Genomic DNA, 72,089 nt, shown 5'->3' with positions numbered 1-72,089 from the left:
GGCAGGCGAATTTTAAAACCCACAGGGACTCTTTCTGGCCACAATAGTGATGGAAAAGTTGTTTCAAGGGGACTAAATCCTGGACTGTGGCGTGCCGGAGGGGGATCCATGGCAAAACTCCCATGGAAAATTACATAGTTGATGCAGAGTCTGGTTTTAATCCATAAAGGGCATAAATCACCTAACATTCCTAAATTATTTGGAATAACGTGCTTTAAAACATCAGGTATGATGTTGTATTGATCAGGTAGTGTAAGGGTTACGCCCGCTTCACAGTGACAGACCAAACTCCCCGTTTAACGCACCTCAAACAACCGCAAACAGTCCATTTGCACAACTGGAAACTCCCCATTTGCACAAGGTTGGATACCAAGCTAGCCATGTCCCGTTCCTTGTCCTCACTTATGTCATTGAAGGTCTCTTCCTCCACCCAGCCACGTACAACACCAAGGGTCCCCGAAAGGTGACAACAAGCCCCCTGTATTTTTTTTTTTAAATGTACACTACTGTTACACCAGTGACTGGCCCACGTCATGCCTACGCCCCCAAAATGTTCGTGTGTGGGGGTGCTGGAATGACGTGGGCCAATGGGAGCCTGAATCAACTTTTGGCTCCCACTGCCCCTTTAAGAGCGAGCTCGTCATTCGAGCCGTGCTCCTAGTGCCAGGCGGGCCACGTGACCGATCAATGCGGTCAGTGCACGCGGCTAAGTCAGAAGAGGAGATCAAGCCGCATGCGGCTTGTGTGGAGGCAGGAGTGATCCAGCCACGCGCTGCTCAAGCTTAGGAGCCAGGTCGGTCCCAGGATAAGGTAAATACAGCCACAACCACTTATCCCAATCACACACCTTTCCTAACATCCTATCCCATTAAAAGCATATTACAGCATATTTAATAAAACAGATTAAATACTTCATCCAGGTTAACGATCGATGGTTCGATATTCTGAGCCCTCTCTGATTTACTGTACATGACTATTCGATATTCCCACAAATTTTATATAGCATTTTATGTTTGTTTGAGACCACCTTAAAAATATTGGATATCGCTAAAAATCATGATCACTATATACTTTCTCTACAAATCTCTAAAACGAACCAAACTACTCATCCATCCGCTATACCACTTTATCCCACCTGGAACTAATGTCCAGTTAAAATACTTGACTCTTACTTACCCACACTCAGTCATGCCACACACATTTCACCACTACTCTCACTGAATCCCTCTGACTACGGCTAAATTCATCTTCTACATCAGAACATTACTCCTAAGATTGGGTAGTATCCATGTCTCAGGTCTTTCATTTAGAATAGGGGCAGCTTCGGTCTCCTTCAACACTGACACTCCAGTGCATATTATTAAAAGACTGGGCAGATGGAAATCCTCAGTCTACAACCGATATATTCCTCATCCCGAGAAAGAAATGAGGAAAGCTTTTAAAAGTTTGGCTTTGTAAATTTGATGCAATAAGTGTGTTTTTCTTTAATACCTTTTCACCCTCTTTGCATGAACCCGATTTACATATATTACTAATATGTTTCTGAACATATATATTATATTATTCACTCACTCACTCACTCTCTGGGCCGGCCTAAGACATCATGCTGCCTAGGTCCAACGATAAATTACTATGGGGGATAATGTATAATAAACACAGGTTACTGGCTATGGGGGGGATAGTGTATAATAAACACAGGTTACTGGCTATGGGAGGATAATGTATAATAAACACAGGTTACTGGCTATGGGGGATAATGTATAATAAACACAGGTTACTGGCTATGGGGGTTTAATGTATAATAAACACAGGTTACTGGCTATGGGTGGATAATGTCTAATAAACACTGGTTACTGGCTATGGGGGATAATGTATAATAAACACAGGTTACTGGCTATGGAGGATAATGTATAATAAACAACAACAACAAAAAATAATACAAAAAAAGAATGCAGCTTCAGAATTAATCTAAATTGTATGCTGTCTGGGAGGTGGGAGGGTCTGGGAGGGAGAGTCTGTTGCTGATTGGCTGAAATGTGTCTGCTGACTGTGAGGTACAGGGTCAAAGTTTACTCAATGATGACGAATAGGGGGCGGACCGAACATCGCATATGTTCGCCGTCCGCGGCAAACGCGAACAAGCTATGTTCGCCAGGAACTATTCGCCAGCGAACCGTTCGGGACATCACTATATCTGAGGGAACAGAAATTGGGGAAACCAAGGTGTTAGATGAAAAGGATTATTACCATCCTATAATGCCCACTCCTAAATGAATAGTGTCCCCAAAAGGATCCTGGGATACGTAAACCCACGGTAAATATTGTTACTCCACTAAAAGTCTCACAATATAGAGGGACCGATTAGACTAAAGCAGGATTAGGAGGTAAGAAAGGGTGGGGACTAATGGGGAGGGTTTAAAATGGCTATGTAATATTCAAGGACCCAATAAATGCCAGAACAAATAGAGCAAAACAATCAACTCCACAACGTATAGGAATCACACTATCACAAAGTAACCAGAGGACCGGGAAAGAAAAGAGGTCCCTGAAGTAAAGACAAAAATCACTTATTCTATAATAGTTGATTTTGTGGCTGCTGTTATAAACAGAGCTATTTGTGACATATGACACGGATTACATTTTACAATTTCCATGCCTACTAGTATCTAATAGGGGCATCTGGAAGAAATAGATTTAAATATTGGATTCAGTGCCTATAATAGAGAAGCACTGGATTGATGGATCATGGAGTTTGACCGGCATGTGCTTTGTGTCCTCAATGCTTTTTAATGAGAACAATCTGATTTTTTTTTGATTTTTTTTTAAAAAGGCTACTACTGTAATGATTTCACAGTAGTAGAATCGGGCTACAGTGAGGAAGCTGCACTTGCTCTGGAATAAATGTAAGTTTAATGGCTTTTGTAAAACCTTTTTTGTTTTATGAAAAAGGGGGTCTTGGTAATCAAATGTTTTCCTTTAATGCATGTATTACCTTAAATGGCTGTATTACATCTGTCAATGATTAGATCTGTATCAATTTGCTTAAATTCACTTATTGGGTCCAAAATCTAATTTATAGATACATGTACACAAGTACAGAAACATAATTTTGTTTTACATCCCCCAACAAAACCTTGTAAAAGTGAATGGCCAATGACAGAAATCGTTATTTTAGACACAACAAAGGGGGAGGAAGTAGAATCTTTGGATACTTTTTAGATTACTTCTTTACCTACTGGTAGTCATTTATATAAGTGTTACGAAATTAATATATTTAGTTACACAAACTAATTAAGATATTGTGTTCTAAAACTATGCTATCTGGGGTTTTATTGTTTTATTGTGAAGTCTCTTATTTACTCATACACGTCAACATTCTTAGTGAGGACAGGAATGAAGGACATTGCAGTAGGGATCCAAAAGAGTTTGTGTGCATTCCCATAAAAGAGCACTTGGAAGTTTCGCATTAAATGACACAGATAAATAGCTATCATAACAAATAAAAGGAGCAGCCAGCCAGAAACTAGAGGCCAGATTCATGCCATTAAATATAATAGGATGCTGAATATAATAAGCACAAAACATAAAGGTAAATGGAAAAATATCATAAAAAAATCTCAGCTCTGCTGAGTTAGTCCGAAAACCATCATAACATAAAGACAATTTAAAATATATCTAGGTGCACTGCAATCTATTTTACTTTTTTCCTCTAGTATGTCTTAATCTTTTAAATGTAAAGATTAAACAAATGTTATTAAAGGTACACTATAGTCACCAGAACAACTACAGCTTAATGTAATTGTTCTGGTGAGTATAACAGATCCCTTCGTGCATTTTCATGTAAACACTACCTTTTCAGAGAAAAGGCTATGTTTACATTGCCCCTAGAGACACCTCTATGTGACCACTCCTTAGATGGCCTCTGGAGGTGCTTCATGGCTCATGGCTGCACAGTAAGCAGCCCTGCCGTTTAGAATCCCCACGCTCTGCATGGAGACGCTGAATTTTCCCTCATAGAGATGCATTTATTCAAAGCATCTCTATGAGGAGGTTGTGATTGTCGGTAAGAAAGGAATGAGTTCGATTCCCAGCAAGGGGAAAAGACCTCATGTGTGTCCGGGGGCGGCCAGAATAGGGGGTAACCCTTACACAATTGTATGAAAAATTAGAGAAGCAGACCTGGTGGGTCAGAAAAAATTGGGCGCCCCCTTGTGGGGATCTATGCATATGTACAGAGGGTAAAGCGTAACCTTTAATGAATTCTGTATAAAAAGGTATAGTAACCTATGATAAAATCGCAAATGAGCGATAAACAAAAAGAAAAAAACAAAACAAATATCTGGGAGGTTATACTAGAGAAAAATAGCACACACACGTTAGATGGGGTGGAGTGTACCCAAATTGAGTTCCCTGGAGGACACTTCAATGATCCCCCCAACGTGAAAAAATAGTTCTCAAGTGCACTAGTAATTCAGATTCAGTAATATTATGTAGCACCCTCCAGTCAGTACCCAAAAATCGAACCCACCTGACCGGGGTCAATGTGGGTATATGGAGTAGCAAATGGCCTGCGTACTCAGGAGAGGGCTGTAGCAATGGGAGTAGCAAAACGAGATATGTATACTAAGTGATAACACACTGTCCAAAGTAGATGCAGTGTAGCTGAGACAGTGATCTGGTTGTTGGAGCCTAACCTCCAGTGGCCAGGGGAACGGGACTGTGGGAGAGAGAGAATCAAACTGTGCTGAACAGAATTCCCCACCTCAACCCCCTGCGTCCCTTCAACCTTGCTGCCTTGGGGGTGACTGTCTCACAATCCAGACTGCTAGTATCTCTCGTGAAGACAAACCTTCATTGCTAACTAAAACTTTGCCTCAAGCAAAGCAATAGAGAATAACAGAATTGGGTGTTTAAATAATGTGATAACTCACTGTCCAGGATATATACAATGTTGCTGTGACAGTGATCTGGTAATCAGAGCCTATCCTCCAGTGGCTTAGGGAACAGAACTGTGGGAGAGAGAGAATCAACTGTGCTGTGCAGAGTTCCCCACCCCAACCCCATACGTCCTTTCCCTCTTGCTGCCTCTGAGGTGACTATCTCATAATCCAGCTTTCCAGTATCGCTCGTGAAAAGCACCCTTGATTTCTAACTGAATCTTTGCCGAGAGAAACGGCACCGGATAACCTCCCTGCCTGCCTGACACGTGTTTCGGCGCCTCTATCTGCGCCTTCTTCGGAGGCTTAACCAAAGTGGTATGCGAGCTCGGGGGGCTCCTTAAATAGCCCATAACCTGTGGGCGTGTACTATAGTGTCCGCGCCAAAATGGCCGGGCTCAGACAAGCCTCTCCCCCTCATGACGTGCTGTGATGTGATTGGGTTATGCTAAAAAGGCCTGATTAACCCCTCAAGTGCCCACCCCATGTCGTGGAGAAAATGGGATCGGGATGGGGGAAACCGTAGGACCAATAGTAGTAATTCCTATGTTGGGATAAACCCAAGGTTCAGCACGGCAGTGGGTTAAGTGGCTGCTGTGACTGCTATAAGTCACAGTATTGCATCGTGAAGGGAGGGAAAGGTGGACATAACATTACCGTCTGGCCCAGTCACTTATTGGCTAGCGCGAGCCGTTAATAAGTATTATATTAGCGTTGGGACCAGGGCAGTGGCAACCACACGGCGCATCCATTGGGGTAGACAGCCGGGTGGGATTACTGATGACTGTCTACTGGGTCCGTGGATGTCCCTCTCCCTAAAATTACAAATATAGAGTGAATTCACGCATGTAGGGGGGTGCTTGCCTGTATGCGCAAAGGATTAAGATGGGCCCCTGATGCTACAGAAAAGGATAAGCATACCAAATGGAAATAATAATAATAATGATAACTAAAGTATATACAGTCATAATAAAGAAAATTTGTAGATATATGTACATATGTGGTTTAATCATAAAATGATAATCTTGGTGTGGTTTATTTTTCAATAAAGGGAGTAAATGTGAATCCCTCATTTAATCCATTGGGGGCCAAAGTTTTGAATCTGTAGATCCAGAAGCACTCTCTTTTGAGCAACATCTGATCCAAGTCCCCTCCTCTACGGCCTACAGTCACCTTTTCAATACCTGCGAACCTCACTCCCTTGGAATCACCAGAGTGTTGGCTTCTTATGTGTCTTGCCACAGGTGTATCCCTCAGATTTCTCACGGAATGTATATGCTCCATAATGCGTCTCTTGAAGGGGCGGATTGTTTTGCCCACATACCTGAGACCGCACGTGCATATCAGGAGATATACTATACCTTTGGTGCAGCAATTAAAAAATTGCTTAACACTGCAGGCTACTTGATCACGCGAGTCCTTGAGCTGTTTGGAATCTCTACAAATGTAGCTGCATGCCACGCACTTGCCACATTTGTACGTGCCCTGTAAAGATAGCCAGTTGCCCCCGGCTTTTCCAGAGGATAAATGGCTTGGTACCAGTGTCTCCTTAAGGTTTTTCCCTCGCCTTGCTGTAAGGGATACATAGGGGGTGACTGCTCCTTTGAAGTGGGGATCTTGTGCTATGAGTGGCCAAAACCTCCCTAGTATCTTTTTCGCCTGATCCCAGCCTGAGTCGAAATTCGCAATACAGCGGATCGGCGCTTGCTCATTGAGAGTCACTTTGTCTTGGAGTAGGTCCGATCTATCACTATGTAGGGCCCTCTGGTATGCCTGCTTCAGACAGCGATTAGGATAACCCCTTTCCTTAAACCTAAGTCTAAGGACTTTGGCCTGAGTAATGAACTCCTCCAGGTTTGAACAGTTCCGCCTGAGCCGGAGATACTGTCCTACAGGAATACCTCTCTTTAATGTAGTCGGGTGATGACTTTCCCATCTCAGCATAGTGTTGGTGGATGTAGGTTTCCTGTATAGGGTTGTTTCAATTGTGTGCTCAGGGGTAGTACTGAATGTGCAGTCAAGGAAGTTCAGGGAAGAGCCTCCTATCTCCATTGTGAACCTCAGATTGAGGTCATTGGAGTTTAGGCTCTCCACAAACAGTGTGAAGAGATCCCTTGTGCCCGTCCAGACCACCAGGACGTCATCTATGTATCTCTTCCACATACCGATGAATTGGGTGTAACCGCTGTTGGAGTCCCTAAAGACCACATTCTCCTCCCACCACCCCAGGTGCAGGTTGGCATATGATGGAGCACAAGACGTGCCCATAGCTGTTCCCTGCACCTGGTGGTAGTACTGGCCATCAAACAGGAAGAAGTTATGGGTCAGGACAAATTGTAGCAAGTCCAGTACGAAGGATGTGTGACGTTGATGTCTGGAGCCACGAGTCTCCAAATAATGCTTAGTGTGTCTTATTCCAAGAGAGTGTGGAATCGAAGAGTACAGCGCCTCCACATCCAAGCTGCACAGGATGGCATCTTTGGCATTCTTTCTCATAGAGAAAGAGAAACGAGCTAAGGATCTTGGTTTTAGTATGAGAGAATACCAGTGCCTGAATGACCTGGTGTCCCTACTCGATGAGAATGATGGCCCCGAGATGCTTCCCTACACCGATTTACGAACCAAAAGTAGGTTTACTCCTAATATCAAAGAGTACAGGAACATTGACATGTTCGTAGACTCCACCTGTACGATGATACAAGATCTCAGGATTGACTCTCTTGAACCTCGACCACACAGTAACCTTTCAAGGCTTGAATGGCAGGCCCTCAGTGAGCTACAGGGTGATGAAGACATTATCATTAAGCCAGCAGACAAGGGGGGGAATATCGTGGTACAAAATAAAATACAGTATATACAAATGACTCAAAACATACTGAAAGACACTACCACCTATAAAAAACTATCAACGGACCCCTCAGTTAAATTCCAATCACTTCTGAAAAGTCTGTTGGATAAGGCCTTTGATGAGGGGGTTTTGGGGAAGGATGAATACTCATTTATCTATGTAAAATGCCCTACTGTGTCAACTTTCTACTGTTTACCGAAGGTTCACAAACAGTATGAGAACCTGACAGGTAGACCCATTGTGTCCGGCTCCAATAACCTAACGTGTAAAGCAAGCATCTATATTGATAAGATCCTTCGTCCCTACGTAGAGAAACTACCATCGTATCTTAAGGATACCAAAGATACCCTCAAATACCTAGCATCCATTACCCTTCCCAAAGATGCCATCCTGTGCAGCTTGGATGTGGAGGCGCTGTACTCTTCGATTCCACACTCTCTTGGAATAAGACACACTAAGCATTATTTGGAGACTCGTGGCTCCAGACATCAACGTCACACATCCTTCGTACTGGACTTGCTACAATTTGTCCTGACCCATAACTTCTTCCTGTTTGATGGCCAGTACTACCACCAGGTGCAGGGAACAGCTATGGGCACGTCTTGTGCTCCATCATATGCCAACCTGCACCTGGGGTGGTGGGAGGAGAATGTGGTCTTTAGGGACTCCAACAGCGGTTACACCCAATTCATCGGTATGTGGAAGAGATACATAGATGACGTCCTGGTGGTCTGGACGGGCACAAGGGATCTCTTCACACTGTTTGTGGAGAGCCTAAACTCCAATGACCTCAATCTGAGGTTCACAATGGAGATAGGAGGCTCTTCCCTGAACTTCCTTGACTGCACATTCAGTACTACCCCTGAGCACACAATTGAAACAACCCTATACAGGAAACCTACATCCACCAACACTATGCTGAGATGGGAAAGTCATCACCCGACTACATTAAAGAGAGGTATTCCTGTAGGACAGTATCTCCGGCTCAGGCGGAACTGTTCAAACCTGGAGGAGTTCATTACTCAGGCCAAAGTCCTTAGACTTAGGTTTAAGGAAAGGGGTTATCCTAATCGCTGTCTGAAGCAGGCATACCAGAGGGCCCTACATAGTGATAGATCGGACCTACTCCAAGACAAAGTGACTCTCAATGAGCAAGCGCCGATCCGCTGTATTGCGAATTTCGACTCAGGCTGGGATCAGGCGAAAAAGATACTAGGGAGGTTTTGGCCACTCATAGCACAAGATCCCCACTTCAAAGGAGCAGTCACCCCCTATGTATCCCTTACAGCAAGGCGAGGGAAAAACCTTAAGGAGACACTGGTACCAAGCCATTTATCCTCTGGAAAAGCCGGGGGCAACTGGCTATCTTTACAGGGCACGTACAAATGTGGCAAGTGCGTGGCATGCAGCTACATTTGTAGAGATTCCAAACAGCTCAAGGACTCGCGTGATCAAGTAGCCTGCAGTGTTAAGCAATTTTTTAATTGCTGCACCAAAGGTATAGTATATCTCCTGATATGCACGTGCGGTCTCAGGTATGTGGGCAAAACAATCCGCCCCTTCAAGAGACGCATTATGGAGCATATACATTCCGTGAGAAATCTGAGGGATACACCTGTGGCAAGACACATAAGAAGCCAACACTCTGGTGATTCCAAGGGAGTGAGGTTCGCAGGTATTGAAAAGGTGACTGTAGGCCGTAGAGGAGGGGACTTGGATCAGATGTTGCTCAAAAGAGAGTGCTTCTGGATCTACAGATTCAAAACTTTGGCCCCCAATGGATTAAATGAGGGATTCACATTTACTCCCTTTATTGAAAAATAAACCACACCAAGATTATCATTTTATGATTAAACCACATATGTACATATATCTACAAATTTTCTTTATTATGACTGTATATACTTTAGTTATCATTATTATTATTATTTCCATTTGGTATGCTTATCCTTTTCTGTAGCATCAGGGGCCCATCTTAATCCTTTGCGCATACAGGCAAGCACCCCCCTACATGCGTGAATTCACTCTATATTTGTAATTTTAGGGAGAGGGACATCCACGGACCCAGTAGACAGTCATCAGTAATCCCACCCGGCTGTCTACCCCAATGGATGCGCCGTGTGGTTACCACTGCCCTGGTCCCAACGCTAATATAATACTTATTAACGGCTCGCGCTAGCCAATAAGTGACTGGGCCAGACGGTAATGTTATGTCCACCTTTCCCTCCCTTCACGATGCAATACTGTGACTTATAGCAGTCACAGCAGCCACTTAACCCACTGCCGTGCTGAACCTTGGGTTTATCCCAACATAGGAATTACTACTATTGGTCCTACGGTTTCCCCCATCCCGATCCCATTTTCTCCACGACATGGGGTGGGCACTTGAGGGGTTAATCAGGCCTTTTTAGCATAACCCAATCACATCACAGCACGTCATGAGGGGGAGAGGCTTGTCTGAGCCCGGCCATTTTGGCGCGGACACTATAGTACACGCCCACAGGTTATGGGCTATTTAAGGAGCCCCCCGAGCTCGCATACCACTTTGGTTAAGCCTCCGAAGAAGGCGCAGATAGAGGCGCCGAAACACGTGTCAGGCAGGCAGGGAGGTTATCCGGTGCCGTTTCTCTCGGCAAAGATTCAGTTAGAAATCAAGGGTGCTTTTCACGAGCGATACTGGAAAGCTGGATTATGAGATAGTCACCTCAGAGGCAGCAAGAGGGAAAGGACGTATGGGGTTGGGGTGGGGAACTCTGCACAGCACAGTTGATTCTCTCTCTCCCACAGTTCTGTTCCCTAAGCCACTGGAGGATAGGCTCTGATTACCAGATCACTGTCACAGCAACATTGTATATATCCTGGACAGTGAGTTATCACATTATTTAAACACCCAATTCTGTTATTCTCTATTGCTTTGCTTGAGGCAAAGTTTTAGTTAGCAATGAAGGTTTGTCTTCACGAGAGATACTAGCAGTCTGGATTGTGAGACAGTCACCCCCAAGGCAGCAAGGTTGAAGGGACGCAGGGGGTTGAGGTGGGGAATTCTGTTCAGCACAGTTTGATTCTCTCTCTCCCACAGTCCCGTTCCCCTGGCCACTGGAGGTTAGGCTCCAACAACCAGATCACTGTCTCAGCTACACTGCATCTACTTTGGACAGTGTGTTATCACTTAGTATACATATCTCGTTTTGCTACTCCCATTGCTACAGCCCTCTCCTGAGTACGCAGGCCATTTGCTACTCCATATACCCACATTGACCCCGGTCAGGTGGGTTCGATTTTTGGGTACTGACTGGAGGGTGCTACATAATATTACTGAATCTGAATTACTAGTGCACTTGAGAACTATTTTTTCACGTTGGGGGGATCATTGAAGTGTCCTCCAGGGAACTCAATTTGGGTACACTCCACCCCATCTAACGTGTGTGTGCTATTTTTCTCTAGTATAACCTCCCAGATATTTGTTTTGTTTTTTTCTTTTTGTTTATCGCTCATTTGCGATTTTATCATAGGTTACTATACCTTTTTATACAGAATTCATTAAAGGTTACGCTTTACCCTCTGTACATATGCATAGATCCCCACAAGGGGGCGCCCAATTTTTTCTGACCCACCAGGTCTGCTTCTCTAATTTTTCATACAATTGTGTAAGGGTTACCCCCTATTCTGGCCGCCCCCGGACACACATGAGGTCTTTTCCCCTTGCTGGGAATCGAACTCATTCCTTTCTTACCGACTTTTTCAAATAAGGTTTTAGTACCTACTTGTGTCCATTAAATACATATCGTTGTGTGTGGTTTTTCACAATTATGGCCAACTTTCTGAATCAACTTAAAGATCCAAATCAATGGTGTTTAGATGCCGAAAATGTGTTCACTGACAAAGAGAGTGTTTTCATTTCCCATGATACCAGCATTGAGACAAAATTTAGACTGGTATCTAACGCCTGCAAACAGCAAATTAGGTTAGGATGGGAAATTTCGTCCATCCAGAATTACCTTAATAAATCTATGATCCCCAGGGGACTCAGAATACAGGTTATGCCTAGCATGCAGATGGAGGACACTACACTTCTAAAGGAATGGGAAGAAGCGGCTAACTTATGCTCCCGTACCTTTATGAACATCATCTGTAAATTTGAGAGTCAAAGACTAGAACAGATTAATACCAATGTTAAAGAAGCAGTTGAGGCTGTACAAAATCATAAGGATGACCCATCCTTTGACTCACAAGAACTGAAACTCCAGCATAACCTAAACAAATATAAGGATACCATTAAAAATCGTAAACATAAAAAATTCATCAGGGACAACTTGGACTATAAAAACGGGAGGGTGTACAGGAAGTTCAACAGAAAAGTTGTACGCACAGACTCTGACCAATACTCGACTTCGGAGTACGAAACCTCCGACACGGACACAGATAGTTCAAATACTAGTTCAGTACCCCCCAATACCACCCAAACGAGAGGCATTTTGAAAAAAGGGGTGGCTTTTTTAGGCCAAAACCCCCGAGAGGGGGAACCCCAATCACAATACAGGCAAACACGTTACAGGGGGAGGGCACGCAAACGGTATTAAAATCTAATAACAAAGTCATCAATCTCTCTGATAAAACACTCACTGAATCCCAGATCCAGATTCTTGCAAGAGGTTTATCCTTCGTCCCTGTCCCCGCATTCAATAAATTTGAATGGATAAAGGACATTCACCTCTTTGGGCGACGTTTGGCCCTTCACAAATTCTTTCTCATAGAGAAAGAGAAACGAGCTAAGGATCTTGGTTTTAGTATGAGAGAATACCAGTGCCTGAATGACCTGGTGTCCCTACTCGATGAGAATGATGGCCCCGAGATGCTTCCCTACACCGATTTACGAACCAAAAGTAGGTTTACTCCTAATATCAAAGAGTACAGGAACATTGACATGTTCGTAGACTCCACCTGTACGATGATACAAGATCTCAGGATTGACTCTCTTGAACCTCGACCACACAGTAACCTTTCAAGGCTTGAATGGCAGGCCCTCAGTGAGCTACAGGGTGATGAAGACATTATCATTAAGCCAGCAGACAAGGGGGGGAATATCGTGGTACAAAATAAAATACAGTATATACAAATGACTCAAAACATACTGAAAGACACTACCACCTATAAAAAACTATCAACGGACCCCTCAGTTAAATTCCAATCACTTCTGAAAAGTCTGTTGGATAAGGCCTTTGATGAGGGGGTTTTGGGGAAGGATGAATACTCATTTATCTATGTAAAATGCCCTACTGTGTCAACTTTCTACTGTTTACCGAAGGTTCACAAACAGTATGAGAACCTGACAGGTAGACCCATTGTGTCCGGCTCCAATAACCTAACGTGTAAAGCAAGCATCTATATTGATAAGATCCTTCGTCCCTACGTAGAGAAACTACCATCGTATCTTAAGGATACCAAAGATACCCTCAAATACCTAGCATCCATTACCCTTCCCAAAGATGCCATCCTGTGCAGCTTGGATGTGGAGGCGCTGTACTCTTCGATTCCACACTCTCTTGGAATAAGACACACTAAGCATTATTTGGAGACTCGTGGCTCCAGACATCAACGTCACACATCCTTCGTACTGGACTTGCTACAATTTGTCCTGACCCATAACTTCTTCCTGTTTGATGGCCAGTACTACCACCAGGTGCAGGGAACAGCTATGGGCACGTCTTGTGCTCCATCATATGCCAACCTGCACCTGGGGTGGTGGGAGGAGAATGTGGTCTTTAGGGACTCCAACAGCGGTTACACCCAATTCATCGGTATGTGGAAGAGATACATAGATGACGTCCTGGTGGTCTGGACGGGCACAAGGGATCTCTTCACACTGTTTGTGGAGAGCCTAAACTCCAATGACCTCAATCTGAGGTTCACAATGGAGATAGGAGGCTCTTCCCTGAACTTCCTTGACTGCACATTCAGTACTACCCCTGAGCACACAATTGAAACAACCCTATACAGGAAACCTACATCCACCAACACTATGCTGAGATGGGAAAGTCATCACCCGACTACATTAAAGAGAGGTATTCCTGTAGGACAGTATCTCCGGCTCAGGCGGAACTGTTCAAACCTGGAGGAGTTCATTACTCAGGCCAAAGTCCTTAGACTTAGGTTTAAGGAAAGGGGTTATCCTAATCGCTGTCTGAAGCAGGCATACCAGAGGGCCCTACATAGTGATAGATCGGACCTACTCCAAGACAAAGTGACTCTCAATGAGCAAGCGCCGATCCGCTGTATTGCGAATTTCGACTCAGGCTGGGATCAGGCGAAAAAGATACTAGGGAGGTTTTGGCCACTCATAGCACAAGATCCCCACTTCAAAGGAGCAGTCACCCCCTATGTATCCCTTACAGCAAGGCGAGGGAAAAACCTTAAGGAGACACTGGTACCAAGCCATTTATCCTCTGGAAAAGCCGGGGGCAACTGGCTATCTTTACAGGGCACGTACAAATGTGGCAAGTGCGTGGCATGCAGCTACATTTGTAGAGATTCCAAACAGCTCAAGGACTCGCGTGATCAAGTAGCCTGCAGTGTTAAGCAATTTTTTAATTGCTGCACCAAAGGTATAGTATATCTCCTGATATGCACGTGCGGTCTCAGGTATGTGGGCAAAACAATCCGCCCCTTCAAGAGACGCATTATGGAGCATATACATTCCGTGAGAAATCTGAGGGATACACCTGTGGCAAGACACATAAGAAGCCAACACTCTGGTGATTCCAAGGGAGTGAGGTTCGCAGGTATTGAAAAGGTGACTGTAGGCCGTAGAGGAGGGGACTTGGATCAGATGTTGCTCAAAAGAGAGTGCTTCTGGATCTACAGATTCAAAACTTTGGCCCCCAATGGATTAAATGAGGGATTCACATTTACTCCCTTTATTGAAAAATAAACCACACCAAGATTATCATTTTATGATTAAACCACATATGTACATATATCTACAAATTTTCTTTATTATGACTGTATATACTTTAGTTATCATTATTATTATTATTTCCATTTGGTATGCTTATCCTTTTCTGTAGCATCAGGGGCCCATCTTAATCCTTTGCGCATACAGGCAAGCACCCCCCTACATGCGTGAATTCACTCTATATTTGTAATTTTAGGGAGAGGGACATCCACGGACCCAGTAGACAGTCATCAGTAATCCCACCCGGCTGTCTACCCCAATGGATGCGCCGTGTGGTTGCCACTGCCCTGGTCCCAACGCTAATATAATACTTATTAACGGCTCGCGCTAGCCAATAAGTGACTGGGCCAGACGGTAATGTTATGTCCACCTTTCCCTCCCTTCACGATGCAATACTGTGACTTATAGCAGTCACAGCAGCCACTTAACCCACTGCCGTGCTGAACCTTGGGTTTATCCCAACATAGGAATTACTACTATTGGTCCTACGGTTTCCCCCATCCCGATCCCATTTTCTCCACGACATGGGGTGGGCACTTGAGGGGTTAATCAGGCCTTTTTAGCATAACCCAATCACATCACAGCACGTCATGAGGGGGAGAGGCTTGTCTGAGCCCGGCCATTTTGGCGCGGACACTATAGTACACGCCCACAGGTTATGGGCTATTTAAGGAGCCCCCCGAGCTCGCATACCACTTTGGTTAAGCCTCCGAAGAAGGCGCAGATAGAGGCGCCGAAACACGTGTCAGGCAGGCAGGGAGGTTATCCGGTGCCGTTTCTCTCGGCAAAGATTCAGTTAGAAATCAAGGGTGCTTTTCACGAGCGATACTGGAAAGCTGGATTATGAGATAGTCACCTCAGAGGCAGCAAGAGGGAAAGGACGTATGGGGTTGGGGTGGGGAACTCTGCACAGCACAGTTGATTCTCTCTCTCCCACAGTTCTGTTCCCTAAGCCACTGGAGGATAGGCTCTGATTACCAGATCACTGTCACAGCAACATTGTATATATCCTGGACAGTGAGTTATCACATTATTTAAACACCCAATTCTGTTATTCTCTATTGCTTTGCTTGAGGCAAAGTTTTAGTTAGCAATGAAGGTTTGTCTTCACGAGAGATACTAGCAGTCTGGATTGTGAGACAGTCACCCCCAAGGCAGCAAGGTTGAAGGGACGCAGGGGGTTGAGGTGGGGAATTCTGTTCAGCACAGTTTGATTCTCTCTCTCCCACAGTCCCGTTCCCCTGGCCACTGGAGGTTAGGCTCCAACAACCAGATCACTGTCTCAGCTACACTGCATCTACTTTGGACAGTGTGTTATCACTTAGTATACATATCTCGTTTTGCTACTCCCATTGCTACAGCCCTCTCCTGAGTACGCAGGCCATTTGCTACTCCATATACCCACATTGACCCCGGTCAGGTGGGTTCGATTTTTGGGTACTGACTGGAGGGTGCTACATAATATTACTGAATCTGAATTACTAGTGCACTTGAGAACTATTTTTTCACGTTGGGGGGATCATTGAAGTGTCCTCCAGGGAACTCAATTTGGGTACACTCCACCCCATCTAACGTGTGTGTGCTATTTTTCTCTAGTATAACCTCCCAGATATTTGTTTTGTTTTTTTCTTTTTGTTTATCGCTCATTTGCGATTTTATCATAGGTTACTATACCTTTTTATACAGAATTCATTAAAGGTTACGCTTTACCCTCTGTACATATGCATAGATCCCCACAAGGGGGAGGTTGTGATTGGCCAAAATGGCATTTGGCCCCGTCCCCGTGCCGATTTTAGTCAATTCAATACTTTCCCTGTGGGAAAGTATTGGATTGGCTAAAAATCTGCCATTTTGATTATGTCACAAAGGGGGCGGGGCCAGTGCCGGTAGACCCACGCGGCGCTGGAAATAAGATGAGTTTTAAACTTTTATAGGGGTGCTAAGGGGGGACAAGCCACCTAAATGGTGGGTTAAACACTATATGGTCAGGAATACATGTTTGTGTTCCTGACCCTATAGTGATCCTTTAATATATGGGAGATTTGGGAAATTGATTAAAACACATCACATCCTCCAACACTGAAAGTGAAACTGTCACTTTTATAAAATTGCAATACCCAGTTCCCTCACATCAGTAAGCACTACTGAAACATTTACTGAGGTGACAAGTGCAGTGACGGTACTTTACCCTATGATACTCCAAACCAACATTTGCACACTCATGCATGCTTGGGCATATACTTAGAAATGCACATAGCTTGCACTTATGACACTATGGCAGTTAAATACATTTGCATGGTCCTTTGCTAGGATAGCCATACAATGTAAATAAAATATGTTTGGAATTTATTTTTCAAAAACTGCTATTATCTACTTCCAAACCCCAACATGTGACAGATCCTCTTTTACACTAATTACACTATGCATCGCCATTTTTAGTTTAGAATTCAGAAAATGTTTTATTTATTTTAATTACAAGATGCTTAATAAGTCATTTTAGCTTAAATATACTTTTATGTTTCCTAGAAAAAATATAAATAACTTCCACTCAAAATAAATAGTAATAAGTGTTTACAGTCTGCCACTCCCTGCAGACTAAATTGATAAAAATTCTTCCTCAAAACTAATTATGCTTTAGTACAAAGTTGCTCTCTGTGGGTATGATGCAAAACTCATATTTGTAAGGCAAAAAAAATACAAATCTGTAAACATTTGTTTGAAAAGCAAGAGCTCCCCTTAGTGGACACTTGTAAAAAATACTACTATGCAGGTAAAATAACAAGTCAAGAGTTAAGATATTATATTTGCGATAAAACAATATGCAGATATATTTGTTACTTTTTTTTTTTGCCTATTTTTAAACTCATTATCTGCATAATGCATTACACATGAATTCACTTCCAGTCTTCAATCTTTGATAAACAGCATCAGTATTCCTTTTGTTGATAAACGTAATACTAGTACGAAATCTGTCAAAATAACTTGAAAATTTGAAATTGGCTTTGTATATTTATTAATGGCAATGCATTAAGAATGTAAAAGAATTACATTTTAAAAATATATATTTTTTTACTTAAATTTAAAAAATCAAAAACCATTTACTTTACTGGGTGCTTAGTGGACCCAGTTGCAGGAAGACTCTTCCCAAACCAGCATGAGGGACTTCAAGCAGTAGCATTCTGGTATATGGAGACTGATCTTATCCTCTAAACCTCTGCCCTCCAGTGCCTTGTGAGATAAGTATTCCGTATATCATGTACAGTTTAAGTTATCTTATTGGGTGATTGGACATTATAGCAGCCAAAATATGGTGCATAGACTGACTCTTTAAGTAACACAACATTATTTTACAAGATTTCATATATATTAATTACATTTGTCAATGAAAAGCACTAAATAAAAATGCTTTATACGTTCTACTAACAAAGGAAAAATACATTAAATCAGCTGCTAAAAATAAGCAGACAGCAGTGACCTCTCTAAAATCTCTGAAAGAGGCAGGATAGGATAAGTGCTTGGTGTAACCCTTCAACTGTTGGTGGATCTAGTTTCAATATACAACAGGCTAATATTTAGGCAGTGCTCAGACTGTCATTTCAGATTGTCATGTTGGCTATTCATATTTTGGTTACTTTCAAAGGTTGTGTCTTTAGGTTAACATACTCTGCTTGTGGCATGTAATGAAATAGTATGAATATAACTGTTTTATGCATTGGCACCATAACCATGACAACACACTGTAGTGGTTATGGTGCCATCAGTGCCTTGGTGCTGCCTCCCCCATTGTAAGTATTCAAACCATTTTAGAATACTTTGAATTATTTCCCAGCATCTGCTGGGCACCACTCCCTGCCATCACGTCATCGGAGAGCCGGAAGCTCATTCAGGTCTAGCTCATTGTCTGAGAGTGTCAACCAATTGCTCTCAGTCCGTCAACTAAGCCCTGCTCCACCAGAATGAGCTTAGAAAGAGAGTTGTAGCAGGAGAGGAGGCAAGGAGTGGCAACCAGCTCCCTGCCGACGGCCATTAATGATTTGTGACTTCATTCATGAAATATCTGTCAGCATCTCAAATCATGTACAATGTATTACAACGGCCATAATGCATGTTATATGTTGCAATCAATCCCTTCACAGCTGGACACCAAATAACTATATCATACCCACACTACATAAAGCAATCCAAATTATGTGCTTTAGATTGATGTATATATCCATCGAATGCAGCACTCCTGTTTTACATGTCACAAATATACACAATAACATCAAATATAGCAACAAACACTGGCAAAACAAATGCCTACAATAGGTTTCCCTCATCTAGTGATTTTGCATATGAGCTTCCTGTGTTAATAAATGTTTTCCACAGTCTTTTGCTCCAGCGACAACTTGAAGGTAGAAAAAAACTGTGCACGTCAGGATGTGTAGAACAAGCCTATGCTGGCATCCACCTCTATACAGTCATTTACCCCAATGTTTCTCAGTCCTGCCCACTATCCACATCTAATACACAGGTGATGGGCAGGATATTGCATAACAAATCAGCTCTAGGTAACCATATTTATTCCAGAGAATATAAATAAATCCATCTAGGTCTCCCTCAGAATTCTAGTGGGGGCATGAGAGAAGAGCCCCCTAGTCATGTGTTTTCCAAGGATAAGAAAAACAAAACATATTTCAATTCATTTGGTTATCTTCAGCAGATAACTTTTAAAACCATTACATTTCAACAAGAAAGTGCAAAAATAGTGTGCATACCTATCTGCATAGTATTTGTGAGAAATTTAATATATTAAAAGCTGATGCATATGCAGCTAGGTTGTATCAATTCTGCATCTCAAGAACGCTGAGATTGTGGGTATGTAGGCATCCTGGTGCCCTTAGATTGATGCACATGCAGGGATGGATAAAAGGAAACATCTGTGGAGCGTCCCTCGTCAATAGACACCAGTTCAGACCTTGGCATTGCAGGAGAGGACACAAGATTCAGACCTAGCTTACGGTTTAATATTGATCGAACAGGCAGGGAGATGAGTTCTCGAGCCCCTGGAAGGTAACGCTATCCTGTTCCCCTCCAGAATATCTTTGGTTCCTACTCTGTAGTGCAGATTTGTACTCTCTGCAATATTACATTAATTAGTTAGTAGTCTAAGCAATTTACCATTAAAAGGTCAGCTACTTGTTAAAGTACCATTATAATATAAAAATAAGTTCACACCTATAATTTCAAAATGGTAAATGTATCAGTTCTTGCTTATCTGTTCACTGTGAGGGTATGCTCTCCCTGCCCTTTGCTTATTTTTATTTTAAATAGGTTTAGTGTTGGAAGGCTGGAATCTGCTGATTTCTATATCTTGGCTTATACAAAAAAGTGTATTAAATCATTTCTGATTTATTGCTGTGTACCACCATATGCTTTCTTTTGATCATAAATAAAGAATTAAGATTTAACTGTGGCTTTATTGTGCTAGTCGGATGGTGGCTAATTTAAAAATGACTTGTTATGGTAACAATACATTATTTACATTTCCGACTCTTAGAGATTCTGTGTTCACATGCATCTAATCTAACATGCTCTTTCATGGAATGCTTTGCTTTCAAGATAGGTTAGAGAGGATGCTGTGTGATGTGTGCAGCACAGAACAAAATATAAATACAATCATTTTAGATTACTACAGGTCTTGATCATGTTATGCTTGACAGATTCCTTTTAATGTATAGTATTCTGTATGAAGCAAAGTATTCTTGAAAACGGCTGGATGCATTTTTAGTAAATGCAGAACTTGGTAATGTCACAATGACAATAACCCCTTCACTGCCAACATGTTTTCTTTGTTCCATAGGTAGCACATAAACACAAAAAGAGCAAGTTACTGTATAAATTCCAGTTTTAACAAATCTAAAAAATAATGTAGTTGACGCTATTTTTATTTTGTTCCTTCATCTCTGAAAAGTTGGGGAGGGTAAACTTTTCCAAAAGTATATGGTGTGTTTTATCTTGCAATATTGTAGTCTGAAATATCAACATAGAAGAAGAAATCATTTTTTTGTCACATACAGATGGAGTTTAAAAATTGATCAGTTATTATAGTCAAATACCCTCCATACACTTATTTGTAAGGGAGTGCTGGTATTTTTCATAACCATGCTGCCAGGATGAAAAATGTATATCCACATAGGCTATATAGACATAATTGTTATATACATAAAGTATATATGAGCATATAAAATAAGTTTACAATTGTAATTTGAGCATGTTCACACATAACTAAATAATTAGAATCATCTATTTTAACATAATTTAAATTTTTTTCATTTACTCTATAAAGTTTAAGAGCAAAATCATGTCAAGTGGGGGTAATAACACTTTAGAATTTATACAATAAGGTTGGTGATGGATTAGGGTTGGTGTTTAGGCTACAAATGTTCTAGAGTTAAGGTTGATGTTAGGGGTGATTAGGATCACCCCTAACACCAGTTAGTTAATGTTTACCAAGGTAAGAAATAGGTCTGTATGTGAAAAGTCTAATAGTATGTGAAAATCCTGTCCTCTCACATTTATTCAGCATTTCAATTGAAGTTGAGTAGCAGGTGTCAGTTTGTCTGATCAGATGACTGACTAAGTCCCAAAGATGAATGAGTCTAGAGAAACATTATCTAAAGAACCAGTACCATCCCAGGCACTCATAGAAAAGTACCCATGCACATTATGTCTGGTAGTTTTAAAGATGCTCTGTCACCTCAACCTTTCTCCTCTTGTTTTCTTTTCTCTTCCTCTTTCAGAATCTGTTCTTCTTTTCTTAATTTCTGATGTATTTCTCTTTAAAACATAAGACAAAGTAGGGACTACTTTGTCAAGATAGTGACGCTAGCCTTAAGCTCCACCCTTTGTCAAGGTTGTCAAGCATGGGAAAATACATTAGATAAAGTAGTCCCTGCTTTGTCTTATGTTTTTAAGAGAACTAGTTCAGAAATGATTAAAACAAGAACAGATTCTGAAAGAGGAAGGGAAGAGGAAACAATAGGAGAAAGGTAAGATGAGGTGACAGAGCCACTGTGTCACGACTACTATATAACCCAACACGCAAAACTATGTAAACACAAATAACGTATACCGGGCCTTAGAATGTCCGGACTTAACGTAAGAGAATAGTCAATAAACAATCCGAAGTCAAGGTTACAGTAACATACACTAAACGTAATACTAGCCAAAAGTCAGGATACCAGAAGTAGGCAATGATGTGACGTCACACGCACGTAGGCACTATTTTTGTTAAGGGCAATAGGATTATCATTATTAATTGCGTCCCTTAGAACGCCGCTCCGGCTGGGCACCGTCGGGGACAAGGATTGAGTGGCAATCTGCCGCAATCCAGGTAAGCAAGGTCAAGGGCACAGGATTATGCTTTTGATGACATTTTTTACAATGCTGAATAATATACTATATAATATACTCTCTAATATAATAATATACTCTCTATGGTAGCCAAAAGATGTAATGCTTGTAGAACTACAAATCCCTTACACTTAGCTAGTTGAGCAAAAACTAGAGATCTACATCATGGGCTCATGTGCTGAACAGATTAAAGGTTATATGGGTAAATGCAGGTGTTTAAACTGTTTCATAGCACATGACATACTCTAGTGCTATAGGGTAGAGAATGGTAGTGTTTAATTTTGTTTAGGATGGGAGTTAGCCAATATGCTAGGGGAATGGGCACTCCCCTAGATACATTATTTGGGCTTTTTATAAATCTAGCTAGTTATTCAACTAGTAAGGGGAATGGAAAATAAATAATACTACAAATAATTTTAGGCATGAGGGGTGCATTTTAAACAAGCTCAGAGTGTGTGTTTTTTTTCCCTCCACCACTGCATTATCAGGCTAGAACAAAATTGTGTTATTGAGCTGCAAAATCCTATGAAACAGAAGCTGAGAATGGCATTTCCAATGTATTTCGGCCCATAACTTCATCTCAACAGGGATCACATAAGATTACCTAATTGCAGATATATTTATTTAGTTCTTTCAAAAAGCATCCCCAGTAGTTTCTGCACTACTGAATCATTGATGAGATTAGATGTTTCCGTGTATTGTTTCAACACTGCTTGCCAGTTTTACTGCAGTTCTTCGATGCTCAGAGTTTGGCTATTCCTGTAATAAATCAGCATAGACGTCTTGCTGAAGTTGGAATAGTTTGATGAATTCGTTTATTTTAACCTTACTATAAAATATAACTACTAAAAAAAGTTTATTTAACTCTTATTAGACCCATTTAAATCCTTACAGGATAAAAAAAGCAGACAAACAAAGAAAGCTGATAGTCATTTAAATAAGCATAATGAATAATGTATAGGAAGTTTACAGATAACATTTATCGCTCAATGAATCACGCTTCGTACAAAACAGAGTTGCTATGGTCCACTGCTAAGACATCCTTAATATGCCCACATTTCAATACTAAGACCAAAAAACATTAATTCACTGAATTGTAACATTGTGCAGTTCTTGAATGTTATCTGGATTATGTCACAACAATAAAACATGACTAAATGTCTTCCTCCCTGAGAAGTCAATTTTACTAAGAGATAAAATAAAATTGCAAGTTATAAAACAAGAAGTTGAATTAGAAGAGCTTGGCCGACTGTAGCCAATTACCCAAATTTCAAATACTTTTGATTTTGAAGGTCATTTGAAACAGATAAACAAAACAACCGAGTACATCGTTTGTAATGACAAATTAGAAACCTTAGGGAATGGAAATCAAATGGATCTGGTTCACTTAATGATAACATTGTGTTGTGCTTGAATCATTTAAATTCCTGCAAGTATTCAGAAAAAGGTTGCACGAACAGAATTTGCAAAAGAACCATTTGGATTCTCTTTAAACAGTTTATATTATCATAAAAACTCAACAAGCTACATATTTCTTATACAAAATTACATGAAGAAATTACCTTATTCTCTGTTTCTTAATATAGCAAGCTGTAACGTGTTAACATAGTGTTCATGTTTGTACCAAGTGCCAGTAAATGAGTGGGCTTTCACCCCATACTGGCATTAACTGTCACTCCTGTCATAGAACTGACAGGTCAGTGGGTAGTAATAGCATATATGTAAGCGAAAAATATTTCAGATCATAGAATATTATACGTCTGTAATGTTTTCTTCTAAAGTTAATTCTCTAAAACAACAAAGATTGATGTATGCGATACTAAATCTATTTCGTGTTTTAGGCCAATATGGAGATTTATAATACCTCTGTTGCCCGTAATCAGGTTAAAAAACATCTACTAATTTACATACAAGCAGTGATCAGTGGTTAGCCAGTTGTATCTCTAATGCTGTGTATTATTTTTATCAAACATATCTAAACCCAAATTTTACGACATGACAGGAGGCATCATATTTTGCATTAACTTTCTTTACTAACTCCATAGCAGCAAAGAAAAAACAGTTGAAACAAAGAACCAATCAGAACGTAGTCAGAGTATATATAAGTCTGGACTCTTTCAGGGGAGCATGCTATGGGACTCCTGGGCCCCTGGAACGCAAAAGAGCTACTTATCTGCATGGCAATCTTGGACCAGTTGGTACATGGGACAGGACCTGGATCCCTTTACAGCTCCTGTTTCCGATATCATGAATTTCCTCTTGTCAATCTTCGAGGAAGGTAAGTTGTACCGCACCATCAACGTCATCAGGTCCGCTATATCGGCAGCCCATGTACCATCCCAAGGAAGAGCGGTCGGGCAGGATCCCCTGATCTGTCGACTACTACGGGGCATCAAACTGAGACGACCTCCAGCACCTAAGTACCAAGATCTATGGCATGTGGACATTGTACTACGATTCTTGAGGGGGTGGCCCAAACTACTATCCTTAAGACAACTGACGGCCAAGTTCACCTTTCTGTTGTGCCTGGTTTCGTTTTGTCGCGTCTCCGACGTTCATGCGTTCGATAAAGACGCCTTTACTATCGATCCGGAAGGAGTCACATTCCATATTTCACGGCGGACTAAATCCGACTCGTCATTGGTCTTCTATCCATTCTTCACATTGGACCCCCAACTTTGTGTGGTCAAGGCTTTGCGGGCATATGTGGCGGCAACGGAGACGTTATGCACACCGCCAGTTTGCCAGCTATTGGTGTCATATGTTAACCCTCACGGTCATGTTTCGGTCACCACACTGGCCAGATAGATCAGATGGCTCCTCTCTGTAATAGGTATAGACCCGTCTTTCGGCACGCACTCTGTGCGGGGGGCAGCAGCATCATCGGCTTTTATGGCAGGAGCATCTCTGTCAGACATATTACAAGCGGCGGACTGGTCCCACGAAACAACGTTTCGGACATTCTATTTCCGTCTGTCGTCCAACGCCGCATTCGCTCTTCTACCTAAGCATTAAAATTGCAAAATATGAAGCCTCCTGTCATGTTGTAAAATTGAAGATTATGCTAGCGCAGTGTACTAATAATCTTAATTTTAATAATGACAGGAGGCGAGTATTTCCCCCCCTTTCAACTTGATGTTACCACTCTACACTGAGGTAAGTTGGAATTAATGGGTACTACTCTATATTTGGATTAAATATATGTATTTGTATGAGCTTTGGTACGATTGCAGATGTTTATAACAATGTGGATTGATTCTGTATGATAACATCTTATGGTTAGTTCAATTAATTAATTTTAACAGTTTCTATATACTCCTAGACATTGTTTATAATACGTTCGTTTCCGTATCACTGAAACTAGTCTCTCTCTTTTCTTTCAGTTTAACAAGTCATCTAAATCGCTGGGAGGAATCAATTATTTTATCGTTTTCCAAGTTGGATCGGACATGTTATTTGTTGCACTAAGGACTTGCAATGTCGCATTTGTCTTGAGGAAGTGAGATGGATATGCTTAGACCTATATATACTCTGACTACGTTCTGGTTCTTTATTTAAACAGTTTTTTCTTTGCTGCTATGGCGTTAGTAAAGAAAGTTAATGCAAAATATGAAGCCTCCTGTCATTATTAAAATTAAGATTATTGGTACACTGCGCTGGTATAATCTTCAATTAATGATAAGTTCTTCATTTTAAAATAAGTATATACATTGTTTAGACTCAATCTTTGATTATTTTTCAATTCGTTCAATTCATCTAGTTTAAACATCTTAAGCACTACACGGATGAAGCACTAATGTTGTGACTTAACAATGTTGATGTACTCATATTAAATATTAATCTTTTTTGGGGCTGACTCATTGTTGTTGAGGACAAATCGTGCACTTATGACCACTACTAGAACTGTATGCTATTAAATAAACCGTGATCAGAAATCTGCAATACTCCTTTATAAATCTTAGCCTTCATAAAGAACGTTTTTCTTTGGTTATCCTAGTATGTGACATTCGTAAATAGTAACATAACCACATTACACAAGTGACATTTTCTTTTACATTATTATACTCTTCAACTATAGATATAGATCTTGTTTAAATTTGTAACAGATGTGGATGATGTAAGGTATGCACAGGTGGATATTAACCTGATGGGCATTCGATAACACCAGCATCTATACAATAGTAGTAATATATTAAGGCAGGCTGTGATCATCCTTGAAATGGAGAAAAATGTGAACTCTGTGCTTATCCAACCACTGAAGTCAGGTGGCATAATGTATTGTTCTACACAGTAGTCCTCTTTTAGCAGTATGTATATATTGTGGGAGTGCCCCAGTATGTTACCTTAAACAGCTATGTGATTTGAAGTGAACATCGAGCGCACATTAAATACACTATGGGCACCAAAACAACTTTATGTTAATGAAGTAGTTGTGCTGTACAGAGCATGCCTCACTGCTCAATTTTCTACCATTTAGGAGTTAAATAATTTTATTTATACATCCCTAGTCAGACTACCTTACATGTGATTTGCAGAGCCTTCCTAAACATGTCCTGTAAAGAGACATCTAATGTTTAAACTTCCTTTATTGCACATTCTGTTTAATTTCAAATGTCTTATATCCTGCTCAGTAAAAGCCTTATAGACCCTAGACGAGGCTCCTGTGTGTGATTATAGTTAAATTTACAGAGCAGGAAATAAAAATGTCTGCATTTCATCTGATTGAAAAAAAAAAAAAATTCATGCAGGCTGCATGTGAGTCAGTCAGGGTAGGCAAAAACAGAAACAAAAGTGTTTACACTCCAAAACGGCAGCTAATTGAGACTGCAGAGGATCTATATACCAAAACAGCTTCATTACGTTATGGTTGTTATGTCTATAGTATCCATTTAAGTAGTATGGGATTGTTAGATATGAACCATAAACATAGGCAGGGGCGGACTTAAAGAGGCCCTGGGCCCTCGGGCAAAATTAGGACCTAGGTCCTAATTTATATATATAATAATAGGACCCAGGTCCTAATTTATATATATAATAATTTATATATATAAATATATATATATATATATATATATATATATATATATATATATATATATATATAAAACAGGGGGGTGGCTGCACTCACCTGAACATGCATAAATGGGGTGCTGCTGGGGGCCAAATTATACATTACACAAGATCCAGCGCACTCACCTATCCACTAAACAGCAACTTCAATGTTGAAAGATTTGTTGAAGATTTGTTGAAAGATTTGTTTTTTGAAACACCTAATCTAGGCAAAAATAATGGGAGTTTACTTACATTATATGATCATACATTGCATAAGGCTGCCACAACGTCAATGTACCCCATCTTTGGCAGGTTCTACTCTAACAGCCTACTGCCTGCTCTTATGAGATTAACCCACTTACTTGGGGAATTTCAGCTGTAGTGGGTGTAGAGGCTGCAGGGGTTCTAGCGGTTTTATGGGGTATAGGGGTGTGACGAGACCAATCTCGCCACATTGCATTGGAGGAGCCTGTTTGCCCGCATGTTGCCTCTGGACTATGGCCCCATGTTAAAAAGCTTGGTTTTCCCCTGCAAAGACATGAAAGCTGGGTCCTTCGGTACTTGCCCTATTTGAATAGTGATACCCCAGATAGCTATGCCATGGAGCCCATTCGTATTATGAAAGACTATGTGAAAGACTTTGGCTCCATGGCAATTGAACTGTATGTATGAGATCTGAGCGCCATTCAGTAATAATGTACACTCAGATCTAAGCTATCTGGGGATATGTTGAATGTACCTGTTTTATGCAAGGGCTGCAGTTATATATTTTTATGTATGTTATTGTCTTTTGCTGCCATGTGTGGAGTTTTGCCTCTGTCCTTGTAGATAATTGGATTACTTCCCAATTATCTCCAGGATAGAAGACTCCGTGGAACTGGTTTTGGGCAGAAAAGCCATGTTTCATTTGGTCACAATGGACTACGATCTATCTTTTGAACCAGTGGACCAATTTGTATGATTTTGAAGTATGTTTGTATTTGGAGTATGCTGATTCTGAAAATTTATGTGAATGTGATGCATACTTTTAAAGTTATGAATAATGTGGAAAAAATTTATTTCTCTGCTTGTGATAATTACACTACCCATTGTAAGGTAATTGTATCACAGGCAGAGGGGAGGATTTTGTGTGGGAGTGTCTGAGTGTATTGTACATGTTTATTGGTTGTTTTCCAAAACCCTGTGGGTGGTACTAATAACAATAAACCCACAGCTCTGTCTGTTCACTGCTTGACCCTCAACACGGAGCTTTGTCTCGTTCTTGGGGGGATTTACTGTATGCTGTTAGAGACTGATTGCCAGGAGTGTAAGCCGCTTGGGTGCTTTTCCTGTTCAGCTGCTAGCAGCTATTCGTGAGGTTCCAGTTCGGGAGTTTGGAGTGCTACTTGGTATCCTGTTCGGGAGTTTGGGGTGTCTACAGTAGCTGTGCCTGTGTCTCTGGAAGGGGAGGATCTAGTAAACGGCGTTTTAACCCTTTTATGCCTGGGGGTGCCGTTACAAGGGGCTGTAGTGGATGCATGGTATATAGAGACTGTAGTGGGTATAGGGGCTACAGTCTCAATAGGAGGTGTAGTGGGGTATAAAGGCTGTAAGGAATATATGGGCATGCGGTTTGTGCATGCAGTAAAGGGGCTGTAGTGGGTGTAGGGTCTGCATGGGGTACAGGGGCTGTAGAGTGTGCAGGGGTTAATAAAAACTATAGTGGTTATAGAGGCTGCAGGGGTTTTAGGAACTGTAGTGGGTTTAGGGGCTGCATGGGGTATTTGAGCTGAGGTGGGTATACGGGCTGTAGGGGTTAGAGGGGCTATAGTGGATATAGGGACTGTGGTGGGTGTAAAAGGGTATAGGGCTGTAGTGGGTAGAAGTTAGAAGGGCTGCTGGGGGTAGAGGGGAAGCAGGGGGTAGAGGGACAGCAGGGAGTAGGGGGCAGAAGGGAAGCAGGGCAAAAGGGGGCAGCAGTATGTAGGGAAGCCACATGGAGTAGGAGGGGCAGCAGGGCAGTAGAGGGGCAGCATGGTGTAGGGGGCAGCAGGGGGTTTGCATGGTGTAGGGGCCAGCAGGGGGTTTGCTGGGGCTAGAGGGGCAGCAGAGGGTAGGGGGACAGCAGGGAGTCTGCTGGGGCTAAAGAGGCGGCAGGGCGTCTGCTGGGGCAAGAGGGGCAAAAGAGTGTAGAGGGGCTGTAGGGGCTGTGGTGGGTGTAAGGGGTGTAGTAAGTAGAAGGTAGAGGGGCTTCAGGGGTAAGGGCTGTAGTGGGTAGAAGGTAGAGGGGCTGCTGGGGGTAGAGGGGCAGCAGGGAGTAGGGGGCAGAAGGGAGTAGGGGCAGAAGGGAAGCGGTAGGGGCTTTGGTGGGTATAGGGCTTGTAGAAGGTAGGGGGGCTGCAGGGGTAAGGGCTGTAGTGGGTAGAAGGTAGAGGGGTTGATGGGGTAGAGGAGTAGGAGGGAGCCAGCAGGAGGTAGAGGGGCAGCAGGGAGTAAGTGGGCAGCAGGAGCTAGAGGGGCAGCAGGGAGTAGGGGGCAAAGGGGCAGTAGAGGGTATAGGGGCTGTATGGGTAGGAGCTGTGGTGGGTATAGGGGTTGTAGAAAGGCAGCAGGGGCTGGGGGCAGCAGGAGGTAGGGAGCAAAGGGGCAGCAGGGGGTAGAGTGGTAGCGGGGGGCAGGAAGGCCAGCTGGAGGTAGAGGGGCAGCAGGGAGTAGGGGGCAAAGGGACAGCAGAGTGTAGAGGGGCTGCTGGGGATAGATGAGTAGCAGGGGATAGAGGGGCAGCAGGGAGTAGGGGGGCAGCAGGAGCTAGAGGGGCAGCAGGGAGTAGGGGGCAAAGGGGCAGTAGAGGGTATAGGGGCTGTATGGGTAGGGGCTGTGGTGGGTATAGGGGTTGTAGTGGGCAGAAGGTAGAGGGGCTGTAGGGTTAAGGGCTGTATTGGGTAGAAGGTAGAGAAGCTGCTGGGGGTAGAGGAGTAGCAGGGGTAGAGGGGTAGAGGGGCAGCAGGGAGTAGGGAGGCAGCAGGGGCTAGAGGGGAAGTATTCGGTAGAGGAGCAGCATTAGGGCAGCAGAGGGTCTACTGGGGCAGCAGGGAGTAGGGGGCAAAGGGGCAGCGGAGGGTTTGTAGGGGTAGGGGCTGTGGTGGTTGTAGGGGCTGTAGTGGGTAGAAGGAAGAGGGGCTGCTGCGGGAAGTGGGGCAAAAGGGCTGCAGTGGGTATAGGGGCTATACTGGGTGGAGAGGCTGCAGGGGGGGGGGGCATTATATACATTTTTAATTAAAAAGAAAACAATTGATTCCCCCCTCCCTGAGCCTTACCTTTGGCCAGAGGGGGAAATCCATCTCCCAGCAAGCACTGGAGCATGCTGTCCCTCCCTGAAGTGCTGCCTCTAACACAGATCAGGCAGCTCCGCACGCTCCCTGACCTTTTGACACATGATGTTATTTCCTCTATAACAAGCTGCATGGAGCTGCCTGTTCTGTGTTACAGACAGCTCTCCTGCTCTGCTCATCAAACAGGCACACTAAGATACAGCCTAGTGGGTCTTTAGGAGGGTTCATTAGCTGTCTCTCACTGTGCCTGGCCGAACAAGTGGGAAATTCATTTTGTAGCAGGGGCCCGCGGAGTGCCGTGCGGGCCCCTGACTGACTGCAGGCTGGCTGGGGAAATGTTTAACTCCCCAGCCAGCTGTTCCTTTACTGCACAGTGGGTGTGCCCCCAAGAGCCTCGGTCCATGACCGATTTGCCCATGACTGAGTCCATGACTGAGTGCTCAGTCCGCCCCTGAACATAGGAATGAGGACATACAAGGACTTTTCATGCACTAAAGGAGGCATTGTGTCAAAATTACCTAACCAATCGGAGTGCTCACTCACATCATTTGTCTTCTGGCAAAGGTGCACTATGTGCAGCGGCGGAACTACCTGTGACCCCTGCGACTGCAGGTCCCGCCAACTGAGTAATGCGGCCCCGGCCCGCGTAGTAACAACACGACCCGGCCCCCTCTGATGATGTCAGATGCTGGGAGGAAGTGACTACCCCGGTCATTTCCTCCCAGCAACCACCGGGAGCCGCGCGGGAGGAAGGAGAGGATGTCAGAGTGGGAACTCTGACTCCCATCAGCCTGAACCACCACTGGACCCCAGGGAAAGATATGTGTGTGTATATGTGACTGTGTGTGTGTGTGTGTATGTCTGTCTGTCTGTTTGTATGTATGTATGTGTGTGTGTATGTATGTGAGTGTGTGTATGTCTGTCTGTGTGTGTGTCTGTATGTGAGTGTGTGTATGTCTGTCTGTATGTGAGTGCGTGTATGTCTGTGTGTCTGTATGTGTGTGTATGTTTGTCTGTATGTCTGATTGTGGGTATGTCAGTGTGTGTGTGTATGTATGTCTGTATGGGAGTGTGTGTGTGTCTGTATGTGTGTGTGTAATGTGTGTGTGTGTATGTCTGTCTGTGCGTGTGTGTGTATGTCTGTGTGTGACTGTTTGTATGTGTCTGTCTGTCTGTATGTATGTAGGTATGTATGTCTGTGTATCTGTCTGTATGTGTGTATGTCTGTGTATCTGTATGTGTGTGTGTATGTCTGTCTGTGTCTGTACGTATGTGTCTCTGTGTGTGTTTGTGTGTGTTTGTGTGTATGTGTTTGTATGTGTGTCTGTGTGTGTGTATCTTTTTGCATGTGTGGGGGGAGAGGGACGATAGATGTATGGGAGGAGGGTGGCGGGGGGGATTCACATACAGTATATAGTTACTAGTGAAGAATAAATAGAAATGTAAAGGGAAATATATTTTACTTATAGAAGTTTAATGTAGTGTGAGGCAACATGGTTAGGTGAAGAATGTAAAAAAAAAAACTCTAATTTTATATGCTGAGCCAAAATTCTGCATTTTTCTATTGATAGTGATGTAAAGTCACAATTTTATTAAAGACAGGAGGCGATTATCATGCTATAACTTTATTTTACTAATCTCAATAGCAGTAAAATGAAACATCAACCAAACTTAAACAAAAAATATAATACATGAAACATGCTGTTGAAATGGAGCCTTAGAATCAGCCAATCATATTGCAACATAGTCTACATAAGGTTTTTGCTTCTTCTTGACTTCGACTATTCTCCAGAGTAAATAACAAAGCTTCAACAGCATAACAATAACCTAGAATCAATAGATAAAATGTCCAATTTCACATGTAACCTTCTCATCTTCATAATAACAGATGAAAACTTTAAAGACATGTCTTCAGTGAAATGATATTTGGCATTAAACTGAAACGTATCAACATAAGAGAATCAATACAGAGGGTAACCAATACATGCCTTCAATCTTGAATAGAATTGTGACTTTATATCACCATCATTAGAAAAATCCTGAATTGGCATGCACTCCGAAGACCGGGGATGTTTAATCCTTTCTGGATCGAAAACAGGATTTCCTTGTTTATCTAATACTGCAGAATCATTTTATTCTTATATTATGTCCTTATTGAAGGTGTTCTCGGTATTTAAATGCTCACTATGCGGGGTACAAAAGAAATCAGTTTTTTCACTTTTTGATTGTTTTATGTTAATGTCAAAATCCTCTTAACCCCTTAAGGACCAAACTTCTGGAATAAAAGGGAATCATGACGTGTCACACACGTCATGTGTCCTTAAGGGGTTAATTAGAGGTATTATGAGGTGGCCGTATATCCCATCTGTCATTATTGCCTTCATGAAGTGGTAAATATCTTGGTCCACCATTTTCTTTTTATGTTATGTTTATGATTTTCTGTAGCTTTTTAAGTATCTTATCAGAATGTTCAGAAATTATATTTGTACAGACCAAAATGAATCAGATGATTATGGCTCTTTGGGCTTACGTTACTCAGCCTAGATTGATTTGATGCCATGGTAAAATATTTTGTAAAAGTGTCTTTCATACTCGACATTGCTAAGAAAATAGCTTTTTGTACTGTGTTATTGATAGCCTGATAACAAATTACTTGAATTTGTGCTTTTGGGAAATCCTCCAATGGGTTGGTATTATCACCCCATTCATTAAAGGGACATCCCAGAACCCTAAATTACTTTAGCTTGCTGGAAAGCGTTATGTGTGAAGAGTGTGTCCTAATTTTTATTTTTTTTATTTTGCAAAATGGGCAGATTTCAATAGAAATTTACACTTTTATAAATTAACCTGGTTAAACCCCCTGGTTTTCAAGCAGACAATGGGTCTTGTTACTTCCTGGTTTGGTTACCTCAGTGGAGCTAAACTCAAAAGGCAGGCGAGCACCTGCCTTGCAAAGACTTCCCATTGAGTTGCATTTGGTAGTCTGTGATTGGACATTCCCAGAAAGCCTGGACGGGGCTAGGAAGGGAGGGTTTGTAAAGGCTGCAGACAAGAAAACTGCACAAAAAGGGATGTGCAACCTAAAGTGAAAAAATAAGAAAATTGTTGATTAAACTATTAAAAGGGAATGGAGGCTTAGAGGCTATCTGTAAAAACATAGAGTATATTTTAAATTAAAACTATGTTACAGAAAAATCTCTAAGAGTAATATTAGTTGGCAGATTGTATCTATATCTCTGAGATATACGATGTAACAAACAATTAAAGTATCTCTATTTAAATAAAAGAGATGTAAATGTCAGAGTTTAGACCATACAGTTAGAGTAATCTAATGTGGTGTTGAATATGTACTTCCATAAACACAGGAGAAACGGAAAAAAATGAGTCCTATCAGAGAAGCCAAAAAATATTGGGGAGACACAATTAAATAGTAAGCGGAGGGATATTCCACAGATTGTTATTGAATGTTATATGATAAGAGTATTTGTCCATAGTATAAGTATAGGGATAAACTCTACATTCAGCCGTCTCTCTGGCTGCTTTTCCCAACCTGCTGCTTCACTATCTAACTACTTAACTACTTAACTTAACTTGCTGCTTCGAGGCAGCCCCCCCTATGGATTCTCAACTCTAACTAGTTCCTACCCACATGCATTTCTTTAAAGTAAATGGCCACTAGTAGCCAACTATATCAATCCCAAAACATAAAGATTAAAATCAAAGAGAGTGCGTCAGCACAACAGCTTGATGCTCGTTTTGACGTGAACACCCGCCTTTTTCAAGAGCTAACAAGCATCAGGATTGTTCCCAATATTTAAAGGGAGGTTACGTTGCAATATGATTGGTTGCAGAGCCATCCTAACACATGGGCACGCTGGGCAGTTTCAGAATATTATTCAAGGAAATTTATTCAGAACCTTTAAACCCTCTTTATTAAAACATGTAGGTGGACTTATCAACTCAGTGCCAGCTCTTATCTGTTCATGCGATCTTGCTGTTGCGAATATATATCTTGACTTTGACAAAAACAACGTACACATTTTAATTGCAAATAAGCAAGACAAAATCAACAACATAATTTTTTGAAGCTGTAATGTTGTACTTCTATTATTTTTGACTGTTCATGTCAGTTGCCTCCCCTTGCTACCTACTAAATGTAAATAATGAAAGAAATGGAATGAAGCACAATCAAATTTGAAGGCTGTTATATGACAGTGGCTATGTTTCGATCTTCACACACAATCACTCAGACACACAGGCTCTCTGAAAGACACACACTGACAGACATACACACTCACTCACTCACAGACACACAGTGACAGACATGCACACATCACTGACAGACACACACACTGACAGATATACACACACTGACAGCCACACACACACACACACACACACATTTCCCCCTAACACTCACAGATTGTTATTTTTTTTTTATGTTAATTTAAATCCACCTTTTTTACTCTGGAGCTGCTGGCCAGGCTGTTTGGGCAGGAAGGCAGGCGTGCAGGCAGGCTGGCGGTTAGTTGAGTTTCAGGTGGGCGGCGAGGGAGCACTGATTTATGAGCTCTCCCAGTTCATCTCGCTGGCGTGTCGCAGAGTGATGCCGGGAGACGGGGTGACATCATATTCCGAATGCAGGCATCACTTGAGCTCAACTAGCCACCTGCCCGGGGGGGAGGGGGAGGAGAGTGGAGGGGGGAGAGGCCCAAAGATGACCAGCTGGCCACCTCTTGGGCCCCCTTAAAATGAGGCTAACAAGGCATTAGCTTGGGCATTTGGGGGTGGCGTTTTTTGCCTTGTTAGCCTTGCAGAAGATTCATCGCTGTCTGTTCTGTACCCGTTGACACAAAAATGTTTTTAAATCTGCTGTTTCTCACTTTCTTTCAATTCCTCCCTCTGCTCCCAGCACACACGCATGCTAGAAGCATTGTCTCATTTTCCAAGAGTTTCCAAAATTACTATAAACCTTACTTGTTTGATTTCCATTAAAAAAAATGATCAGTACGAACCATGCAAGTTAATGTGAGTGGTTGTGCACAGCTTTGCCCAGGGGCCTATAATGCTGTTATGACGGCCCTGATTGGCTGATGCTAAGATTCCATTTCAACAGCATGTATGTTTCATGCATTATATTGTTTGTTTAAGTTTCGTTGATGTTTATTGAGAGTAGTAAAAGAAAGTTATAGCATAATATGAGCCTCCTATCTGGAATAAAATTGAATTTTTCACTTAAACAATGATGTTACATTATGATACATTATGGTACAATTTGTCCTTCACCCAAAATACATTCACTTGGTTCTAAAACTAAAGCTTTATACTGCATTTAGCATGCAGCAAAAAATGTGTGAAATCTTATATTATCTTATATATTTTTTTAATTAAATAATTGTTTGATATTACATATTATCTCATATATTTTTCATTCTATAATTATTTGATTATTTTAATAACTAAAGCTGTACTATTTTTTCTTTTCCTTCAGCAGCCACATTTCATGGTTTTGAAATAAAAAAATATGCCATACTAGCAAATAGTGGTATGTCACTCTTAAAATAAATTCCATTTTTTATTCCATTTATAGTAATTATAGTAATTATTTCTGATGTTACAACTGAATTTTCTACAAAATAGGTCAGCCGCAACATGGAGCATATGAAAAGTAGTAACCATGTAAATTGTCTTACATTGCATCCATTAATCATGCAGAAAACAGTCAAATGTTCTGCTGTTATCATCAATAAATGTACACAAGCCGTTTACATTAAGTGTTTGAAAATATATCTTTGATAATCATTATGTATTTTCTTAGACATATTAATCCTATTTTGTACATATGCAAAAAAAAAAAAAAGCCTCTAAAATATATTCATTTGTTATATGGCTTAAGTTAACTGTTTTGCATATATTGCATTGGTTTCCAAGGTACATATTTTTGTATGACATTTCTAGTACTTCTTCATGAGGTACTGGGAAATTCTCTTAATCACGCACCTAGATATGCCCTTGATTGTCCCTTAATATATACATGGGCACAGGTGACAGTTTCATTGCACAAAGGATGAGCCAAAAGGGAGCAATCTCAAGTCACTAAAAACGATGCCCTTCAGTAAATAGACTTTTTTTGGGGGGGGGGAGGTGGATAATGTACATTTATTGGAGGAAGAGATTATTAAAGACAAAATGTAATTATTTTTAACAATTAAAGCCAAAAATAATTTAGAAACAGATTGTCTTATCTCCATGAACCATTTTTTTTCATGTTTCAGATGTAATTCTACATCTGACTAGTAAGTACCCGCAGCTGCAGACTGAGGCCTACTGGCGGAGGCACGGGGGAAGGACGGCCGCCTTCCCGCCAAATGCTGAAAGCCGCAAACGAGCACAATTCGCTCACTTCCCCCCCCCTATGGACCGGTGGGGGATATCCCGGTCCCCGCCAGGCGGAGAGCCCAGGGCCCCACACCGAATGACAGGCTCAGCAACTCTAAGCAATACGGAGCCACGGGCCTCCAAGATGGCGGACTCTCTGGTCCTGACAGTACCAGATAAAAGACAGCGTCATGGTGAAGAAGCAGGCACAGGGGAATATGCAAGAGACTCTCTTACAGCAATATTTGACTAATTCTGGGCCAGACTGCAGGTGCACTTATACCCTGAGGTGCTTTGCCACCCGCACCAGGCTGAACACAATGCTGGGCACGCCTGAGTCCGTGGCGTGCACCGAGAGGAGACCATTGCAGCCGCGGGTGGAGACGCAGCGGGGTAGCCGCAGGTAAGTGCAGTCATGACAATATTAACATATACCTCCTAAATACAGATTGTTGCAGATCATGTACACCCCTTCATGGCAATGGTGTTCCCTGATGGCATTGGATTCTTTCAGCAGGATAATGCACTCTGCCACACTGCAAAAATTGTTCAGGAATGGTTTGAGGAAACTGACAAAGAGTTCAAGGTGTTGCCTTGGCCTGCAAGTTCCCCAGATCTCAATCTGATTAAGCATCTGTGGGATGTGCTGAAACATCAAATCCAATCCATTGAGACCTCACCTCACAACTTGCAGGTCTTAAAGGATCTGCTGTTGATGTCTTAGTGCCAGATACTACTTTACACGTTCAAATGTCTTGTATCCATGTCTCAACGCATCAGAGCTGTCTTGGCATCAACTACATGATATTAGGCTTGTAGTTTCAATGTAGTGGCTTATCAGAGTATATGACACAATAAAGGTATGTTCATTATACTACACATTTATTTGGAACTTTAACACAAAATACTAAATCATTACAACACACATGCACATACAATATTAACATTACATACAATTAATCTCCCTTACGACAAAGGCAATGCTAAACTAAATAACTAAATAATATTCAATATTGTTATATATATACACACACAATCCTATATACAATAACTGAATAAGGCTAGCAGCTCCCAGTGTATATTTATTGATACACAGCTATTGGGACAAGATCGAGATAACAGATCAGCAGAAGTGCAGGAAGCAGAGTGAACTAATAAACCAGAGTAGGTTTGTTAGGATAGGAATAATGTAAAGATGGCTTTTCATTTAAAAAGTGAGGCTTGTCAGATATTTGCGCTCTAATGCATAGGGAAGGGTTATTAGCAGTCACCACAGTCTTGGTCTCTTTTACATGAAATATACTGTTCATGAGTAACTCGTTGAAAATAACTAATAACCCAATCCTTAAAAGTTTAGACATTCCAGTGCAGAAATTGAGGTCATGAAAAAAACTATTACAAATTCACAATGTCCAGTTGTTACCCCAATACTTTAAAAAAAAAAAGACCGACTAACCAAGAAACTCAAATGCACTTCTAATAAAGAACACAGATGTAACTAATGAGAAATTCTTAACAACATTTTCATTGCGGCTCTTATCTTGCAGCTTCCCTTAAAAAAGTAAAATAAAAAATAAGCCCTATTATATTGGCTTAGCCTATTACTTCCACATAAAAGGACAATTGTGCTTGAGCAATCAGAACAATTGTTTCATATCTTCTGTAGAAATAATTGAAAGTTAAAAATGGAAAAATATATTATGCAGAAAGAATAATGTAAGATGCATTTGCAAGTCTTTATGAGAGGACACTGCTATATATATATGGAAATTTAATTTTTACTATTGTTTATCACTGGTGACATATTTTATCCTGGTGTTTAAACGCTTTTGTGATAGTTGAACAATTATTCTTGAAATGCAACTTTAAAAAAACGATGGGATAATTTATTCATTGCTAAGTATAAGAAATTAAGCATTTAAACAAGTTTGCATAATATGAAGAAAAAAAAAACTTCAGGCTTCAAACTTCATACTATGAAAAGAAACAGAAAAGAGGAAAACATTTTAAAAGTTATCCTGATCCTTATTGAAATAAAAAGAAACCCACTTTTAAATTTCTCTTTTTCTGCAAATATCTGCATCATGTATGCTTAGTCTTAAAGGAACACGGTAGCATTAGGAATACATATCTGTATTCCTAAAGCTAAAAACCTGATGCCCATCATAAATTAGTTTGTGCCTTAAGTTTTGTCTTCGGCAAGTGAAATGCATGGTTGATTTGCTTGAGTACAGGTCAGACTCGGCCATTGCAGAATATTCCACTTCTTTGCCTTAAAAAAAACTCCTGGGTGCTTTTGCAGTATGTTTTGGGTCATTGTCCACCTGTAAAGTGAAGCGCGTTCCAATCAACTTTGCTGAATTTGGCTGAATCTGAGCATACAATATATCCCTATACACTTTAAAAACGGCTGCTTCTGTCTTCTGTCCCATCGTCATTCGTCAATAAAATCTAGTGACCCAGTGCTTTTGGAAGCCATGCATGCCCATGCCATCACACTTCCTCTTTGCTCTCTAAAGTCTTCTCTTTATGGTAGACTTGCATAATTATATGCCTACCTCCTTAGAAAGTGTTCTTCATTTGGCAGGATGTTGTGAAGGTGTTTTTCTTTACCATGGGAAGGATCCTCGATTACCCACCACTGTTGTTTTCCGTGGACATCCAGGCCTTTTGTTTCAGAGCTCACCAGTGCATTTTTTTCTCAGATTGTACCAAATTGTTGTTGTGGCTTCTCCTAATGTTCCTGATATCTCTCTGATGGATTTTTTTTTTTTGGAGCCAAAAGATGGCCTGTTTTATTTGCATTGAGAGGTCCTTTAACCGCAAGCTGTGGGTTCAAAGCAACAGCTTCCAAATGCAAATGCCACACCTGAAATCAACTGAGGGCCTTTTACATGCTGTTGTTACGGACGCTCTACAGACCAGTAATGGATTACTTTATTTTAAGTTACCGAATGCAGTTCTCTTCGGTATTTCTGTTATATACACCCAATTACACGAACAACTAGGATTATATATTCGTGCATAAGAACTAAGACCACCCAGCCCTTGGCGTGTGCCGCCACTTAACCTTTCTCACCTTTGAAACAACCGAACGGACGACAACCGGGAATCTGCGGTTTGCGGTTAACCACAAACTTAATTGACTGCCTCTGGGTGGCCTCGTTCGTATACTATTTCACCGTACTCAAACTCCCAAACGAGGACCACCTACGCTCCGGCGTGTGTCCTCAATCAGAACATTGAGGCTGCGGTTAACCGCAGGCTAATTGCCCCCTTCAGGGCGGTCTACGTTTGGTTAACAAAGGGCTGGGACAACCATCCACGGAGCGGTATTCGTACAGCAGGCTACCCGTTCCTAGCTCCAGGGGTTTTGAAGCCAGGTCCCGCTAGCTTATTCACAGATAGAAAACATGGCCGCCATCTCGTGTTCGGGACAAAGAAACACGAAAGGACTTGTATGCAAGAGACTGGCTATACCGTTTGTGAGGTCTGAGTGCTATTCGTCTATATGATGCGCTCAGACCTGAGCTATCTAATGAATGGTAGAATGTAAGGGGTGCCTACTAAAATGTTATAAATATGTATTTTATGTTGTTTTTACATGTTCGAATAACACGTGGGATTCTGGGCACTTAAAGATAATTGAATTGCCATAACCGTTGCAATCATTATCTCCAAGCTGGGCGGTGACTATTTCAAACGATGCAGTGTACTGTCATTGGTCAACTGTTTGTATTGTCCCTGTATCCCATCAGGTCCCGAGGGGCCAGTTCGTGTTTGACCCTCAAATTCAGCCTCGACTCATTTTGTGGGAACCAGGGTATCCTAGCTATACTAGAGCTAGTGGGATAGTTATATATTCGTGGGATTCTTAAGCTATGCTGGACGGAACGGCGCTTCTCTCTCCACACTCGGGAACCAGGACATCCAAGCGGTCCAGCCTTCAACTAGCTTGGAGGTAACCGTTACAAAAGTATACACTTTAAAAAGTATATACTTTATTAGAACTTACAATCAAGTGCATGCAGATGCACACACACTTAAAGGACCACTACAGACACCCAGATCACATCAGCTCAATGAAGTGGTCTGGGTGCCAGGTCCCTCTAGTTTTAACCCTGCAGCTGAAAACATAGCACTTTCAGAGAAACTGCTATGTTTCACTGAGGGTTAATCCAGCCTCTAGTGGCTGTCTCATTGACAACCACTAGAGGAGCTTCCACGATTTTAAGACACTGAACGTCCATAGGAAAGCATTGAGTAATGCTTTCCTATGGGCGGTTTGAATGCGCGCACGGCTCTTGTTGCGCATGCGCATTCGGAGCTGAGAGGTGGAGGGATCCCCAGCGCCAAGGGAGTCTGGCGCTGGAGAAAGGTAAGTGCTGAAGACTCACACACACTCTCATGAACAGACGCATACACACTAGCTAACAGACACACACATTTACTGACAGAGACACACTCAGCGACAGACATACATAAACACTCACAAGACATACACTCTCACTGACAAACACACACTCACTAACAGACATCAAACAGACTCACTAACAGACACACACAAACACACTCAGTAACAGACACTCACAGTAACACACTCACTGACACTCACTAGCAGACACACACTCAATAACAGACCTTCTCACTGACACTCACTAGCAGACACACACACTAACACAGACACACACACACACACACTAACACACACACTCTAACACACACACACTAACACTAACACACACACTTTAACACACAGAAACACACACACTAACACTAACACTCACACACACACACTAACACTAACACACACACTCTAACACACACACTAACACTAACACACACACACTAACACACACTAACACACACACATGTTTTTTTTTTTTAAACATTTAATCCCCAGCCTCCTTACCTTTTGGAGTGCTGAGGGGAGTCCCTGGGGTCTAGTGGTGCTGCTGGGCTCCTGGGCGGCCAGTCACCGGGTGGGCAGGCTGGGGGGCGCGTGAGGGAGCATCTCCCCTGAGTGCTCCCTCTTCAGCTCCCCCACACGCCGCGTACTGATGCCGGAGACAGAAGATGACGTAATCTTCCGACTCCGGTATCAGTGCGGTGCGCAAGGGAGCTGAAGAGGGAGCACTCAGGGGAGAGAGCTCCCTCACGCGCCCGCCAACCTGCCTGCCCGGTGATACCAGGGCCAGCCTCGGGGGGCCCTGAGGTGGTCAACTCCTGGGCCCCCCAGGAGAGGAGTCTGGCCACAGTGGGTACATACCGGGTCGCATGGCGGCCGGGCTGCCTGGTGGGCCTGGCCCGGTCTCAGCCGCGACCCCCGCGACCCTGGTATGTACGCCGCTGATCAAAATATAAAATAGTGATATAATTAGTCCCAGAGACGCGTTTCGCCGGAATGGCTTCTTCAATCTGGTGCAGTCAAAAGTCAAAATGCAAGCCAATGTCAAAAACCAGAAAATATAAACAAGAATGTGCTCTCTGACAACTAACAAGTGGAAACCACGACAGGGCACTGAGAAAAGGCCTTACAGGGTTTAAATTTGCCTCTCAATTCTGTAATTGGTCAGCACGTGGCCTTTGACCCCACCATCTTTAATGTGGGCACTGTGTAATTTACTATTAAGAATGGGACCACACCGGCCGGCGTCCCTTAGAATGCTGCACCAGCCATGACCCATCTTACTGGAGGATCATGCAGCAATATGCCGCGATCCAGGTGAGTATACTTATCCCTTCTTGCCGAGACCGCCCTGCTCATGTGCAGTAACAATGACCGGGCACTTATTTGCGGTTAAAGTATAGGCCACGCTGTTATGATCCCCAAGTGCCATGACAACCCCTCACTAAAAGACTAGTCACCAGGCAGGCCGAATCAAGTTTGAGGGAAAACTTGGCATGGAAAGATTGAAGAAGACAACCAACATGAATGTTAGCTGCAGGAACCCAAGACCTTTCCTCAGGAGCATAACACTTCCAGTCAACTAAATATTGAAGAGAACCATGGGACAACCTGGAATCCATTATTCAAACTCCTCCTGGCTGTCAACATGCAAAGCATGAAGAGGAACAAATGGAGTAGTGTACCTATTACAAACCAAAGGCTTAAGCAAGGAGATGTGGAAGGTATTTGGAATATAAAGATTAGCAGGAAGGGCAAGAGAGTAGGAAACAGGGTTGATCCTGCAAAGGACATGAAAAGGGTTGCTGTATCTGGGTGCAAACTTCATAGAGGGCACACTCAACTTGATATGACGCGATGAAAGACAGACTTTGTCACCAACCTGATACACAGGTGTGGCACCATGCCGCTTGTCAGCCAGACATTTAAATTGAGCAGCAGCATTGTTTAAAGCATCATGAACCTGAGTTCAAGTATCACATATAAGATTCAAATAAACATCTAAAGTAGGAATGGCAGTATCGGAGAATGCAGTAGGCAAGACAGATGGATGCCGACCTTTGGTAACAAAAAAGGGATTGAGACGTGAGAAATCATGTGTAGTATTGTTCCTAGCAAACTCAGCCCATGGAACAAATCAGACCAGTTCTTTTGAGTGCTATTGATGAAACAACGTAAGTATTGTTCCAGGGACTGATTAGGGTCTGAGTATGACAGGACAAGGAGAACGATAACTCTACACCCAATTGTTTGCGGAAAGCCCTCCAAAATCTAGACACAAATTGAGCATTCCTGTCAGACGCAATATTTAGTGGAGTACCATGTAACCTGAATATCTCCTTTATGAATATGTGTACGAGTTCTTGGGCAATAGGCAGCTTCGAGTAAAGTATAGGCATTACTGCACTGATAAGGTGCGGCCACGCTGTTATGATCCCCAAGTGCCATGACAACCCCTCACTAAAAGACTAGTCCCCAGGCAGGCCGAATCAAGTTTGAGGGAAAACTTGGCATGGAAAGATTGAAGAAGACAACCAACATGAACGTTAGCTGCAGGAACCCAAGACCTTTCCTCAGGAGCATAACACTTCCAGTCAACTAAATATTTAAGAGAACCATGGGACAACCTGGAATCCACTATTCAAACTCCTCCTGGCTGTCAACATGCAAAGCATGAAGAGGAACAAATGGAGTAGTGTACCTATTACAAACCAAAGGCTTAAGCAAGGAGATGTGGAAGGTATTTGGAATATAAAGATTAGCAGGAAGGGCAATAGAGTAGGAAACAGGGTTGATCCTGCAAAGGACATGAAAAGGGTTGCTGTATCTGGGTGCAAACTTCATAGAGGGCACACTCAACTTGATATGACGCGATGAAAGACAGACTTTGTCACCAACCTGGTACACAGGTGTGTCACCATGCCGCTTGTCAGCCAGACATTTAAATTGAGCAGCAGCATTGTTTAAAGCATCATGAACCTGAGTTCAAGTGTCACATATAAGATTCAAATAAACATCTAAAGTAGGAATGGCAGTATCGGAGAATGCAGTAGGCAAGACAGATGGATGCCGACCTTTGGTAACAAAAAATGGATTGAGACGTGAGAAATCATGTGTAGTATTGTTCCTAGCAAACTCAGCCCATGGAACAAATCAGACCAGTTCTTTTGAGTGCTATTGATGAAACAACGTAAGTATTGTTCCAGGGACTGATTAGGGTCTGAGTATGACAGGACAAGGAGAACGATAACTCTACACCCAATTGTTTGCGGAAAGCCCTCCAAAATCTAGACACAAATTGAGCATTCCTGTCAGACACAATATTTAGTGGAGTACCATGTAACCTGAACATCTCCTTTATGAATATGTGTACGAGTTCTTGGGCAATAGGCAGCTTCGAGTGGAATATAATGCGCCATCTTAGAGAAATGATTTATGACCATTAGTTGGTGTTAAAACCTTTAGAGATTGGAAGCTCGACAATAACGTCCATGGCTTGATGAGACCATAGAATGTGAGGTTTAGGAAGTAGTTGTAGCAAACCACATTGCTGTCTATGTGGAACTTTGGAAACAGCAGAAACAGTGCATTCCATAACATACTCTCTTTTTGCTGATACCGGGATGCTCTGCTGTTACATTGTCATGAAACCCCCCTAATATTTTCTTTCTCTCCTTAACTGGTATGTACAATTTAGCATGTGGTTTATTGCTGGGAGCCTGTGTCTGAGCTGTTACAATGTTACTAAGGAGAGGTGAAGATAACGTAAAAACACTAGAGGCAATAATCAGGAGGTATGATAGGGGAAACCTCTTACTCCTGTTCTTCCTCGAAATCATATTGCCTAGATAGAGTGTCAGCGTTCACATTTCTTGTGCCTGATCTGTATGTAATCATGTATTTGAAATGTGACATGAACAGAGACCATCTGGCTTGTCTGGAAGATAACCTCTTGGCTTCTCCTATGGAAGCCAGATTCTTGTGATTATTGATGTTAAAAATTGGATCTTTAGAACCCTCCAAAAGATGTCACCATTCCTTTAAGGTCAGGATAATGGCTAACAGTTCTTTGTTGCCTATATCATAATTCCTTTCTGCTGGCGACAGATTTCTGGAGAAAAATCCACAAGGGTGCAGAAAGAAACAGCATCTACCCTGGTTTCAGAGGCATTAAGCGCTGGTATAAAATGTTTGCTGGTATCAAGGTGCACTGGTATGGGAGCAGAAGCAAACAAGGTCTTTATATTAGCAAATGCTTATTTCGCTTCCTGTGATCATATATGACAGTTTACACCCTTACGTGTTTGGTTAGTAATGGGGACTATAACATTAGAGAAACCCTTTATGAACCTACGATAATAATTTGCAAGCCTATAAAACGCTGAATAGTTTTCAGTCCATTGGGTAGGGGCCAGAGCAAAACTGCCTCAAGTTTTCGTGGATCCATTTGGAAACCAGAAGCTGAAATCACGTAATCTAGGAGCTGATCAAACAGGCACTTTTCAAGTTTACAGTATAACCCATTTTTAAGTAAATATGGTTACATGCAGGACCAGTTTTTATCACTTGAGAAAGCCTATGGGGGAACGCATTGTGATAATATAGAAGAATTTTTTTTAATCTGTTTTTATTTTGTGAGATATATTACAGTAAATATAGTGTTTTTACACACAAAATGTTATGTTTATTTTTTATGTATTTTTTATCCTGCATTTTATTTTTTAATCGAAAAGAGCCTCCACATCTACCTACATATATCCTTGGTGGGAATCATATCACCCAAGATGATATCATTGAACAAAATGTGCTCTTGAAATTGTGAGTAGATTCATACCTTTTTTTAAAAGTACTATTGTTTGAAAAAGTGAGCAACTCATATCTGCTGTAACAGTAGTGTACATTTTTAAAAAATAAAATAAAATTTTGACTGTAATAGATTGAATAGCAGTTAGTTGTCTGCCAGCGTGTGTGTCTGGCTCACAGCATATACTGTGCCCCCTTGCCCAGTGCCACCACTCATATCTGGTGTCACAATAGCTTGCATTTAAAAACAACAAAACTTTTTGGACTGTAATATAAGAGCACTCAGTTTCCTTCATGAGTGTGCGTTTCAGGGCCTGCCAGGGCACAGTGTCACACCAGTGCCACTCATATCTGTTGTCACAGTAGCTTGCACGCATAGTACCACTAATCGAAAAAAAAATGACAGGCAGAGGCAGGCCACCCCGCAGGGGCTGTCGTGGTCATGGTGCTGTGATTCCCTCTGGCCCTAGAATAATGCCCAGTGTTCAGAGGCCACGTACCCTGAACTTGAAAAGTTCTGAGGACATAGTTGACTGGCTAACACAGGACACCCAATCTTCTACAGCTTCCGCTCAGAACCTTGACGCACCGTCCTCCTCCAGCTTAGCTTTGGGCACCTCTCAAGTTACCACTCACCCGCCTGCAGCCACCACCAACACTAGCACCACAGCCGCTTTACTTGGTATGTCAGAGGAGTTATTTACACATCAGTTGGAAGAAATGAGTGATGCGCAACCATTACTGCCAGAGGATGTAGATAACAGGGATATGTCTCAGTCAGGCAGCATTACACACGTATGGTGTGATGATGATGATGTTGTACCCACTGCTGCTTCCTTAGCTGAGTTGTCAGATATAAGTGAAGCGGTTGATGATGACGATGCGTCCGTGGATGTCACGTGGGTGCCCGCTAGAAGAGAAGAAGAACAGGGGGAAAGTTCAGATGGGGAGACAGAGAGGAGGAGGAGGAGACGAGTTGGAAGCAGGGGGAGGTTGTCACTAGGAGCTAGTGGCACAGTCAGACAGCATGCATCGGCACCCGGGGTCAGCCAGACAGCACGCCAATCAACGCATGATGTTGCCACCACCAGAATGCCGTCATTGCAGAGCTCAGCAGTGTGGCATTTTTTTTTGTGTGTCTGCCTCTGACAACAGCGATGCCATTTGCAACCTGTGCCAAAAGAAACTGAGTCGTGGAAAGTCCAACACCCACCTAGGTACAACTGCTTTGCGAAGGCACATGATCGCACATCACAAACGCCTATGGGATCAACACATGAGTACAAGCAGCACACAAACTCAAAGCCGCCATCCTCCTCCTGGTCCAGCATCTTCAGCCACGTTAACCACTGCTGTCCTCCTTGCCCCCTCTCAACCATCCGCCTCTCCGTCTCTCGCCTTGAGCAGTTCCTGCTCATCTGCCCACAGTCAGGTGTCTGTCAAGGACATGTTTGAGCGTAAGAAGCCAATGTCACAAAGTCACCCCCTTGCCCAGCGTCTGACAGCTGGCTTGACTGAACTCTTAGCCCGCCAGCTTTTACCATACAAGATGGTGGAGTTTGAGGCGTTCAAAAAATTTGTAGCTATTGGGACACCCCAGTGGAAGGTACCCGGCTGAAATTTCTTTGCACAAAAGGCAATCCCCAACCTGTACTCGATTGTGCAAAAGGAAGTAATGGCATGTCTGGCACACAGTGTTGGAGCAAGGGTCCATCTGACCACTGATACCTGGTCTGCAAAGCATGGTCAGGGCAGGTATATCACCTACACTGCGCATTGGGTAAACCTGCTGACGGCTGCCAAGCATGGAATGTGTGGCTCTGCAGAGTAGTTGGTGACACCGCCACGACTTGCAGGCAGGCCTGCTGCCACCTCCTCTACTCCTCCTACTCCATCCTCTTCCATACTCTCCTCGGCTGAGTCCTCTTCTGCTGCTGCGTCTTGCTTCACATCAACGGCACCCCTCCAGCTCCCCAGGTACTGTTCCACATCCCGGATACGGCAGTGTCACGCCGTCTTGGGGTTGACTTGCCTGAAAGCAGAGAGTCACACCGGACCAGCACTCCTGTCCGCCCTGAACGCACAGGTGGATCAGTGGCTGACTCCGTACCAACTGGAGATCGGCAAAGTGGTTTGTGACAACGGAAGAAATTTGTTGGCGGCATTGCATTTGGGCAAGTTGACACATGTGCCGTGCATGGCACGTGTGTAATCTGATCGTACAACGCTTTGTGCATAAGTACCCAGGCTTACAGGACGTTCTTAAGCAGGCCAGGAAGGTGTGTGGCCATTTCAGGCGTTCCTACTGTCAGGGTTTCTTTGCTGTTTTAAACAGCAACCCTTTTCTGTTTCAGTGATTGAGTTTCAGTTGCAATTACTATCAGCTCCTTCTGCTTGTTGCCACGGTTACTCACCTGTGAGTAGTAATCAACCCTGCTGCTAATCAGTTCTGCCTATTTAAGCAGCTAAGCCCAGAACCTCCTTGCCCTTGCGTGGTTTCCTGTTTCCCAGAAGTCTCCTTGTTCCTGTGTTTCCTGTTTGCTCCTGGTTCCTGACTCCGGCCTTGTTCCTGACTCCGCTGCTCTCCGTGCTCCTGATCCTGGCTTGTCTGACTACCCGCTCTGGTGACTGACCCCTGCTTGATTCCTGGACTTTGCTTTTGTTTATTATTTGTTATTTATTAATAAAGGTGTGTTTGCATCTACTTCTGTCTCTGTCTGGTTCCTGGTCCCTGACACCTACACAGCCATGGCGCACTTTTCCGATATCCAGTGGTGAAACAACATGCCAGTGAGGTGCTTGATTTGCGACAGCCCGACACGTTGGAATTCAACACTCCTAATGTTCGACCGTCTGCTCCAACAAGAAAAAGCCATTAACGACTATTTGTATGACCGGGGTGCTAGGACAGCCTCTGCGGAGCTGGGATTTTTTTTGCCACGTTACTGGACGTTCATGCGCAATGCCTGCAGTCTCATGCGTCCTTTTGAGGAGGTGACAAACCTAGTCAGTCACACCGAAGGCACCATCAGCGACATCATACCATTTGTTTTCTTCCTGGAGCGTGCCCTGCGAAGAGTGCTGGATCAGGCCATAGATGAGCGTGAAGAGGAAGAGTTGTGGTCACCATAACCACCAGAAACAGCCTTATCAGTATCGCTTGCTGGACCTGCGGCAATGCTGGAAGAGGATTGTGAGGAAGAGGAGTCAGAGGAGGAACGTGGCTTTGAGGAGGAGGAGGAAGACCAACCACAACCAGGGTGTTAGTTGTCACCTATCTGGTACCCGTGGTGTTGTACGTGGCTGGGGGGAAGAACATACCTTCAGAGAGATCACTGAGGACGAGGAACAGGACATGAGTAGCTTGGCATCCAACCTTGTGCAAATGAGGTCTTTCATGCTGTTGTGCCTGTTGAGGGACCCTCGTATAAAAAGGCTGAAGGAGAACAACCTGTACTGGGTGTCCACGCTACTAGACCCCCGGTATAAGCAGAAAGTGCCTGAAATGTTACCGAATTACGGCAAGTCGGAAAGGATGCAGCAGTTCCAAAATCAATTAAAAAGTATGCTTTACACAGCGTATAAGGGTGATGTCATTGCACAACGGGAATCTAACAGGGAAAGAGGTGAAAGTCATCCTCCTCCCACGACCACGCCGGCAAGGACAGGACGCTTTACAGATGTGTTGTTGATGGAGGACATGCGGAGCTTTTTAAGTCCTACGCATCGCCACAGCCCTTCGGGGTCCACCCTCAGAGAACGACTCGACCGACAGGTAGCAGACTACCTTGCCTTAACTGCAAATATCGACACTCTGAGGAGCGATGAACCCCTTGACTACTGGGTGTGCAGGCTTGACCTGTGGCCTGAGCTATCCCAATTTGCGATAGAACTTCTGGCCTGCCCCACTTCAAGTGTCCTGTCAGAAAGGACCTTCAGTGCAGCAGGAGGTATTGTCACTGAGAAGAGAAGTCGCCTAGGTCAAAAAAGTCTAGATAACCTCACCTTTATTAAGATGAATTAGGGATGGATCCCGAATTGACTGACAGTGGGCAGTTAGTGATACATTCGACTAAAAAAGGCCTGATGAGGGGGACTACTTAACACACAACTCCTATCTGGTGGCACATTAGATTGCACGCGCAGTGCCCCAAATTTGAAGTAGGAGGACCGACCAAGCATCTTTTTCCATCTCCCGCTTCCTAAAATTGATGCCTTATATACACGTCCCATGATAGGGGACGTAACAGGGATTAAACTGATAAGAATAGTACTACTTAACACACCACTCCTATCTGGTGGCACATTAGATTGAACGAGCATTTCCCCAAATTTGAAGTAGGAGGACCGACCAAGCATCTTTTTCCATCTCCCGCTTCCTAAAATCAATGCCTTATATACACGTCCCCTCATAGGGGACGTAACAGGGATTAAACTGATAGGAATAGTACTACTTAACACACCACTCCTATCTGGTGGCACATTAGATTGCATGTGCAGTGCCCCAAATTTGAAGTAGGAGGACCGACCAAGCATCTTTTTCCATCTCCCGCTTCCTGGGTGGAGGAAGAGAGACCTTCAATGACATCAGTGAGGACAAGGAACGTGACATGGCTAGCTTGGTATCCAACCTTGTGCAAATGGGGAGTTTGCGGTTGTGCAAATGGACTGTTTGCGGTTGTTTGTGGTGCGTTAAACGGGGAGTTTGGTCTGTCACTGTGAAGCGGGCGTAACCCTTACACTACCTGCTCGATACAACATCATACCTGATGTTTTAAAGCACGTTATTCCAAACAATTTAGGAATGTTAGGTGATTTATGCCCTTTATGGATTAAAACCAGACTCTGCATCAACTATGTAATTTTCCATGGGAGTTTTGCCATGGATCCTCCGGCATACCACAGTCCAGGTGTTAGTCCCCTTGAAACAACTTTTCCATCACTATTGTGGCCAGAAAGAGTCCCTGTGGGTTTTAAAATTCGCCTGACCATTGAATTCTATGGCGGTTTGCCCGGTTCGCCCGTTCGCAAACATTTGCGGAAGTTCGCGTTCGCCGTTCGCGAATCGAAAATTTTGTGTCCGCGAAATCACTACTCAAAATCACTTCCTTAAAATTCCTAGACTACCCCTTTAATTATTTCACTATTGGTTTTCTGGGTAAATAGGAGAATCCAAAGAGTGCTACAGCTGCTAGTAGATGGATACAAATCTCCTTCTTTCTATATAATCATATTAAGTGCCTGAGTATCACACTACAAACTCTCTTTTGTCTCTTTAATTATATTTATATAATGTATGGAATGTCCTCTTAATCTTTTTTCCCAATGGTCATTAAATATCTTAATGGTTTAATAGACATGTCCTAATGCTACATACATGGCAATATAAAAGTCCTGGAATATAATTAAATTTTTTAGGGTCATGTGGTGCTGTATCTTTTATAATGCAATAAGAAATCATTTTCAGAATTAACATTGTTGGTGTTGCAGTATATAGTTAATTTTATTAATTTTGTTAAAGACACTCATATAAGGCTGCTCACTTTTCTTGTTTTCCCTCAGCAGCAAAGAAAAACTCAGAGAAAAAAAAACATGAAATAGTTAAGCAAACACGATGAAGCTTGCAAAAGCTACCAATGAGGTTAAACCATAAGATATAAAGGACAGAGTTAATCCTTAAAACTTTGTCTTACTTTGCTGCTCCCTCAAATCACCTGGGCTTTTCTCAGGTACCCAATTTATTTCTACTTGTTGGCAGTGCAATTTACTAGGTTCATTAACTTACCTGGCATCTGTGTGTTTTTTTATGCAATTTTGTTTGAGGGGTTTTCATTTTTTTTCCCATTCCCAGTGCTGCCCTGTTTGCCTTGACCCATGTGAGCTTCCCCTATTCCCTGTCAGGTCTCCTTGGCTTGCCTGTGTCCCAGATTTCAGATCAAGCCCCAGCTTGTGGAGTTCCTCCTGTGGCAATTTGCATGAGAGCATGGCAGCCATCTTTGCCTAGCCTTCATTGGCCACATATGCATCCGCAATTGCTCTTAGTGCGACAACCATCTTTTCGTAGCCTCTAATTGACACACATACATTTTTTTCACTCTCAGTAGACATTTTTATTCCTCCGCTCTCGAGGTGTTGCAAGCGTGAAAAGAGACTGGATTCACCAGGCCAGCAATGGTTATAGTTTAGAATTTATGGCTTTACTTGTTCAGTCAGAAAAATTATATCCAATCAATCTCTCTACGCACTCAAGGATTTATAAGCAACCTGTTTTAAGTTCCCGAGAAGGTGGAGCCCAGTCATCCACCTCAAACCACACAATGCTTTTGTTAGATACCATCACTTCAAGATGAAAGGTATATTTTGTCTGCAGTACCTGTTGTTGGTTAAGCTGGACCTGAAAGATGGCCTGAAGCTTAACTTCCCTTATTATCAGCCTCTGCCCAAGCAATCTTCCTGTCAGAACTTAACTAGCGGCTTCACCGCAATCCGACACTTCCGGGTTTACGGACTATTGACACGCCTCCTCTGATGCAGCTTCCTCACGCTACTTAGAGGAACCGCGCCAGATTCAAAGTGCTTGATTATTTTGAAGCTTCCTGATCAATCAGACCGGCTACAAACAAGCTTTCTCTTTCTACAAACTCTTCTACTAAGATTAATTGGAAGTTATAAATTTACTACATGGATTTGTCTTATGAACTTTCCATATAAAAATAAGTCACTACGTTTATACTTGAGTTCTTTAAAGCTACAGGAACTCTCTCATAAAACTATCTCCATATTGTGTCCCTTAAAGCTACAGGAACTCTCTCATCAAACTATCTCCATATTGTGTTCCTTAAAGCTACAGGGACTCTCTCCAAACTATCTTCGGATTGTATTCCTTAAAGCTACAGGATCTCATCGCATTTCTACATCTGCATGTCTCATACCTTAACCCCTTAAGGACCAAACTTCTGGAATAAAAGGGAATCATGACGTGTCTCACACGTCATGTGTCCTTAAGGGGTTAAAGCTACAGGAACTCTTCTCATCAAACTACATCTATATTGCATTCCTTAAAGCTACAGGAACTCTTCTCATCAAACTATCTTCATATTGTTCCCTTAAAGCTACATGAACCATTCTCTTCAAACTTTCTACATATCGTGTTCCTTAAGACTACAGGAACCATTCTCATCAAACTCAAATTATCTTCATTTTGTGTTCTTCCCATTACTGGTACTGTTCTCATCATTCAGCTATTAACCCCTTAATGACCAAACTTCTGGAATAAAAGGGAATCATGTCTTGTGTCCTTAAGGGGTTAAATATTTCTCTCTCTCCTAATTATTCTATTAAAACCTAAGGGTTCTCCTAATTATAATTCTGCAGATGAGTTCGACTCCAAATCCATAGGAGGTATTACACTTGCCTTAATTATCTCACACTCCAATGCTTGAAAGAGTGTTACCTGAGGGAGGCCTCTCTTACAAAGTGCATATCTCATTGGATGCAGAAGCTAAGGAGGAGCTGTGTTGGTGGGTACATCACATGGATGGCTGGAATCAGGCCCGGACTGGCCATCGGGCACACCGGGCAAATGCCCGGTGGGCCGCGATGGCCGAGGCCGGCAGGGGAGATCACAGGATCTCTCCTGCCATCCCGTGCAGGGCCAGCGCTGCCCGAGCGCCAGCCCCGCTGTGTGCTTCCATGGGCTGGTGGGGAGATCAAAGATCTCCCTCACCGGCCCAGAGACACTGTTAAAGGCGGCCGCCCGGGGCTGAGGAGTGAGGGAAGCAGAAGAGAGGACCGGCGGAGCTCTATTACCGCGGTTACCGCAGCAACGCACAGATCTCGCGAGAGTGAACTCTAGCCTGCAGGTTAGAGTTCACTGGACCACCAGGGAAGGACGCATGGCTGCTTCAATGGCACCACGGCACCCCCCCCCCCCCCCTTCCCAGGCTAAAGGTAAGAAGGGAAGGGAGGGGATGGGGGGGATTCAACTTTGTCACGAGGAAGTGTGAAGTAGAAAAATTGAAATGTGCATTTGTTTTCTGATAAATGGGGAAATTAACAAAAATGTCAGTTTCACTACACACTATTTTTCTCTGTATCTTAGATGTGATTGTATGCCATCTTTTTCTGAAAAATCTTTAATAAATAAAGATTGTCAAAAGTGGTTTTGGTGTATAAATAATATCATTTTCTCTGACCATATAAAACACTGCCACTTCTGAGAAATGGCAATGCTTACATTTGTCAGAGAAAACGCAAAAGTAACTGTCAGACAGCCTCCCCTTAACCTTGCTTTGGATCACAAATGGTCCAGTTGGATCCCATTGATTAAAACAGTGCATACTATTTATCTAAATGGACTCCCATTTATAGGCAGAAAGTGGTCCCCTGGCACAGAACACTGGTTCTTTATAAAACCATTCCCAAACAGTCTGACACAAACTGAGGTGCCAGAACTCACTCTGAATATTGCTATTATGAGTGTTCCATTTCCACTTTGGCGATATTAATTTTGTCCTAGTTAAGGCTGCATTCATTGTTTGGGTGAGGGTCTCGTAGAGTGTCACTTTAATAATAATGATAATATAAATACTTTTTTTCTTTCAAAACCTTTATTGGAAAATTAAAACAAAATAAGACTATTATAGTTACTAAAACTGTTTTACATTTGACAAATGTAAAGAGATGCATTATGGGACTCTAAACCGTTTGCAAATTAAACAGTACCTTTTCCAATACAATTAGTGCTGTACAGGAGGATGAATTTTTTGTCTTAGTCTTTTTATTTTGTGTGTGTTTGAAGTAACAATTGTTTTTAATTATTAACAAAAACATTTTACATTTAAATAAAAAATCACACTAACAGCCCCCTCACACACACATCACCCCCTCACACACACATTACCCCCAAACACACACAGCACCCACAGACACACACATCACCCCCAGACACACACAGCACCCCCAGGCACACACAGCACCCCCAGGCACACACAGCACCCAGACACACACAGCACCCAGACACAAACAGCACCCAGACACACGCAGCACTCAGACACACGCAGCACTCAGACACACAGCACCCAGACACACACAGCACCCCCAGGCACACAGCACCCTCAGAGACACACAGCACCCAGACACACACAGCACCCCCAGACACACAGCACCCAGACACACAGCACCCTCAGACACACACAGCACCCTCAGACACATACAGCACCCCCAGACACACACAGCACTCAGACACACACAGCACCCCCAGACACACACAGCACCCAGACACACACAGCACTCAGACCCACACAGCACCCTCAGACACACACAGCACCCTCGCTCACACACACACACATGTATTATTATATTATATAAAATAACCCTCAGTGAGTTAACAGACAAAGAAAATTAGAAACCTAGAATGTGACGGCAGATAAAAACACCCTCACACACAGCACCCCTCTTACATACACACACACTGCGCCCCTCACATACAATACGTCCAAATATATATATATATATATATATATATATACACACACTACAGCACCCCTCACACTGCACCACTACACACATTACGCTCCAGATACACGCTAGATCCCTTACCCTATATGCACTCTTAATCCTCTATACACACACACACACACACACACACACACACACAATCTCCTATACACACTCTGGGTCCTTTACACACTCGATCTCCTACACACACACACTGCACCACCTACACACACACTACATTCCTTGTCAGCAAACACATACAACATTCTCTAAACACACCCTCTCTACAACCCCTACACACACACTACAGCCCGTATGCACACACTCGCTACATCCCCTATAACACTATGCCCCCTATACACACACTCTCTACAGCCCCTAGCCACACATATTACACCACAAACACAAATTAAATTGACCTATTTACACAATACCACACCACACTCTACACACATGTAATCCCACAAGCAAGCTCCAAACACATGCACCATACACTTTCCTGGCCCTTTTGTCCTCTGGTATCCCACTTGTGGAGACACCAGAGACAATTTAAAAGCAAACACAGCGCAAGCATGTTATTAAATTTGCTTGCGCTGCGCAGAACAAATTCAGGGCCTTTTTCTAATGCTAGAGCTCTTCAGCGGGGCTCTGCGCATTGAACTAACATGCTCACTTTGAGAGGTGGCGTGCTTGTCATTAGTGATGACTAAACACACCCTCTCTGGCCCCGCCCCCTTCTTAGGGGGCCGCTCTGATTGAAAAATGCCCGGGCCTAATTTTTTTCCCAGTCCGGCCCTGGCTGGAATATTTGAGCCATATTCAGGTCAGTTCCAGATCTCATTATCAAGTAAGATGTCAGCTTGTACAGTTGAGATGTGCACTGTTGGAACGTATTGTATAGTTTTGTGTGATAAAGACTTGTTGGAGTCGAAATGTTTGCTTGAAATGTTCAATAAAATCTGCTTTGGAATAACCATTTAGTGCCTGCACATCTCTTTTTTAATACTTGCCTAAATTCTGTCAGGACCAGTACATGTTCAAAACAGTAAAGGAACACATACTAGTCCTTAGAGTTGCAAGACAGATAAATGAAATGTATGCAAGCAGACAGAGAATAAAAAAGAGAGAGGCCGAGTTCTAGGATAACAGAGATACACAGAATCGATAGTCAGGCCAAGGTAAGGATAACAGAGAGGAGATATCAAACAAGCCGAGGTCAGAAAACAGTAAATCCAATAAGCAGTATAAATGCACTCTCAAGTAACAAGAACCACGACAAGACAAGGAAACAATGGAAACCAGGAAATATATATACCCTTTACTTGGTTACACAGGGCCATGATGTTGCAAGTGTATTTGCATAATCAAAAAGCACCACAGATTAACATTATAGAAGGATACCAATGCAATGGTTCCATGTCATATATGACATTATAATGAGGCACCAGGAAGCTATGGATAAGTGGGTATGCATCAGAGACATAATTTCTGTGATCGCACAGTGTCACGAGGGTCAGATATTGAGACACATACCATTAATAAAATCATAAAATTTATGTCATGATAATAGTAAAATTAGGCACGTATGTGGCAGTTCTTATTTATTTATTTTCAGAAAAGAACATATAAATATACTGGAAACAATTTTAAAAATATGGAAACAGGGTTTCAGAGAAGAATGTGTCATCTATCACCAGAAAGAAAAGAAAGGTAATACTATACAGACAACTTAATTGTGCTACTCAGCGTCTCAATCAACTATTGTGTTTTACTCAGAGAGTAAGAACATATGAAACAATTATAATATATTCAGATATAATCAAAATAGATACAACATTAAATGACATGGACCCTGTTGGTGACACATCACATATTGCTTAATAATTATATATTAAAAGCATTGAAAAGATGTCTTTATGCAGAGATGTTGAAAAGATTTTAATGTGACATTTTTTCTGTATTTTTTTTTCCCCGTCAGTGCAATTTGCTATTTCAAACAGTTTTAGAATCATTTATTAGTGGCTTCTGAATACATATGTCAATGTATTACAGAAGGCAGAAACTAATTAAATGAAAATTGGCATCTGTCGTGTCAGAAAACGTAGGCATTAGTCAGTCATTTCTATTAGGAAATTATGTTAATACCATAAAATTCTCATATAATAAAAGTGTTCAATAGCTCTCTACCCTAAGAATAACATGTATCATTGATCTGTATTTTTTTTTAAGGAAAGGAGGCTTCTCTTCTGCATTACTTTTTTTACTGAAGTTCTCCCAGCAGCAATGCGAGGGTTAATACAAACAGAAAAAACAATCCAATCATCAACAGAGTATGTCCTATAAAACCAGTCACAGGTCCCTCTCACTTCCTTGGAAAAGAAAAGGTCAGAGCACTGCCGCAGGCAAGGACCCATTCAAAATGCCTTTGAAGGCTTCTGGAGTAGTTTTGTTTGACCTTTTTTGGTCCTACGATACTATGGAGGGGCTGTTGCCCCTTAAATTGGATTATTTAGAGGAATACTATGCAAGCCACTCAGATTTGGATTCCTCTCATATGATTGAAGAATTCCTGACTGTTGACTCTCACTTCGTTCAGTAATGTTATATGGGTGATCCCTCTCAGGTAAAGTCAGTTGACGACTCTTCTGCCTTGTTTGAATCTTCTGATCAGCCTTTTCTTTGATCAATATCAGATGAAGCAATCACCTTCTTTGGAGTGGACTCCTCCTGATCACATTTCTCTGCTACTGGCTGGGTCAGCCCCTGGAGAAGGACTTCAGGAATAAATTGCAGGCCGAATGTCCACACTCCACCAGCTAAGGTGGCAGCCTCATCAGAGTTCAATCAATATCTGGTAACCTTTCTGAACTGGGTGAGGATCCCCAGAAGGTTCTAGTAGAGCCTCAAATTTGCCCAGGATAATCTACAGAATGTAGCAGACCCCTTGACCCAGGTCTTTATTTTTGTGGGCTTTCCTTCCTGGATCCACTGGGAATGGTCTCAACAATTTGCAATGCCAAGAGATAAAAGCCTGCATTGCAACTGAAATTGTCTGATTTAGAATCCTCACATGCAGGAGATGCTCTATAGATTTTGAGATAGGCTCATCAATAAATTCTGGAGTTAACTTAGCTTTACATAGCCTAGTCAATCCTCAAAAGGGCCATCCAAAGCTCTCCTTTTTTCTTCAGGGCAGGCTGATGAAGGGACTGGTTGGCATGTGATTACGCCTTCATAGGCTACAGGGCCCACTTGCAGATTCTTTCTCCACTGGATCCCAGTTACAACACCAGCAACTGTTTCCCATGAGATGATCACATGAACACAATTCCATCTAGCTCCAGGGCAGGTCCAAGACAGGAGGAGAGGGGGGATTACAGCCGGCCATCAATCTTTGAGTTGAGAACTCCTTTATGGTATACAAATATTTAACGGGACACTATAGTCACCAGAACAACTACAGCTTATTGAATTTGTATTGGTGAGTAGAATCATTACCTTCAGGCTTTTTGCTGTAAACACTGTCTTTTCAGAGAAAATGCAGTGTTTACATTACACAGTGATAACTTTACTGGCCACTCCTCAGATGGCTGTTAGAGATCCTTCCTGGGTCATGGCTGCCTAAAATGCATCCAAACATTCAGTATCTCCTCCCTCTGCATACAGACACTGAACTTTCCCCATAGAGATTCATTGATTCAATTCATCTCTATGAGGAGATGCTGATTGGCCAGGACTGTGTTTGAATTGTACTGGCTCTGCCCCTGATCTGCCTCCTTGTCAGTCTCAGCCAATCCTATGGGGAAGCATTGTGATTGGATCAGGCCACCACTTCTGCTGATATCAGCAGGCGGGTCAAATGGAAACAGGGACAAAGCCTGCAGCTTCAGGTTTTAATACAAGTAAGATTTTTCAATATCTAGGGATGCATGAGGGGAACAGAGGGTGTAGATGGTGGTTTTAACCCTATAAGGTCAGGAATAAATGTTTGTGTTCCTGACCCTATAGTGCTCCTTTAAAAATGGAGGTGAATTTCACCAGGTTGAAATTTGCGTTCGTGGTGCAGCTTTGCACCTCGCATCTTTGAAGTGAATTCGAATTTTGCCCTGGTAAGTGGGATCCCAAATGAAGCACTGATCCGTCTGACCAGGGCGAAATTCGGCAAGGCAAAATTCTCATTCACATTTGTGGCAAAGCTGTACCTCTCATCTTTGTCGCTATGTGAATCCAAATGAGAATTTGCAAATGAGAGGGATCCCAAATCATGTTACAGTACATTTAGGCTTTCATGTGAATACAGTACAGGTACAGTACTGTATTTCATGTGAATGCAGGTACTGTATTCACATGCAAGCCTAATGGGAATGTAGAAGTTACACAACAACTGGGTGGAGGGATACATATGCCCCTATATAAAGTGCGTCCAGGTCATAGCATATAGATAGGTATGTTGACCATGCTGCTGTAGTAGTATACCTGTACTGTAGTTTGAAAATATATTTATTGTTTTCATATTACCATTGTTACGTACAGTACTGCACTGTATTCTGACAATTTTGATAATTGTTTTAATTTGCATCTCTTACATACATATTCAATACAGCACAGTATAACAGTACTGAACATAAAAATACTGTACATACCTGTACAGTACAAAAATTATAGCAATTATGTTCCAAAAAAACCAACAACATTTTAACTCTGGTCATCAAAAAAAAAAAAAGCTTTTGAGCACTAGTGTTTCAGTATATGTGTATGTGTACCTGTACAGAAGTCAACAAATCTGCAGGAACTACATAATTAAGCATTCTAAAGAATGTTTCCAGCACCTTGGTGGGATTCTGGACTTTGTGTGCTGGCAAACACTGTACGAAGATAATATTTAACAGAAAAATATAAAACATGTATAACAATGATGTACACAAAAAAAACCACAATATTCAGATTAACATTTTAACTATACTGTACAGTTATGTAGTAATCAAATCCACCTAGTGGTTCAAAGTCATCAACAGAGTTATCAAGAGCTATAGAGGGCATAGGTAAGGTATACGAAAGCAAAGAAATGGATGTACCTGTACAGGAACCTGTATTTGTAGCGGTAGCAGTGGTGCTTTTGAGAAGAATCTCGTTAGTGTGGTCTGCTTTGTAAGTTTCTTTTTGTCTTCATATATTTCACAATAGCATCGAAAAAGTTAATTAATTTGCTGTTTCTACATTTGTGAACCCTTCTACATTCAGATCCATATCCTCTAGCTCTAACATAGCTGCATTTACTTTTGAGAACACACTAGCTAACCCCTTTATTGTGAACTTATTTTGTACTTCTTCTATTATTTCCTCTTCTTCCTCGTCTAAGTACTGCTGCTGCACTTCCAAATCTATTAAATCTTTGTTAGCTTTTTTTCTGCTTACTTTTCTGTTACTTCCTCCCAAGCTAATTTAATGTTCTTTATGAAGTATAAAAGTTCTACAATTTCCAAAAATCACAAAGAGTTACTTCATCACTTTCTGTTGCTGCTACAGCTTTTGAAAAAGTTGTCCGTAAATTGTACGCTTTGAACGCAGCTATAGTCCCCTGGTCTATTTGCTGTAGGGTAGCAGTCATATTTTTAGTCAGGTACACTACATTTACATGTGTATTTAGATCCTCAAGATTCTGGGGGTGGCCTGGGGAATTATTAAGCAGGAGAATAATTTTAAAGGAATGCCCTTTTCCAGACAATAATGCTTGACCAAGGGTATGAAGCAGTTGAGGAACCAATCCTCAAATAATGTTTGTGTTAATCATACCTTTTTATTTGCATGATAGTAAACAGGCAGCATGTGCTTACTAACCTGCTTGAATGCACGTGAGTTTTCTGAGCGATAAATAAGGAAAGGGTTTAACTTGTACTCTGCAACATTTTCTCCCAACAACAACTATGTCATGGTGTCCTTAAAAACCTTGAAATCGGGCATTGTTTTAGCTTCTTTGGGCGTGTACAACCTTTTGGGCATTTCCTAAATAGCCCAGTTTATCCACATTGAAGATCTGTTCCAGGTGGTAGCTGCCTTTCTCAATAATTTCATCAAAAATTTTATAGCAGCTCCTTAAACTCCGTGCTTGCCACCTCACCACTGATACCCTGATTATGCAAGTTGAATCTCCAACGAAACTGTTGAAACCATCCATGGTATATTTGTGTTGATTCTTTGTCTTTGCACGCCTTTAAAGTCTCAAAGATACTGCATGCCTCGGCTTGAATTATTAAAAGGCTCATTAGCATTCTTTTTTGTATCTGGTTGTCAAACCAGAACGCAAGTAATTTCTTTATTTCTTGAAAGAGGCCTTTCCGCTGCCGAGTTTTTATGGCTTTAAATCCTGTTGATGCTTTCACTCTATATTTATCCTTCAAGATTGTTGAAACGGTCGAATGTGCCAGCTCCAAGTCATGTGCTATCACGTTAACTTTTTTACCAGCTTCACAGTCCTTTATTATTTTCATATATATGTCAAAACCAATAGACTTCCTTTTCTTGGAGCGTCCTCTAGGTGACGTCATGCTCTTAATTTTTATCATCATCTTGTACAGACTCAAAATACAGTACTGTAGTAGATTTTTCCAAACTATAGAGGAATTTGTGACTTTTCCACCGAATGTGAGTTTTGTAAATTTGCCACTGAATCTGAGTTTTGTGAAATTTCTACCAAATTTGAGTCACGCACCTTGCGTTGTATGCGCTTCATATTTTTGAACGGTCGCTGTCCAAGGCATCTGTATACTATGAAGTGAGAATTATGCATTTTTTAACTTCACCACTTTTTTTTTTTTATATGAGCTAAGAACATAAGCAGTATTTACAAATTATATATGATAGTCATATGATAGTGGTAGAGAAAAGGTTGGAACAGGCTTAGTGTAGATAGTGTAGAGTGCAATATGGAGAGAACTTAAACTGATATCTGATGTGTTTTAGGGGTTTCTTGAAGGAATTGAGACAATGAGAATTATAAAGGAACATCTAGGATTTACCATTGCCATGGAGGGTGGAGAATGGGTCGCCTTCCTGGTCCTCAGGGCCCCGGATTTTTGTGTCCATTTGTGCCACACAGCTCCCATGCTCATGCCCTTGTCTCTAGTCCAGCTCCTGTGTGCTTTGGTGGGCTCCATTCTGGTGTAACTATTGGTTGCAAGGATACTGAGTGCAACAGCACTGATAACCCAGGTGTTGCTGGTGATGTAGGTGTAATATCCTGAATTTGCCAAACCAATTGCAAATGTATGAATTAAAGTATGGATCCAGGCTCTCCAGGTAATAGCCAAAAGGCAGCTTTAGTGTAGAAAAAACAGCAATGCTTCGACCACATGGGTATTTGTCAAGCTACGGGTCCAAACGTTGCTGATTTTGCTCTAATTAAGCTGCCTTTTGGCTATTTCCTTGAGCTCCTGGACCAGTACTTTATTTCATCTATCTAACATGGCGTCTTGCCATCCTTAAATCCTGTGCACTTTGGCAGCCTGGTGAGTGCAGTTTTCTCTATTTACCTACCTCTATTTAAAATCAAGAATCATAATTTTATATTGAGCCCTATATCTTACGGGAAGCCAATGCAGGGACTGACAGAGGGGTGAGGCGTGGGAGGTGAGGGCGGACAGGAAGATGAGCCTCTCCACCGCATTCATTATGGACTGTAATGGGGCAAGTTGGAAACATGTAAGACCACTAAGAAGTGGATTGCAGTAGTCAAGGCGAGAGAGGATAGTGTCATGGACCAGCACCTTAGCTGCATCTGGGGTTACGTAGGGGCAGATGCGCGCAATGTTTTTGAGATGGAAGAGGCAGGATTTGGCAATTGACAGGATATGACGGGTGAAGGAGAGGTCGGAGTCAAAGAGAATACCTAGGCAGTGAGCCTGTGTGGTGGAGCTGATGGTAGTACCATTAACGTTGAGCGAGACAGAAACGGGAGTTGAGCTTAAGGAAGTAGGCTGCCATCCAGTTAGAAATAGCAGAGAGGCAGTCAGAGACACTAGTCAAGAGGGGCGGGGAGAGATCAGGGGAGGAGAGATATATTTGCATGTCATCCGCATAGAAGTGATATTGGAAGCCAAAGGAGCTGATGCGTTTACCAAAGGAGGCAGTATAGATCGAGAACAGCAGGGGACCAAGGACTGAACCTACCAGGACACCAACAGAGAGAAGTTATGAGGAAGAGGCAGAGACAGAGAAAGAGACACTAAAAGAGTGCTGGGTGAGGTAGGAGGAGCACCAGGAGAGAGCAATATCTCGTAGACTGAGATTGCAGAAGATAAGAAGAAGCTGTTGATGATCAACAGTATCAAAAGCAGCGGAAAGCGGAGTGTGGAATCCAGATTGAAGCAGTCAAGCAGAGAGTTAGATTCAAGGAAGTTGATCACAACTTTTGGAGGCAAACGCTAGTAGTGACATAGGGCTTTAGTTGGATTGGGAGTTAGGTTAAGGTTGGGCTGTTTTTAGAATTGGGGTTGCATGCTTGAAGGGTGAAAAAAATATATACAAGAGGAGAGGGAGCGATTAAGAGAAAGGGACAGAGTATAAATGAGATGTGAGGAAATAGAATCAAGAGAACAGATGGTGGTATGGGAGGGACCGAAGCAGAGCTGAAACCTTTTCTGGCATAGTGGGTGCGAGTGAGCATAGGACAGAGTAGGGAATGCTCATCACACATGTGATGTTCGGTCCGCCCCCTATTCTTTTTCATTGAGTAAACTTTGACCCTGTACCTCACAGTCAGCAGACACATTCCAGCCAATCATCAGCACACCCTTCCTAGCAGACCCTCCCACCTACTGGACAGCATCCATTTTAGATTCATTCGGAAGCTGCAACCATTTTATTTTTTTTTCAATTTATTATTTATTTATTTTCAGTGCATATAAATGTTACAAACAGATACTCCCCCCCAGACACTCTGTATTACTGCAGATACTCCCTCCAGACACCCTGTGTTACTGCAGATACTCCCTCCAGACACCCTGTGTTACTGCAGATACTCCCTCCAGACACCCTGTGTTACTGCAGATACTCCCTCCAGAAACCCTGTGTTACTGCAGATACTCCCTCCAGACACCCTGTGTTACTGCAGATACTCCCTCCAGACACTCTGTGTTACTGCAGATACTCCCTTTCAGACACCCTGTGTTACTGAAGATACTCCCTCCAGACACCCTGCGACACATTGCTTCTATACCCATTGTGTGTGGAATCACGGTATAAAGATTTTTAACATCTGCTGTGGCAAAAATGTACTGGGAATCCAAAATCTTGCAATTTTTTATTTTGTTTAAAAAATCTTGAGTATCTTTTAGGCAATGTATGTAAACGTGTCACTGTAGGTTTACAAAAAAAGTCTACAAACTTAGTGTCACGTTCACATAGAGTTTGATGGAGCTCAACTGCAGATTTCTGATTAATTAGATGTGAATGTGATAAATTGAGGAAATAAAGAGATGACAGTTCACCAGAGAATTCACTGATACTGTGTCTTTAATATATTGATTGAAGAAACGTAGGTACTGTATCTTTAAATACTTCAGGATTGCTGAGTGGATTCTTAGATTACTTTATACAATTAATTGCAGCAATAAAATGAAGGAAGGTAATGCAGATTAACTTGCAGAGATTTGATTTAGCTTAATTGATAGAAAACTTCTCATCTGGAGACAGAAGGGTTAATGAATATGAATTACTCCTATAACGATAGGAGAATGTGCGAGCAGGCTAAAGCTTGGGCTCAGTAGTCAGGGGAAAAGTTCGTATAACACAGTGAGGTAACTTAGCTTCCAGAGGATTGAAGTTGGTCCCAGAGTCCCCTCCGGGGAGGTTCCGTTGGAGAGAGGTCGAGAGGAGTCAAAGTGCTAGCCGTGGTCGAGGGAAGGAGAAGGAGGTTAGTCGAGTACGAGTCCGGTTCGGTACACAGGTAAATTGTAGAGAAGAGTTGCAGCCGGTTTAATTCCGCGGTACGCTGTTCATTAATCCAGCGTCTGTTGTCTGGTGTGGTCGCATTATGTAGCGCAATGAGACCGCGTCAGAGAGGGGGTGTGGTTACAGTCCGTCAACCCGGAAGAGACAGGAATTACAGGTAACGGCCATGACACTTAGCTACTGGTTTCAATACTCCACCTCGAGCAGACACTATCGGTCTACCCGGTGGGTTTTGTGTATCTTCGGTAGGGTATATAGTATCAGAATTTTCGGATGTGTATTTAATAAGAATTCTGCCATATTTTGGTCAATCTATTTCGCTGTGACACCTAACTGAATCCAATTGTGTATTTTGTTACTGATCTTGTCTGTGGGATCAAAAGTTAGTTTTTTGTATGTCTTGATATCAGCCAACTGTGTCAGAATGTATTTTCTATAAATCGGCGTAATCTTGTAGAACAATGACTCCCCCTTTATCCGCGGAGCGGATCACTAATGTGTCATCTTCACTAAGATCCTTCAAGGCAATTCTTTCAGTCCGTGTCAGGTTATCTGGCCTGTCTGGTTGTTTAGACATGATTTTATTCATATCCGTTTTGAGGATAGTTGAAAAAGTTTTGCTTGAATGATAAGTGTTCTTGGGTTCCCATATGCTTTTAAGTTTAAATTGAGAACCAGTCCTTGGTGTGAACATGTTTTGTAGAGCTTGTATGTTCAGAATTCTGTTAATCTTGAATAATTCAATATCCATCTTGAACTGCTCTGGTTTGGAGGTAGGTACGAATGTAAGTCCTTTAGATAATACATTAATGTGATCAGAGGTTAGGATCTTGGATGATAGATTAAAAATAGGATTCATTTCCTCTTGATTGGTGGTTTTGATCTTGTGTTAATATATCCTATTCTTCTGTCCTCTTCTGATGGGTCTCCATCTTTTGAACCTCTTCTTGGGCGTGTGGATTTGCCAGGAGGATCGTTGGTGTGTTGTGCCATCTCTAAAAAAGTCGAGGAATGTGATTGGTGTGTTGCTCGCATAGGACCTCCCTGGCCTGATTCAGACCTGGTTTCTGTTTCAGAAGTAGATTCTGCTGAGCTGGTTTCAATGGAGACAAACTGTGGTTTTCGTACTCGTTGTCTGTTCCTTTGAAAAGATGTTTTACGTCTTTCTCCAGTAATCCAATGATACACCTGATGGTGTGTGTAATCAAAGTTAACTTTTTCTAGCTTCTGTTTCTTAAATCTCAAATAAGTTCATTCCTGTATCTCATGATTTCATCTTGTAATTTCACCATATATTGGGTAGAGGAAGCTGCATTTAGGGTGGTTACGTGAGACATTTCAAATTTGTTAATTGAATCCTTAGTAAATACTAGCTCATTTTTAACCTCATCAACCACTATAATCATCCAATCTAGTGAGCATTTGTTGGCAATTCCTATCCATTTTTTGCAGAATTCTGGGTTTTGTCTCCCAATAGTGGGTGAGTTTCTTGCCCTAAAGCCCCTTGGAATTCTTTTAGCGCGGTAATAGTCGGAAATAAAGATTCCATGTAGATCTAAGTCCACTTCCTGTCTCTTCTGTTTCATTAAATCATTATACAGATCTTTTATGGAGTCTGTATGAATAAGGTCAGCTGTGGTATTAGGCCAGAGGATGTTTTCTGCCTCTTGAGCTGAGATTTGGATTGTTTCAGCCGTGTCAGCTAGGGCTCCAGCCCTCAAAAGAAAGTTCTCCATGATAAACCTTGATAAAGGGGTTGCACTTTATGGGTGCAAATTTAAATTTAATCACAATTCAAACTTGGAGGTGCAGCAGAAAGTGTAAATATTTCTATATATATATATATATATATATATATATATATAGATATATATATACACACATTATCTATGAATAATAGATTATAAAATAATTTAATTATTTTATAATATATTATACATATATAATATATGTGTAATATATATATATATATATATATATATATATATATTTGTTTTTTTAATTTTCAGGAGTCTGGGGGACAGCCTGACAGCTCAGACAGTCCCCTGCAGGCAGCTCCATAGACTCCTATGGCGGCCATGTGATCATGGTGATCACGGATCACCGCGGATTGCCAGACCAAGTAAGTCCAGGGGGCCAGGACGGCGGGTGGACGGCTGGGCATACTATGCCGCCCTCCTGCGTTTAGGGCCAGCCTTTCAAGGATGGAATAGAACGCCCGCCATCAAGGGGTTAAAGACCCCAAGGATTAGAAAAAGAGCGCAAGAAAACTGACATAGAGTAGTCTGTAAGAAAAATGTTCAATGGGTAGGCTAGGATGATCATGGGAGTGATACATTATGACAATTTTTAAATAAGTGGGTTTAAAAGGCAGGGAGCATTGGTTGAATAGTACATTGAGAGGAGAGAAGGATGCCTACATCGCATGAATTTGAAAAAAAAAAATGAAAGTCCATAAAACTTTGCCAAAATGTAGAGGTATGTGGTGAGCTGTTATCTGTGAAATATAGAGGCCATAGGTCCCATGGTGTGGTGGCCATTTTGTTTTGTGTGTAGCTTTTTACACTTTTTTTTTTTTTTTTTTTTAATATTCAACTCTGAAACCATTTAAGCCACAAATGTGAACTTTGTTTGTCAAGCTATGTTCTGATCTATGTCTAGATTTGTTCAAGAGAAGTCAGCAAATCATGTGGTTTGGCAGCCATTCCAATATATTTAAAAACATCAAGTTTATTTTTCTGTAAAACAAAAATTTCAAAACTAAAATGCTTTAAAAATCAGTGTGCTGACAAATGCCTAAAGTGTAATCCACAATATGCATTATGAAGGCCAAATGTCTCATGGTCTGGTAGACATATCGGTTTAGTTGCAAAACTTCAAATATTCGTAAAAACTGCAACTTCTTGCAATTTACTTCTCTACACTTAGTCTTCATTCACGTATTATGGCATGTCCTCATGCTTTGCCACCGCTTAAAGTCAATGAGTCATCTGATTTGGCAGACATTTTGTAGATTCACAAATATTTACAGTGCATTTATGAAATAACTTTAACGCCTAAACTACTTTGGCAAAAACGTTTTAAATAATCACAAAATAAAAACAGATTGATAGAAGTTCTTTAAAATTGGTAAAATGATTAATATCAATATTGTGGTCCACAATCGTTAATCTGAAGCCCACATGTCATGTTATCTGGTGGAGTAACAGTCACCTGGGGACTTATGTAACAGTTTACCAGGAGTTGGAGCCCATTTGCAGGAGATGGCACAGGAAGGAGGCAAAAACCAAAAGCGCAGTACAGATTAAGGGGAAATCCAAAGGCAGGGTCAGATGAGAAGCAGAAGTCAGGGCTGGCAGCGGAATAACGTAGTCGGTAAAGCAGGCGGCGCTCAGAGTCCAGGAAATCAGTCAGTAGCGAAGCAGAGATCCAGCAGGAAAAATCAAACAGGCAAAATGACCAGATACTAGGTTTCAGGCAGGGCTGGCTTTTACAGCCTGCTAATAAGATGCAGCTGACCCTAATTGGAAAAGGGCTGCAGGTGGGTCAGCACTGCTTAATCCAGGCAAGGGGGGTCAGGAAGCAGAATAATGCCACGCCTCGCTGTCTGCAGAGCTCGGGCTGTGCTGTGACGGGTGACCATATTGAGTTATCTGCAATAGCTGCTGCCTATGTGCTTGTTTTTGTCTTTTTGTGGTCATGTGTTGTACACTATATAAAATATATTTTATTTACAAATTAAGAAGGTAAAGTTGCAGAGTGATGGTTACACACATGGGTCCAGGGAATAATATAAAGGGTTAGTTAGATTTGAGGAATGAGAAACACCTGTAATGAGACTGAGACATTAAAGGAATACTATAGTCAAAATATAAAAGCAAGAAAGAAAGGACCCCTAGCCTTCTTCCTTGCTTTTATATTAATTTCCACTTTAAAAAAATGTAAAAAAATTGAGTGCTTATAATAAAAAAAACGTACCGCCGTTCCAGTGCCGAGATCTTCAGGAGTCCATGCCTTCTTTTTCGTCAAAATAATGAATTAGCAGGGCTCAATCAGATGCTTCTCCTAGGAAGCGTCATCGATCAGTGGTGCGCATGTGCAGCTTTGTGCTGCACCAATCGCGTTGTTCATCATAGAGTAGCATTGAAATGAATGCCACTCTATGAATGAACAGTGAGCGGTTTACTGTGCATGTGTGCAGTGGTGCACATTCGTGAGCTGACTGACAGCCAGGGACGTTTTAGCCACGAGGCAAACAAGGCATTTGCCTTGGGCGGCATTTTCCAGGGGGCGGCAAAAAATCCGCCCCCAAATGCCCAGGGCAAATGTCTTGTTAGCCTTGCGGCTAACTGACATGCTGGGCTGGCTGGCGGACGCTGTCGAGGGAGCACTTCCTCTGAGCTGTCTGCTCAGCTCCCTCGCGTGCCGCAGAGTGAGGCTGGGAGCCGGAATATGACGTCATCTTCCGGCTCCCAGCCTCACTCTGCGGCGCGCGAGGGAGCTGAGCAGAGTGCTCAGGGGAAAGTGCTCCCTCGCCAGCCTCTATATATATATATATATATATATTTGTTTTTTTAATTTTCAGGAGTCTGGGGGACAGCCTGACAGCTCAGACAGTCCCCTGCAGGCAGCTCCATAGACTCCTATGGCGGCCATGTGATCATGGTGATCACGGATCACCGCGGATTGCCAGACCAAGTAAGTCCAGGGGGCCAGGACGGCGGGTGGACGGCTGGGCATACTATGCCGCCCTCCTGCGTTTAGGGCCAGCCTTTCAAGGATGGAATAGAACGCCCGCCATCAAGGGGTTAAAGACCCCAAGGATTAGAAAAAGAGCGCAAGAAAACTGACATAGAGTAGTCTGTAAGAAAAATGTTCAATGGGTAGGCTAGGATGATCATGGGAGTGATACATTATGACAATTTTTAAATAAGTGGGTTTAAAAGGCAGGGAGCATTGGTTGAATAGTACATTGAGAGGAGAGAAGGATGCCTACATCGCATGAATTTGAAAAAAAAAAATGAAAGTCCATAAAACTTTGCCAAAATGTAGAGGTATGTGGTGAGCTGTTATCTGTGAAATATAGAGGCCATAGGTCCCATGGTGTGGTGGCCATTTTGTTTTGTGTGTAGCTTTTTACACTTTTTTTTTTTTTTTTTTTTAATATTCAACTCTGAAACCATTTAAGCCACAAATGTGAACTTTGTTTGTCAAGCTATGTTCTGATCTATGTCTAGATTTGTTCAAGAGAAGTCAGCAAATCATGTGGTTTGGCAGCCATTCCAATATATTTAAAAACATCAAGTTTATTTTTCTGTAAAACAAAAATTTCAAAACTAAAATGCTTTAAAAATCAGTGTGCTGACAAATGCCTAAAGTGTAATCCACAATATGCATTATGAAGGCCAAATGTCTCATGGTCTGGTAGACATATTGGTTTAGTTGCAAAACTTCAAATATTCGTAAAAACTGCAACTTCTTGCAATTTACTTCTCTACACTTAGTCTTCATTCACGTATTATGGCATGTCCTCATGCTTTGCCACCGCTTAAAGTCAATGAGTCATCTGATTTGGCAGACATTTTGTAGATTCACAAATATTTACAGTGCATTTATGAAATAACTTTAACGCCTAAACTACTTTGGCAAAAACGTTTTAAATAATCACAAAATAAAAACAGATTGATAGAAGTTCTTTAAAATTGGTAAAATGATTAATATCAATATTGTGGTCCACAATCGTTAATCTGAAGCCCACATGTCATGTTATCTGGTGGAGTAACAGTCACCTGGGGACTTATGTAACAGTTTACCAGGAGTTGGAGCCCATTTGCAGGAGATGGCACAGGAAGGAGGCAAAAACCAAAAGCGCAGTACAGATTAAGGGGAAATCCAAAGGCAGGGTCAGATGAGAAGCAGAAGTCAGGGCTGGCAGCGGAATAACGTAGTCGGTAAAGCAGGCGGCGCTCAGAGTCCAGGAAATCAGTCAGTAGCGAAGCAGAGATCCAGCAGGAAAAATCAAACAGGCAAAATGACCAGATACTAGGTTTCAGGCAGGGCTGGCTTTTACAGCCTGCTAATAAGATGCAGCTGACCCTAATTGGAAAAGGGCTGCAGGTGGGTCAGCACTGCTTAATCCAGGCAAGGGGGGTCAGGAAGCAGAATAATGCCACGCCTCGCTGTCTGCAGAGCTCGGGCTGTGCTGTGACGGGTGACCATATTGAGTTATCTGCAATAGCTGCTGCCTATGTGCTTGTTTTTGTCTTTTTGTGGTCATGTGTTGTACACTATATAAAATATATTTTATTTACAAATTAAGAAGGTAAAGTTGCAGAGTGATGGTTACACACATGGGTCCAGGGAATAATATAAAGGGTTAGTTAGATTTGAGGAATGAGAAACACCTGTAATGAGACTGAGACATTAAAGGAATACTATAGTCAAAATATAAAAGCAAGAAAGAAAGGACCCCTAGCCTTCTTCCTTGCTTTTATATTAATTTCCACTTTAAAAAAATGTAAAAAAATTGAGTGCTTATAATAAAAAAAACGTACCGCCG

This window comes from Pelobates fuscus, chromosome 2 (genome assembly GCF_036172605.1).
Source record: "Pelobates fuscus isolate aPelFus1 chromosome 2, aPelFus1.pri, whole genome shotgun sequence".
Classification (NCBI taxonomy): domain Eukaryota; kingdom Metazoa; phylum Chordata; class Amphibia; order Anura; family Pelobatidae; genus Pelobates; species Pelobates fuscus.
This window is presented reverse-complemented; position numbering follows the sequence as displayed.